The 72089-nt window shown below is 37.2% G+C and overlaps 3 protein-coding genes across 3 annotated transcripts; 1 reads left to right on the top strand and 2 right to left on the bottom strand.

Annotated features, from left to right (window-relative positions):
* The first annotated feature begins 20430 nt into the window (after positions 1–20430).
* On the top strand, positions 20431–23917 carry LOC113297605 (transmembrane 9 superfamily member 2-like). Its single transcript, XM_026546133.1, has 7 exons — positions 20431–20843; positions 21213–21253; positions 21347–21932; positions 22009–22146; positions 22313–22469; positions 22583–23067; positions 23443–23917. The coding sequence occupies exons 1-7, from the start codon at positions 20689–20691 to the stop codon at positions 23660–23662; spliced, it is 1782 nt and encodes a 593-aa protein (XP_026401918.1). The 5' UTR covers positions 20431–20688; the 3' UTR covers positions 23663–23917.
* Positions 23918–29582: 5665 nt separating this feature from the next.
* LOC113297606 (protein SMG9-like) lies at positions 29583–33347 on the bottom strand. The gene is made up of 8 exons (XM_026546134.1): positions 33001–33347; positions 32810–32918; positions 32449–32564; positions 31843–31962; positions 31602–31691; positions 31052–31203; positions 30243–30510; positions 29583–30086 (listed from the first exon to the last, which is right to left on the bottom strand). Exons 1-8 carry the CDS (start codon positions 33205–33207, stop codon positions 29934–29936), a joined length of 1215 nt encoding a protein of 404 aa, XP_026401919.1. The 5' UTR covers positions 33208–33347; the 3' UTR covers positions 29583–29933.
* Positions 33348–33716: 369 nt separating this feature from the next.
* LOC113297607 (CSC1-like protein At1g32090) lies at positions 33717–39642 on the bottom strand. Its single transcript, XM_026546135.1, has 11 exons — positions 39082–39642; positions 38252–38404; positions 37871–38006; positions 37585–37686; positions 37293–37415; positions 37073–37153; positions 36243–36583; positions 35914–36159; positions 35200–35524; positions 34550–34783; positions 33717–34183 (listed from the first exon to the last, which is right to left on the bottom strand). The coding sequence occupies exons 1-11, from the start codon at positions 39393–39395 to the stop codon at positions 33908–33910; spliced, it is 2331 nt and encodes a 776-aa protein (XP_026401920.1). The 5' UTR covers positions 39396–39642; the 3' UTR covers positions 33717–33907.
* Between the last annotated feature and the right edge of the window lie 32447 nt (positions 39643–72089).

Here is a 72089-nt window from a genome sequence, read left to right on the forward strand (position 1 = left end):
CTGTTTATAGATATAAAGACGTCTGGTGATAATCCATTGTTAACAGACTCCGTTCTGTGCGTGATTGATCACAAGAGATTCAAGTTGATTGTGTGCAGGTGTTTATTGAAGATTTAAGAAGATTTGAAGACAAAGAAGACTGTGAAGATTTCTGATCTGGGATTCATAATCTTTGGTGTGCACAATACTTGTTTTGGTAAAAGAGGATCCAACTATAATCGGTTTATCCTTGTGGTATATTATATTGATTAGTTATGTATATCTGCATCAATGCAATTCTTTGTGATTAAAAGTATTGATTGCAAAATCTTAATAATTACTTCGGTAGTTGATAATAAGATAGATCTAAGAATCCGACGAAGGAGTTTATTGAGATAAACAGAAGAGACTTTGTCGAACTCATATCACTTGGTTGAAAAGAGTTGATATGAAATAGATTTGTTGTTCCTTTACTGTTTGGAATACGAACTAAAGGTATTGTTCCAAGTACGTGACTTATTACAGGTCGGAGGTGTGGGAATACAGACGGAACTAGGTGAACTATAAGTTTAGTTGCTTGGTCTCAACTATGCGAAGTTGGTTTGATTTTGTATAGCGGCTTAATCCTGAGAGTATTCAATTCTGGACAAGGTCCCGGGGTTTTTCTGCATTTGCCGTTTCCTCGTTAACAAAATCTTGTTGTGTCATTTACTTTTATTTTCCGCAATTATAATTGTTGTTATTATAATTTAAAGTAAATTACACAAACGTTAATTCCTATTTACTTGATAAGCAATCCTATTGTGTTTGGTTAAGTCTGAACCTTTTATCAAGTAAACATACTTCGTTGTTGTATTGTCTCGATCTCGTATCCATAGACGATCACACGAAGTGTGAACCGATTTGTTGTATTGTATCGACTCGGTCCATAGACAATCACTTTCGGAGAAAGGACTTATAGGTGGAAATTTTTTAGATTGAGGTATATTTGGGTACCCTCGTCTTTTCAATTGGTATCAAATCAGGCAAACACGAAAATATCTAACAATCTGTGTTTGATGCGATCCAACCTATAAGACATGAGTCAAAGTAGAGTTAAGCGAGAGCGAAAACTATTAAAGAAAGACTCAGTTAACGTATCACAAGACATTGGAAGTTTTGATTTTAAGAAATGTTTAAAAGGGGATTCTTCATCAATTTCTACTTGCTCTTCTGAGAATAAGTCTGAAGGTTCTCTAGAGGAGATTAAATTAAGCCCTGTATTCGCAATCAATGATTCAGATTCTGAAAAAACTCTTTTTGATGACGAGAATTTTTTGAGTTCTATGCTTGAGATTTCTGATGAAAGATCAAGTGTAAAAACATCTGAACTAAAGGAATTGAGCAATCAATTTCTTACTTGTTCTAATGAACTTCTTTCTGTACTTGAAAGAGAACGAGATTTAACTTTAAAGTATGAAAATATCGATGAAGAGCATAACTTGCTGAAAGAAAAATTCTCACAACAAATACAGCACAAAGTATGTGCTAGTGTTTCTCAAGCTGAGAAATATCGTAATGCGGCTCTTGAAAAAGTACGATTGTTGGAAGAGAAACTTGTTGAATCTGATGCAAGGATTAACTCTCAACAAAAGAACTTTGAAGAGAAAGAAGGAGAATATCTCTCACGAGAAATACGTCTTGAGGCTGATAAAATCAAGACGTTAGAAGAAGGAAATTTGGACCTTAAAAAGTTCAATGTTAGCTCAAACAATTTAACCTCAATGTTAGAAGCAAGTAGAAATCATCGTGATACACGAGGATTGGGCTATAAGGGAATAGATGCTTCAAGTATTAGCAAAGAGGTAAAATTTGTTAAAGTTACAAATTCTTCTAAACCAGAGGCTTGCACTGAGGTAAAAGATGCTCGTAAAGATGTAAAACCAGTCAAGCCAAAGAATCATGTTCAATCATACTCTTCGAGAACGACAATCAAAGAGAGCACTTCTGCTAATGTCAAGAAAGCAACAAAGTTGAACAAAGATACGAAAAAGAAGATGAGGAAGAAAAATCATCGAGCTCCAATGAAAGAGGATCCACAAAAAGGTAACATTAAACCTCACACTTCGTATGTTACTGTTAAGTGCATATTTTACATATATTTAGTGTCGAATCCATGCTAGTAATTGCTTAGTTTCTTGCAAATTATTGTATATTAGGTTTGTTTTTATTTATTTATGTTTTGCTAGGTGAATCATCCAAAAGAAGCGAATTTGCACTTAATTGTGCAATAAAAGAAGTTAGCTAAAAGCGGAGAAAGACCAAAGACCAAGTGGAACTCGTTTGAACCTAGGAGTCCTTGATATCATCTCAAAGAGGACGAAAATACGAAGCCAACGGCGAAAGAATAGAGTCATTCCGACATCGTATGAGAAAGTTACAAGCATTTGAAGCAAGTTGAAGTTGCGAAAGGCATCGAAGCACAGAATTGATAAAGGCGCACAGATAAATTACTCAGGTCAGCCACTGGATATGAAAAGCTTGAACTGTCAAAGACACCTACGAAATCACGTGATGCTGCCACCATTTTCCCCATGCAACTCATGCGACCAGTTCAAGGGCAATGGAGCTTCGTGCAAGTGATGATAATCGGTATTGTTACTGTGATGATGGTGATCTATTCTTGAGCAGAGTAAGTGTTGAAGAGATCGAGCTACAAAGATCAGCTTGGCAGTTTGGTGATATCGGCAGAGAAGAAAAGGAATTGCTGCCATTATCGATGGCTGTGACTGGTGAACTGTTAACGGTTAAACATGGAGAATGAGGAGAGCTTCCAGCGACTGATGGATAGAGCTCGTGGTGATAATTCAGTGAACCGAGAAGTTCAGGGAATGTTCGTACTGTACGTATCCAATGATGGAAAGAATCTCAGCAGGGATGGAGAATAGTTCGAGAACAAAACATTAAAGGAGGCTGAGTTGCTGCGAAGGTCTTATGTACTGATCAAGGAGTCGAATATCAAGTTTGAAGCTGGCAGTGATGGTAACTGAAAGATGATGATGGCTGACTGATTGATTAGGGATTGTTGGTGACTGCCGAGATGTGACGATGCTGTACAGAAGAGTATGAATGACGAACAAGGTGTTGCTGCAGCTGACAATGGTTGTCTCTGATGGATGATTTGTGATGTTCTCGGCAATGAAATGAGACAATGAATATGAGGATGGTAATGAAGGTTTCTGCTATTGCTATGGTGTTCGAGCATGGCAGAGATGGTTTTGCTGCGATGGGAGATGTACCTGAGCTATGAATTAATGGAGATGGCATGAGGTTATCAGTGACGGAGGAGACTGAGTTGAGCTGTTGATCGATATTCATGATAGCAGTGAACGAAGTGATGTTACCATGGGAAGAATGGCAGAGATGGATAACTCGAGGTTGGCTTTGCTGCTCCTGCTAGGATTGATGGAAGTATGTTGCTGTCATGGCAGTTGATGGAGGTTTGAGCTTGATCGATTCTTGAACGAAATCAGAAGATTATAATTCTCACGGAGAGCCTGGTATACGTGGAAGGGCTGTGGCCGAAAACAAAATTCAGGGAGTTTAGAAACTCACGGTTACGAGACTTCCCCGTGAGATGAATGGCCGGTAAAGTAAAACTCAGGGACTTCTATTTTTCACGGAGTAAGAAGTGGTCGGGGGAGTTCACCGAGAAAATTAAAATTCCGTAACTTTATTTTTTCACGGTGACTTAAATGTCTGTGATTCTGACGGGAGTAAACAAAAATCCAGGGGAAAATATTTTTCACGGAAGCATGTATGTCCGTGGGTTTGGATTGGGGTATACTGTCAGTTCCATGGAACTGATAGTTGAAGCGAAAGTAATTGAGATGGACTTCACCAGTTTGTGCGCAAGCGCAACAGCTATTTGGGGATTTCGGCTCGACCAGACTTTGGCCGAGAGTTTTGTTTGGGAATTTGGCTAGTATTTGGCAACCGTTTTGCAAGGGATTCGACGCACGGGCACATCAATATTTGGGACACCTACATAAGAAATATTGCTATCATTAATCTTTTAATCTTTATCAAGCCATTGGAGAGGAGAACTCAAGAGAAGAAAAGCTAGGCTTTGGAGCTACTTCCATCACCGTAACTATTTCTTTACCATTTTATCATATGAAACTCATGTGTTTTGTTAGTACCATGAGTAGCTAAACTTCTTAGTGATTGAGGATGAATTCTAAGTTCTAGACATGATTTGAGTTATTATATAAATCTATTTTGAAGTTCTTCACATGATTATTGATTGTTTATACTAATTAGAATAATTACGATTGATTGATAGATTGTTTAGGTGGCCAACTGAATTAATTTGTTGATTCAATCAAATGCTAGTATTGAGTTAGGAGATAAGTAATAGTCGAACAATTCATACAAAAGTAGAGAACACAAGACCTTGCAGAGGGATTCTGTGTAGCGATTTTGTGTATAAACAACTTTAGAAATTGGACCTTGAGCTAAGAGTCTAACTACTAGGATCAATCTATAATTCACAAAAGATAAAGCATTCGGACAAATTACACCTTGAGTGAGATACTACTAGGTGGTTTCGAAGAATATAATCTGGTATTGGAGAGCTTCCGTATCCAGTGATATAAGGAATTTAGGGGATAGCACTGAGCTAGTTGTTATTCCACGATTGGTAATAATCTGTGATTAATTGTATTAATGGATGAATATAATAACTTGATGATGGTTTAGTAATGAATAAGGATTCCCTGATCATATTTCTCTCCATTGCTTGCAACTTAATTATTATTAATTGTTTTAATATTTACTTTGTTCTAAAAACAAAAAAAAACCATTTGTGACCTTTTAGACAACTAAACTCCCTGCTCTTCGTGGGAACGATCCTTGCTTCCATTATATTACCAGTTAATTGTGTGGAAACAAGTGATTTAATTTGATTGCACTCACGACACGCATCAAATTTTGGCGCCGCTGCCGGGGAGCAGTCGATAGCTTTAGTTGTTATTTCTTTTTATTTTATTTTTGTTTGTAGTCTTATTTTTAGTTTTTGATTTAGCTTTTGAAAATTTTGTTTCAGGTACTTAATCTCTCGCATCAAAGGATTGGAATTACCCGAGGTGTGGAATCCAAACTCGCAAGGGAACGGTACTACAAGCACGTCCAAAGTTTCAAGAAGAACCTTCTACATCAACAATGGTAGGCGCTACAAATAATACACCACCACCTCCACCTGCAGAGAGGAAGCTGCGAGAGTTGACATCTCCATGCTTAGATTCACAACCATTATATATTAAAATCACAAATCCAGTGGAGCTGAAGTTGAATCTACTTCATCATCTACCAAAGTTCAAGGGACTTCCAGGCGAGGATCCGAATCGTCATCTTCGACAATTTCAACAAAAGATGACAAGTGTTAAGCAAAGTACCGAAGACAGTGATACGACAATGCTGCAAGCCTTCCAATTCTCTTTAATAGATTCAACGGAAGAATGGTTATATTACCTTCCTCCGGGGAGTATTACAACATGGGCGGAGGTGAAAAAGCTATTTTTAGAGAAGTATTTTCCGGCTTCGAAGACAACATCCTTTCGTAAAGATATTAGTTGTATTCTTCAAACTACTGCTCTTTTTATGAATATTGGGATAGGTACAAAAATTTGGTGGCGAGTTGCCCTCACCACAATATATCTCCAACACTCAGCATTCAATATTTCTACGAAGTATTACTTCCAGAGCAACGGAATTTGATTGATGCAGCTGCTGATGGTTCACTTATTGAGAAAACAATCTCGCAGGCAACCAGTTTGATTGAGAGTATGGCTTCCAATGCTCAACAATTCTACACTAGAAATGACTCTAATATCAGAAGAGTTAGCGAGATGGGAGAGTTTGCACAGTCAGAGCAACGGATGGACAACATAAAGAAGGTAGTACAACGAATTGCAGCAGTGATTATTCCTACTTATGTGGAAGAGTCAGAATATGTGAATGTTGTATTTCCTAATAAGAGGCCAAGGTAGGATCCCTACTCTAATACTTATAATCCAGGTTGGAAGGATCACCCAAATTTCAGTTATGCAAATCAGCAAACTGCAGCTCCGAATCCTTATGGGCGACAAAGTGGTTTTCAACAACAATAATTCCAGCCGCAACCACAACCTAAACCTCAACAACATAACCAACTCTCAAATATGGAGGAGATGATGAAAATGATGATGCAAAAGCAAGATGCAAATGGTCAGCGTCAAGTTGCAATTATGCAAAAACAGGATATGGCTATAAAAGACTTGCAAAAACAGATGGGACAGTTGACTACAAATATGAATCAACTAAAAGCACAGACTTCGACAAAGTTGCCATCACAAAGTTTTGTGAATCCAATAGAGAATGTTAATGCAGTGCTTTTGAGGAGTGGTAAGCAAACAGAAGAGCCAAAGGAACAAGAAAAGGTTAGTCACGACTTGGAAAAGGAAATAGAGGTGGAAACCGTTCCAAAGGAAAAGCCAACCTCAACCGACCAACCTAAGGACACGATTCGTACTTTTAGCACACCTCCTTTTCCAAGTCATTTTGCGAAGTCTAAGAAGCAAGTTCAAGATGAGGAGATTCTAGATATTTTCTTCAAGCTACAAATCAATATCCCATTTATTGAAACCATCATATTGGTACCCAGGTATGCCAAGGTTTTGAGGGATTTGTGTACAAATAAGGAGAGGTTGATTCATAATGAAATCACTCAGGTGGGCGAAAGTGCTTCTGCTATGTTACTTAAGAAGATGCTTGCAAAGTGCAAGGATCTTGGGGGTTTCACCGTGCCAATTACTATTGGTACCAAGAGGTTTGAGCGTGCTTTACTTGATTTGGGAGCTTCCGTAAGCGTTATGTCAGCCGATGTTTATGATTCTTTGAACCTGGGGCATTTAAAAGAGTCAGGGATTATCATTCAACTAGCTAATAAGTCTAACATATATCCTAAGGGACTCGTGGAAGACGTTTTGGTGCAAGTGAATGAACTGATCTTTCCGGTTGATTTCTTTGTAGTGGATATTCATAATGAAGATAATTGTTCGTCTACTTCATTACTTCTTGGTAGACCATTTATGAAAACTGCAAAGACGAAAATTGATGTCGATGGTGGGACACTTACTACGGAGTTTGATAAAGAAATTATACGCTTTAATATTTTTGAAGCAATGCGGTATCCGAATGATGTCCACTCTGTCTTCTCTATTGATGTTGTTGATTCGTTAGATCATAAGGTGTTTGCTGATCGTGGGAGTAAGCTAGACTCCCATAATTTACCACTTTTGGACATGGACTTGGATGCTGGATTTGTGGAAAATTGTGGTGCTTTTGCGCCACAACAGAAAGTCCAATTGGATACTTCTACTGGTATGCCTTTGCCCATTATTGATTAAATTGCTTTATATTTTGTTGTGCAGGCACTCAAATTATAACCTAAGACTTCTTACCACTTTACGTATCCTTACTTGGGTGATGGGGAAAAGCACAAGGAATTATGGGAGGTTCAAAGCGATAAGGTGAATGTAGACTCCCTCGAGTTTCACGATTTGCTCCCTCTGGAGTAGTAGTAAGGAGAATGCCAAGTCGGGCTGACGACTTTAAACCAAGCGCTTAATGGGAGACAACCTATAGTACCTTAAACCCTTTTATTTTTTTTGTTTTTATTGTTTTCATATCATATTTGCATACCCATGGTTAATTTCATTGAGTCCAGAATCTATCTTAGAAGAAGATTATGACGGATACCTTTTCGTCAGAAAAATTCAGACTGCGCGTAGTTCGGTCCAGAGCCCATAACTGTCAGACCATTTATCGAAACACTGTGCCCATTTGAAACTCTGTAGAAAACACATAGATGAACAACTTTTGTGAAATGGAGTTTTTCCAAATTCCTTACTAATTTGCATAGTGTTTGCATTTCATCTGCTGTTACGTCAGAATTCAGAATTTTCGGTTTTACACATTGAGGACAATGTGAAGTTTAATGTGGGGGAGTATTTTGCATATAAATTTTTCATTTATTTTTTTTGCATAAAACCTTCAACTTGTAGAGATTTTAGAGTCACTAGCATACTTCTAGGTATGTTTACATAGAGATTCTGACCGACATAACTGAACTTAGAAGTGTTAGGGAACTACGTTGGATTTCTGGCTTGTTAGAATGTTAAATAATGGATTTAATCATGCCGGTGATGCAAATTAGGAGTAGGGAGAAATGCATTATTAGAGATGTTGATAAATCATTAGTGGAGACTACCTATTTTCATATCAACTGAGGCACCAGACCAGATTTCTTTGTATATGACTAAAGAGCTTTCTTTTGAATGTGTGTCACCGTACGTTAATTCTGGGTAGAATGGTGAGCTACCCAACCTCCCACCAATAGAAGCACTATTTTTGATCTCTTGAGTGTTAATTTTGTCAATCATGAGGGTGACGTCTATAGATGAAAACCACCTTCTTGTAGTTTGATTTGCAGTTAGCACCATTCTCTATCTCGCCAACAACATGTCCATAGAAACACATCATCATCAACAAGCGGAGCGACATCAAAATCTACAAGGAAAGTTGAAGACGTTTGAGGTTTACAAGCAACAATACAAGGAAGGGCGAAATTTCATATCCAAGTAAAGCAATATACAATGAGCAGATTTTTATATACATGTTGAAGACTTACATATAAGGAGCGTAATTTATATCCAAGTATGAAGACTTATCTACAAGAGCGAAGAAAATCAAAAGATGAAAGTTATTGAAGTTTATGATACGAAGACAATACAAGTTGTGAAGAACAAAGTGGTCAAGTACTTCTTTCATGGCCATGTTAATTTTAATTTCGTTATTATTTGCGTAGTTGCAATATTTTTATCAAAATGAAAAAAAAAATACAAAAAAAGAACAAAAATACAAAAAAAAAAAAGACAAAAATACAAAAAGAAAAAAAATACAAAAAAATTTGCATTAGGTTGTTATTTGTTCAATAAGGCCACGGGGAAGAAAAATTTATAAGGAAGTTTCAAGCAACAAGGAAATTGAGGAAACGAGTTACAAATTATCAAAGTTTTATGAAGTTCAAGAGTTTATCATCAACAGTTGAAGACCGGAGACGAAGACTAAGATGAAGAAAACGAGCTGAAGACTACGTTTCTATTGGATGCTATGAGAGTGGTGTTATCATCATTGCAATCAGATGTGAAGGTGGTAAGTACTCTCATTCTCTATTTTTAACAATAATGATTGATTTCCTTTCTTAGAGATCATCAAAAAAAGTCTTTTATTTCCCACGATCTTGTGGGGTCTCCAGAAATAATTCGGAAGGTTTCCTTCCCACCATTCAACGTGTGTAGGATTCTCTCTTCATTCCTACCTACACACATGTGAGACCCATAAAAAAGCCGTCTTATTGAGTGCAATTATCATAAAATCCTTTTAAGTGAGGCAGAAGTCGAGGCGGATTGCTTATTGATCGCTCTCAAACACGCGTTCTCTCATTATGGTGTGGTTATTTCTGACTCAAAATTTAAGAATGAGAATATTTTCTTTGGTATTTCTAACTTCTTATTACTAGCATGCAGAAACTCTATGTCCTCATAGCTCTTTGGATGCTTGGGAAGCTGGAACGCTTTGGAGTTGGAGTAGGTTTTGTGGGTATACCTCTCGTAAGCCCTCACGAGACTATAACTCGTCCACTAGGGACACATAGGGGTTTAAAGGCCTGTTGCACATGCTAAGTGCAACCGTTTCCTCAACGACATGGAGTTGTTGTATTTTAGTATAGATAGTTTGCTCGAGGACTAGCAAAAGCTAAGTGTGAGGGAATTTGTTAAGTGCATATTTTGCATATATTTAGTGTCAAATCCATGCTAGTAATTGCTTAGTTTCTTGCAAATTATTGTATATTAGGTTTGTTTTGTTTTATTTATGTTTTGCTAGGTGAACCATCCAAAAGAAGCGAATTTGCACTTAATTGTGCAATAAAAGAAGTTATCTAAAAGCGGAAAAAGGCCAAAGACCAAGTGGAACTCGTTTGAACCTAGGAGTCCTTGATATCATCTCGAAGAGGACGAAAAGACGAAGCCCACGGCGAAAGAATAGAGTCATTCCGACATCGTATGAGAAAGTTACAAGCATTTGAAGCAAGTTGAAGTTGCGAAAGGCGTCGAAGCACATAATTGATAAAGGCGCCCAGCTAAATTACTCAGGGCAGCCACTGGATATGAAAAGCGTGAATTGTCAAAGACACCTGCGAAATCACGTGATGCTGCCACCATTTTCCCCATGCAACTCATGCGACCAATTCAAGGGCAATGGAGCTTGGTGCAAGTGATGATAATCGGTATTGTTACTGTGATGATGGTGATCTATTCTTGAGCAGAGTAAGTGTTGAAGAGCTCGAGCTACAAAGATCAGCTTGGCAGTTTGGTGATTATCGGCAGAGAAGAAAAGGAATTGCTGCCATTATCGATGGCTGTGACTGGTGAACTGTTAACGGTTAAACAGGGAGAATGAGGAGAGCTTCCAGCGACTGATGGATAGAGCTCGTGGTGATAATTCAGTGAACCGAGAAGTTCAGGGAATGGTCGTACTGTACGTATCCAATGATGGCAAGGATCTCAGGGATGGAGAATAGTTCGAGAACAAAACATTAAAGGAGGCTGAGTTGCTGCGAATGTCTGATGAACTGATCAGGGAGTCGAATATCAAGTTTGAAGCTGGAAATGATGGTGACTGAAAGATGATGATGGCTGACTGATTGATTAGGGATTGCTGGTGACTGCCGAGATGTGACGATGCTGTACAGAAGAGTATGAATGACGAACAAGGTGTTGCTGCAGCTGACAATGGTTGTCTCTGCTGGATGATTTGTGATGTTCTCGGCAATGAAGTGAGACAATGAATATGAGGATGGTAATGAAGGTTTCTGCCATTGCTATGGTGTTCGAGCATGGCAGAGATGGTTTTGCTGCGATGGGAGATGTACCTGAGCTATGAATTAATGGAGATGGCAGGAGGTTATCAGTGACGGAGGAGACTGAGTTGAGCTGTTGATCGATATTCATGATAGCAGTGAAGGAAGTGATGTTACCATGGGAAGAATGGCAGAGATGGATTACTCGAGGTTGGCTTTGCTGCTGCTGTTAGGATTGATGGAAGTATGTTGCTGTCATGGCAGTTGATGGAGGTTTGAGCTTGATCGATTCTTGAACGAAATCAGAAGATTATAATTCTCACGGAGAGCCTGGTATACGTGGAAGAGCTGTGGTTGAAAACAAAATTCAGGGAGTTTAGAAACTCACGATTACGAGACTTCCCGTGAGATGAATGGCCGGCAAAGTAAAACTCAGGGACTTCTATTTTTCACGTAGCAAGAAGTGGTCGGGGGAGTTCACCGAGAAAATTAAAATTCTGTAACTTTATTTTTTTCACGGTGGCTTAAATGTACGTGATTCTGATGGGAGTAAACAAAAATCCAGGGGAAAATATTTTTCACGGAAGCATGTATGTCGGTGGGTTTGGATTGGGGTATACTGTCAGTTCCATGGAACTGACAGTTGAAGCGAAAGTAATTGAGCTGGACTTCACCAGTTTGTGCGCAAGCCCAACAACTATTTGGGGATTTCGGCTCGACCATACTTTGGCCGAGAGTTTTGTTTGGGAATTTGGCTAGTATTTGGCAACCGTTTTGCAAGGGATTCGACGCTCGGGCACATCAATATTTGGGACACCTACATAAGAGATATTGCTATCATTAATTTTTTAATCTTTATCAAGTCATTGGAGAGGAGAACTCAAGAGAAGAAAAGGTAGGGTTTGGAGCTACTTCCATCACCGTAACTATTTCTTTACCATTTTATCATATGAAATTCATGGGTTTTGTTAGTACCATGAGTAGCTAAACTTCTTAGTGATTGGGGATGAATTCTAAGTTCTAGACATGATTTGAGTTATTATATAAATCTATTTTGAAGTTCTTCACATGATTATTGATTGTTTATACTAATTAGAATAATTATGATTGATTGATAGATTGTTTAGGTGGCCAACTGAATTAATTTGTTGACTCAATCAAATGCTAGTATTGAGTTAGGAGATAAGTAATAGTCGAACAATTCATACAAAAGTAGAGAACACAAGACCTTGCAGAGGGATTCTGTGTAGCGATTGTGTGTATAAACAACATTAGAAAGTGGACCTTGAGCTAAGAGTCTAACTACTAGGATCAATCTATAATTCACAAAAGATAAAGCATTCGGACAAATTACACCTTGAGTGAGCTACTACTAGGTGGTTTCGAAGAATAGAATCTGGTATTGGGGAGCTTCCGTACCCAGTGATATAAGGAATTTAGGGGATAGCACTGAGCTAGCTGTTATTCCACGATTGGTAATAATCTGTGATTGATTGTATTAATGGATGAATATAATAACTTGATGACGGTTTAGTAACGAAGAAGGATTCCCTGATCATATTTCTCTTCATTGCTTGCAACTTAATTATTTTTAATTGTTTTGTTATTTATTTTGTTCTAAAAACAAAAAACTCCCATTTGTGACCTTTTAGACAACTGAACTCCCTGCTCTTCGTGGGAACGATCCTTGTTTCCATTGTATTACCAGTTAATTGTGTGGAAATAAGTGATTTAATTTGATTACACTCACGCCACACATCAATTACTAAGCATTGTAGTTATTGTGGTAATAAAGGGCATGTGGAATGGGGATGCAATATTCGTAAGTTAAAAGACACACTTTCTTTTGTATCAAACGAATTGGCTAAGATTGCTCCCCAAAGGAACTCAGATCGGTATTGTCCTAAGTTTAGAAAAAAGAATTATTATAATGATAGTTCGAATTTTGCATATCACTCGACAAGGTCGTTTCATAAAAGACCCAATTATAGAAAGAGAGATGACTGTTTAAATGCAAAAACAAGATCTAATGTTCCAAATTGGAGAAAGGGTGTTTCACAAAATATTCAAAAGGACAATGATCCTAATGGTATGAAGGAGAAAGCTGCTCCTGCGAAACCCAACTCTAAATGGGTCCCGAAATTCTTCATAGCCAAGAAGGGACCAAAAGTTAGTCACAAGAATGACTCTCAGCTGTTAATTGTTGGTGACAATAATTACAAGAGTATTCTTGAAAGACTAAAGAAAGACATCATGTCTGAAATCTCTTGTACTAGTGAACGTTGTGATAATGACACTCTTCATCATAAGTCAAAAAGGAAAAACAAGAGATGGAACAAGAGAAAACATACCAAGAAAGAGGTCAAGAATGATGAGTCTGTCTTAGTCACTTGTGACGAACAAGACAAGGCTCAACTTAACACAACCTAGTTGTGTTATAATGTGCGTGCTCACCTTAGCGCTCAATCTTTTTAAAGGTGAGGAAGCACATGAAAAACTGAGCACATGATCTCTCGATTATTTTATGACTAATTAACATCTTTAGGGAGATTTATTTTCTATACTCATACCTTCTCTATCTATTTTTGAGCTTTTTGATAGAAACGGTAATTTTGAGTTGATGATGTTGATATCTACTGATCATATATGTATAGCTCTTGCTTTTATGGTTATAACAAGCCAAAAATCACTGATTCGGACTTCTATGCAAAAGTTATGCCAAAAAAAGTTTAGTATTGTGATCCTTCACTGGCAACACAAGGGTACCGATCCTAGTGAGAGGTGCAACACATGGGTACCAATCCTAGTGAGAGGTGCAATACGAAGGAGTGTAAAACTGTTTTGCCTATAACTTCTTCGTCCGAATTCGGAATGGCCTCATTCTTTTTGCGTTGGTTTCACAATTCAATTCCCTACAAGATTTAGGATTAAGTTCTAGCCCATGTTGGTAGGCTTTATCAAAGTATCATGAGGGGTTCTGATAGAAACAATATGTGAAAAATTCACAATATGTTGAATCGTTTTTGGTTTAGCATAAAAGCATATGTGTTTCCGGGTTTTCAACTTTTGCTTGCAATAGTTAAAAATCAGTTTTCAACCTTTCTCTGGTAAATGTTGGTTATTGTTATTCTTTTGTTTTGCATAAGGATGACAATATAATGATATTTCGATATCAATTCTCCCCGGAAGAAGATGCAAACATATTGGAGAAGAGGATGCGAAATTTGAGGTAACAATATTGTTAGTTAATTGTTTTCATGTTTAAGAAAAGCCTGATTTTATTGCGTATATTTATTGCTTTTGCTTAACAAAATTTCGGTACAATTGATGTTTTATTCCATTATTTGTGTATGGATGTGTGTCTGATTCAATTGGTTCCGGTTAAGAAAAACTATTGTTATCTTGCTTTATTGTTTGGTATTAATCGTTTAGGCTTACAAAATTTGGGTGCAATTGCGGTGCTTTAATGTCTATGATGTTTCAATTGCTTCCGGTTGAGGTGAATAATTATGCAAGTTGATTTATTTGGTTTGTATGAATTGTTTATGGCTTAATGAAAGAAAAGGTTTACGGGATGAATTGTTTAGTCCAATTCGATTCTGGATAAGAGAAACTAACTTAATTCTGATCTTAATTAGAATTATCAAAGTGGAGGCTTCGGTTATTCAAGTCTAATCCAATGCTTATCAAGAAATGCTAGTTAACTAACCTAGTACTTGTTTTGTTTAAAAGTTAAAGGTCTAACTTATATGGATAATTAGAACCTGATGAGAAAAATAAAGTTATCTTTATTTTGGTCTTATCGAACAAGCGATTGTATTTGTACAATCGGTTTAGCAAAGGAACTAAGGTGCTTAGTTGATTTTTGGTTTGCTAAACTATTAGGTTAAATTGCTTCGGGAAATTGTTTCCTTGGTAACATATCAAAATAAAATTACTTTGTAGTTTCGGTTTTGATATTGGTTATTAAAAATGGTGTGTGGAACCCTCGTGCTTAACTCTATAGGTTGCAAGTCTATTAAAATTTGTAAGATCCTTTCGGTTTGTCCTTTATTTTTTCGTTTCTTTGTCATTTTGTGACAAAAGGGGGAGAAATATATGGAGTAAACAAGTGATACTGGTATTGATTTATATTGATTGGTATCACTAAGGGAAAGGACATTGGTGCTTAAACGTTTATCTAACGAAAGAGTGAAAGCATAGACTAAGGGGGAGTAACATATCATATAATTGTAGTTATATGGACTACAAAGGAAATAACAAAGACATACGGATTGATAAAATCTACCTATCTTACCTTTAGGGGGAGTATTAGCTTTGTTATTATAATGTCAACAACGACATTTAAGGATTGAATGTATACAGGTTATTGTGTTGTTGAATTCGGGAATCAAGCGTATGTGTAATGAATTATTGTAATTTGTTTATCCATATGATGTAAGACTTTTTGTCACTAAAATTGACAAAGGGGGAAATTGTTAGAGCATAGCTCGGTTGAACACACCAAGCGTTGGTATGTCAAGTTTGGTTGTCATATTTTAGTGAGCCAAAACTCATTTAAGAGTCGCTTGATTATGTACTAGAGTCAACTTCTTATAGGTTAGCTTGAAAGTATTAGGATATGAGACATTACAAGTATTGCGAAGACTTGAATAAGTGAAGAAGTAATGAGCTACAACGACAACATCATCCTTCCACTTGAGGTTAGTGATATTTGACTTGAACTGTTTCATTCCCTAGCGTATCTTTCAAGTCGTGCATATTGAAAACAAAACTGCGAAGCATGAATGATTATACTCTAGTTAGACATAGTATTAAGGAATACAATATGAGGTTTATTGCTTAAATAATAAACTTTGTAGATAAGACATCGACATAATCGTTTGAATGCTATTGTGATTATGTATGGGTATAAGGTGAAGATTTCATCCTAGGAAACAATGTTTTACATTTTTTTAAGGAAGTAAATTCATGAACTTGTTTTGTGAATCGAAAGAGAAATCGCCAGGCATTGTTATTCATTGCATATCTTTTCAACTACCAATATGTGTGATTAGTATAACCGCTCATAACTTGTTTATGTTCTTGGTAGAACTATTCACAAAGGCATGACTTTTGTATTGGTATGACTTTTATTAGTGAAACCGATCTTAAGTAATCACCTGAGATGGTATGATCGATTTTGTGTTATTGGTATGACCGACTCTGGGTAAAGGGGAACCGATCCTAGTAAGAGGTGCAACCTATCACAAAGGGAAATCGATCCTTGTATGAGATGCATCAAGTTTTTAGCAAAAAGGGGAACCGATCCTATGGACATGTGCAACACGTTTTTAGGCAAAGGGGAACCTATCCTATGGACGTGTGCAACAAGTACAAGTTAGATACCATATATATGTGGGGAACCGATCCTAATACCCAGTCAACCGAATTTTGGTTAGCTAGTGTGACTATGCACAGTACTCACATGGAGGTAGAACCGAAACTTGTTTTGGTAGAACCGTTAAACCCATGATTTGTGATTGAGTGTTCTTGATCAATCACATAGTTCTTGAAAGTCAGATGAACCAATTCTAAATTTGTTTGGAAGTGTGGCAAATCAGTTTCAAGATTGTAAGTATGAAAGAGGACTTACAAAGTATGGATGTCGACATACTTCGAACATGTGTAGTAACGCTTATCTTTAATTGTTCAAAGTTATTCCTTAACAGCTAAAGGAATAAAATCCCGGATCGAATAAAATAAATTGAGAATATTTTATTTAAGGTTTTTAATTGTATTTTAGGAAAATGAAAAATTAGTAATGCGCATTTACTAGTTGGAGATTTTCCAAGAGATTTTCGGTCATTATTTTGGACAAAGCATTTTCAGGAATTATGGAAATCGAATCTGGAATATATTGCATATCTTGAGAATATTTTCGGTTTTGGAAATTCCTTGGTGTCCAAACTTCCTTGGTCTATAAATATGAAAGTTTGCATTTCGAGCAAATTAATCCTCGTACAACAAGAACTATCTTAGTTGTGCTGCTACTGGTGAAGCCGCCTATTCGGAGAGGAGAGTAACCTAATTAGGCGAAATCTCTTACGACCGCTCAGTTTAAAGACTTCTTTGGGATTGAGAAGATCTATTAGTACCGTTGGTTGGGAAACTAGATAATTGCGGTTTATCTTTTGTTTTCGATTGATTTGATTGACTAACGGTGGTTGAACTTTGATTGCACCTAGTTTGTTTATGCTTGAGAATCTTCTCTTTTGATATAAGATTCACTCAAACTAGATCGAAGTTTCGACGGGGATCTTTAGACTGTTTGTAGATCTAAAAACGTCCTATGATAATCCATTGTTAACAGACTACGTTTTGTGCGTGATTGATCACAAGAGATTCAAGTTGATTGTGTGCAGGTGTTTATTGAAGATCTAAGAAGATTCGAAGATTTCTGATTTGGGATTCATAATCTTTGGTGTGCACAATACTTGTTTTGGTAAAATAGGATCCAACTATAATCGGTTTATCCTTGTGGTAGATTATATTGATTAGTTGTGTAGATCGGCATCAATTCAATTCTTTGTGATTAAAAGTATTGATTGCAAAATCTTAACAATTACTTCGGTAGTTGATAATAAGATAGATCTAAGAACCTGGAGTTTATTGAGATAAACAGAAGAGCCTTTGTCGAACACTTACACTTGGTTGAAAAGAGTTGATACCAAACAGATTTTTTGTTCCTTTACAGTTTGGAATACGAACTAAAGGAATTGTTCCAAGTACGTGACTTATTACAGGTCAGAGGCGTGGGAATACAGACGGAACTAGGTGAACTATAGGTTTAGTTGCTTGGTCTCAACTATACGAAGTTGGTTTGATTTTGTATAACAGCTTAATCATGAGAGTATTCAATTCTGGACAAGGTCCCGGGGTTTTTATGCATTTGCGGTTTCCTCGTTAACAAAATCTCGCTGTGTCATTTACTTTTATTTTCCGCAATTATAATTGTTGTTATTATGGTTTAAAGTAAATTACACAAATGTTAATTCCTATTTACTTGATAAGCAATCCTATTGTGTTTGGTTAAGTACAAACCTTTTATCAAGTAAACATACTTCGTTGTTGTATTGTCTCGATCTCGTATCCATAGACGATCATACTAAGTGTGAACTGATTTTTTGTATTGTCTCGACTCAGTCCATAGACAATCACTTTCGGAGAAAGAAAGGACTTATATTTGGACTTATAGGTGGAAAAGTTTTAGATTGAGGTATATTTGGGTCCCCTCGTCTTTTCAGATGAACTTGGTCGAAGCGAAAGCTTGGCAACACATATTTCGAGAAATATATAAGCGAGATATACTCAGCTCGAAATCTCAAATGTGTATAGAGAAAACTATATCGTAATACGACTTATGTCTCAATATATGAGATAGAGTAGAAATAGACTTTCCAAGTGATAGATGAGTTTAAGTCTCCACATACCTTTTGTCGATGAAGTTACACAAGCTCTCCTTAGTAGTTCTTCGTCTTCAAGTGATAAGCGCCGTGACGTCTAAGCTCAACTACACAAACTATGTCCTAGTCCGAGACATCTATAAATAGGCTAGAAATCAAGACTTATAGTTTTGATCACTAACATTGACAAACATGCTTGGGATAACGACGCATTCGAGTTCGACCGAGTAGTACTCTAACAATAATCATTTATTTGAATGTCTTAGAGGAGTTTATGAGAGTCATAGCAATGCTAAAGATATTTAAAAAATAAGTCTTTAAGCATCTGTTAAACTTTACTAGGACCGTCGGTGAAACGGTTCGCGAATCGTATAGGCATTTCACGAGTCAGGGTGCAACGGTTCGTGAACCGATTTCGCTAACCCTACTCGGCTCGTAAACTCAGATGGATACGGTTCGTGAACAGGGTTCGCTAACTGTTAGCCTTTTTCCACCAACATTAAAAATTCAGATCACCACGGTTCGTGAAAAGCCCCCTTATGAAATAAGGTTTGCGAACTGGTTCACCAACCTTCATGTATTCCAGAAACTCTAATATCCATGGTTTGCAAACTGGTTCGCCAACCTCCCCCGAGTCGAAATAACAGAAGCTCTGAATTTCTCTCTTTGAATTTTGAAACATTCCCAAATGATAGAATCATTGCTTGGGCTATTTCAAATGATCAGAAAATAAATTATTGAACAATAATTGTTTCGAACTAATATTGTTAAGGACCTTTGTACATCCAATGCTTGAATCATATTTCGAGATGTTTAACAAGACAAGCTTGACTCATAATTTCTTCTTTGTAATAAATCTACTAGAAGTCATACGACATAATCTCATAAGATAGAATGGTAAGATAGTGAGTAAAATAGAATGGTCCAGTCTTCACATACCTTGTTGACGAAGTTCTTCAAATGTCTTTGTTGATCTTCAGTCGTCGAGGATGGTGTCTGATACTCAACTACCAAACTCGAACCTAGTCCGAGACTTGACTTAATAGACTAAAAATCAAGATATACTTTTGTTCAACTAACATTGACAACAAGCTTGAGACAGCAAAACATGTGGGTTCAACCGAGCATTGCTCTAACAAAAGGCTAATGTCATAACATAACGCTCAACTTAATACAAAGTTATACGTTATATACTTTGTCTCCTGTTAATTGTTACTTGTTAGTTGATTTTGTGTCAGTCGAAAAACCTTAATCGACTTATAACTAAGTCTTGATTAAAAATGAATGATAGTTAGATTCGCAGTATAATCTAAAAAAATAGACCTAAAGAATCATCATATGAACTTATAAAGTTATGTAACTTGTCACCGCATCTACAATTAAGGATCCAAACCGTTGCATCGTTTTAAATCAGGGCGTTGCCCTTGACTCAGGTTGTCGGCCTATATTGCCTAACAAGGCGGAAGTTGTCTTTGACCAAGTCAATTGTCTTTTTCCATGACCAAGAACCAACCTGAATAAATTTCATTTTTTTTTTATTATTTTGTTTTCTAAACTATTTGAGAAGTAATATTTAGCTACTGCTATATAATTCCGCTCTGTCACCTTGACAATAGTTATCGACTACTTAACCATGTAGATGAATGACTGAAAGTTTGTGTCGGAAACCTCGTGGTTGGCATGTAAAACTACCGAAACTGATATACTCCAATCCACGGTATGTACCGCAAGAGAATGGGGTGGCCCCTGAATGATTTAGCAGGGTTGGGTTTAATGTACATTCCACCTCTTCTTTCTCGGTTGGGATTCCACCGGCGGGTAAATCATTTTCCTAAAACTACATCGTTTCAAGAATTGCGATGTTTTGTTGTCATCACGATGCGATGGCCCTCAGCGGTTGCTCTCTGCTGCAATGGTACAAAGCAAGACCCAAATACTTAATCGAAATTAAATTGGAAATACATTAGTGACGTGGATTCTGACCAAGTCGTTAACATGCAGTGAACAAATTCTGTTAGGTCATCCAGATATATTGAGATACGATTATACTTTGAGATCCAAAATTTGGCCAAGCAATTTATCCGTTTTCCAGTCAGCTCTCGTTCTTCTCTCTCTCCCCTGAAATAAACGAATTCCACACACGCACCATTCTCCAGACAAGCCCTCAACCTCATAGATCACAAATTTCTCTCAGATCTACTGTGCCTCTAAAAGATCTTCTCTTCCCAGATCTGCATTTTTTTTTTTAGTTTTTCAATTTATGATTTTGTCTTTGTTATGATCATTTGATAGAGAAGGTTGAAGCTCGAGAGCAGATTAATTATGAAAATGGCGGGGAGAGGTGTTTTGGTGGTGGTTGTTATGTTAGTAGTGATTTCTGGTTTTAGAGTAGAAGGAGATGGGGCATCTCATAAGTACAATGAAAGAGAACATGTTCCTCTTTATGCTAATAAAGTTGGTCCATTTCATAACCCTAGGTAACTCATCACAAGATCTAAACCTTTTACGCTATTTTTTTTCATTTAATTTAGACAAAACTGCTACATTTTAAGTTTCTGATCATATTTTTGGATCCCTGTATGTTTGTTTTGTTATATATACACGCACTAGAGAATCACATTTTGATTCTAAACATGTTTTTTTGGATAGAAATTGGATCTTCAGAATAGTTTTATCGATCCATTGATCAATTAGCATACCTGGCTGAGTAATTACTGATTCGTTTTCACTTTATAAGGGTTCAATGGTTTGATTGAACATCCAATTTCTACATATATTGGAATCGGCTGAGCACTTCTCTACATATATTTTGTACGGTTTGCTGATCATCTGTTATGCTTTTGCAGTGAAACATATCGGTACTATGATCTTCCATTTTGCGCCCCAGGTAAACCTTTTCTTTTTGATCTTTTAATTGATTGCAGGAATGTGTAAAGTTAGTTGTTTTACTAATCTGAATTTCTTTTTATTGTTGATCTAGAAAATGTCAAGGATAAAAGAGAAGATCTTGGAGAAGTACTGAATGGAGATCGCTTAGTTGACGCACCATATGCATTGAACTTTTGTGTGGACAAGCAGAGTGAAACCCTCTGTAGGAAGAAGTTAACCAAAGAGGAGGTTGCACAGCTCAGAACTGCAGTATTGAAGGATTATTACTTCCAGATGTATTATGATGACTTGCCATTCTGGGGGTTCCTTGGGAAGGTTGAAAGGGAAAACAAGATGGATCCAAGCGAGTACAAATACTTGCTGTTTAAGCACATCCATTTTGATGTCCTGTATAACAATGACCGTGTCATAGAAATTAATGTGCAGACTGATCCAAACCAATCTGTGGACATCACAGAGGATAGGGAAGTCGAGGCAGAGTTTTCTTATTCAGTCAAGTGGAAAGAAACTGATATTCCTTTTGAGAACAGGATGGAGAAGTATTCTAAATCCTCGTCCATGCCTCAACACTTGGAAATCCACTGGTTCTCTATAATAAACTCCTGTGTAACTGTTCTTCTTTTGACTGGATTTCTCGCTACAATCCTTATGAGAGTGCTCAAGAATGACTTCATTAAGTAAGTAGCGCTGAACTCGTACAGTCATCCAAAACCCAACTGTTGGTCATCTGACGATTTCGTTTGCCTGTTCTAGATATTCTCATGATGAAGAATCGGTAGATGACCAAGAAGAAACTGGATGGAAGTACATCCATGGAGATGTTTTTAGATATCCCAAGCACAAGTCTTTGTTCTCTGCAGTTCTTGGATCAGGAACTCAACTCCTTGCTTTGTAAGTGCTGTTCACCCATATGCTGACACGTTTTTCTAAGAAATTCTTGGTTAGGTGTAATACTTGGAAGTTGGAACACATTCAAGTGGCAGGGTTCTAAAGGAGAATCTGGGTACAAAGACATCATATTGTGATGTTTACAAATGCTTGTTTTCGTGTCATGCAGGGCAATGTTCATCTTCCTTCTAGCATTGGTTGGTGTTTTTTACCCATACAACAGGGGAGCTCTTTTTACTGCTTTGGTTGTCATATATGCACTTACTTCCGGCATTGCGGGTTACACTGCTACTTCCACCTATTTGCAGCTTGAAGGAACTAACTGGGTAACTGAAATTCCCTTCATATTGATTCTCTCCCTCTTACTTGTCACCCTTTAGGCAGAAACTTATATTTCTCATGGAACTTATCTCATTTGTTGGACCTTTTCTCTCTGCAGGTTAGAAATTTATTGCTAACAGGCTGTTTATTCTGTGGACCATTGTTCCTAACGTTCTGCTTCCTCAACACTGTTGCAATAGCCTACAGTGCTACAGCAGCATTACCTTTTGGCACTATATTGGTCATTGTTCTCATATGGACACTAGTAACTTCACCATTGCTAGTATTGGGTGGTATTGCGGGTAAGAACAGTAAGGCAGAGTTCCAAGCTCCATGCCGCACAACCAAGTATCCAAGAGAAATACCTCCCCTGCCATGGTACAGAGGAACTATTCCTCAGATGGCGATGGCTGGTTTTCTGCCTTTCAGTGCAATCTACATTGAACTTTATTACATCTTTGCCAGTGTCTGGGGCCACAAGATTTACACCATCTATAGCATTCTATTCATTGTGTTCATCATTCTCATCATTGTGACAGCATTCATCACTGTAGCATTGACATACTTTCAGCTCGCTGTTGAGGATCATGAATGGTGGTGGAGGTAAGTTGCTCCTAAAATCTTAGAAGTGCATCCTTATAGATACATCATACATATATATATATTTTAACTGGTCATGCTTGTATATATGAAAGCCATAATAATGATAGGTGATGTCAAGCTTGAATATAAACTGGGTGGAATTTGAATGGTGGGAGTGAGTGACATGATAAAAGAAAGAGGCTATGAGCGAAAATCGGTTTGAGCATTTGTCAGACTAATTAGACCTACATCAAAAGATTAGGTTCTCCAGTAGAAAGTTTCTGTTCTCCTTGAACACAATTCCAGCATTTAGGTTAGGATGTAAAAAAATCCAATCTGTTTCATCCCTTGTCGCACACATAGACTGACAGCGCACAACTTATCACATTTGTGCAGGTCTGTTCTTTGTGGAGGATCCACTGGTGTATTTATCCTGGGTTATTGTTTGTACTACTATTATGCAAGATCAGACATGTCAGGTTTCATGCAAACATCATTCTTCTTTGGTTACATGGCTTGTATCTGCTATGGTTTCTTTCTCATGCTCGGAACTGTTGGATTCCGTGCTTCGCTGTTGTTTGTTCGTCACATATACCGTTCAATCAAGTGTGAGTAAAAGGTTTACCCTTTCCCTCCAGCTGTAGCCAAGGCGTTTTAGCCGAAAAGTCAAAAAAGAAGAATTTGTAGTAGTTTAGTAGGAACCGTAGGATTAAACAAATGGTGATGATTGTATCATCGCTTTGCTGTTTTGAAATTTTCGCCTAATGTAAAAGGTCTACATTTGTTCTTCAAATCTTAATGTTGAAAGTAAATGTTAGGACTGCATATGTTCTACAAATCTTAATCTTAAAAGTATATTATTGTCAGTCTCCTTTTAATGTGTACTCTTCTGTCCGTTTGAAGTGGTCAGTGCTGTGGAAGACACCAGTAATCTATCGGGGGTTTCGGCAGGTGCCAACTGTTATTCCATGTAAAAGAATAGTTCTCTTTTGTTTTGACCTATGTTTTGAAAGAGGCACCGGGTGCGGCGTGCCTGCATTATTGTGGTTGTAGCAGTGAATTCAGTAGGGAGCAAACTTATCATGATTGTCGTTTCTGCTACTGTCTTGCAACCTTACAACGTCCTTAAAGGATGTGTTATGGTGGAATCCGAGCTATAAAAAATGGAGAAGCGTGGAAGATCAAGTCGGTGTTCTACTAAGGTTCTGCGGCAAATGGAACTTACAGCGTCAAGTCTCTTGAAGATCATTCTTATGGTTTTGGTGTGTTTAGTAATCCGGCTCCTTTTTAACCATTGATCTTGTGGTTTATGATAGAGCTTGGTGTGTGGGCTCCTTTTTTAACCGTCGATCTTGTGGTTTATGATAGAGCTTGGTCTTGGTGTGTTTTAGTTGACGCTTTGAAACCCTCCACCATCATGACTTGCTCTGTAAGACCTCTTACAGTACCCTCAATATGCTCCAACATTTATACTGCTCTTCTCCAGTGCAATGTTGTGTTCAGGTGTTACAGTGCTCAATCATATGGGTAACTTTAACAACTTCACCTTGCTATAGGGTACTTGCGGCAGTGGTACGTGGCATTCACAATTTAACAACTTCACCTTGCTATAGGGTACTTGCGGCAGTGGTACGTGGCATTCACAATTTAACCCTAAATTATTGGATGGTAGATATCGGATGACATTCTGGAAGAACCGCTGTATTGAACTCCTCAAAAACTGAATACACACATATTTAGGTGGGGCCCACCCCCATGGGAAAACAGGAGGTCCATTTTTGTGTGTTGGTGTAAGTGACGGTTTTTAAGGAAGAATTTTTCATATCGGATACCATGATGCAATGGTGAATACTGCAGTTTGTTAGCTGCTAGCTAGTTCATGACATTTTCCTATCTTAATTGCGTGCAATATGGGGGGTGCTGCGGCATCACCTGGCTGCAAGCTTTGTGCATCCTAGACGTGTTATGGGTTCTACTGCTGAATCACCCAGCTGAAGTGATCAAGACACAATTAAGGCTAGGCCATTAGTGGAAGGAGATGGTCCAGATGAGCGTGCAAGGATTGCAAGTTTGGACCTAAGAGCAAATCCAATGGGACTGACAAACAAACAGATCTGTCCATTTTACACCCACGGTGGGTCTGACAAACAAGCAAAATGAATACGAGGGTTTGTCCACTAGGTCTCAATTTGAGACGGTCGGCTCAAACTGAGCCGAGCACATCAAATTGGGACGACCGGGCTCATCTACGCCGAGGATCGGCTCATGTAGAGACGAGACTCATCTTACACTAAGACGACCGTCCTTGTTTGAGCCGCCAACGGCTCCTCTAATCTAACGGTTATAATTCCTCTCCTACAAATTTGACCGATTTCAACTCCAATCACACATCTTCCCCACAAATTACACCTTCTACACTCATAATTTTTTTGAGTAATGGCTCAACGTATATTAATCTCGTGGAGTTTACGATAGACGAAGATTTGTGGCTTTGTCGAAACTACGTAGCTTTTTATCCGGTTAAGGGTGCAGAACGACGTCAAAATGGATTAATGAGTATGAGTATCCATAGAATCTATGAAAACTTCTGCAATGAAACCGGTAACCCCAATAACCGCAATGTGGCTGGGCTGTTTTGTCGATTTTAGGATATAAAAAAAGAAGTTGGAGAATTTATCCTTTTGGTTTGGCTTGTTAATCGTTATCGACTAAGGGGTGAGACAAATGCTGACACTGTATTGGTAGCTCGAAAGGAATGGCGAAGATGGGAAAGAAGGATTTTTCCTTGTGAAGCTCATCGCGTAATCTTTAAGGATTTTTTGGTGACACGTATAGGGCTCCGAATCATCTGTACCCACAAAAAAATGTACCCTCTGTGCCCGTTAATTAAATTTTGACATCTGTCTTACCTAATTAAGATTTCTCAACTCCATGTATTTTTTTTTCGTATTTACCAACGTAAATAAGGATGGAGAATGAAAACCACTTAATTTACTGAACCAAGGTTTATCAAATATAATGATCAAAAGTTTTATTTGGAATAGAAGCAAGTTTGATCAAATATACGTGATAAACATGACAATCAAACGAAAATTAATTTAGATTTTTCTTTATTGATCGGAATTTGTTTTCACTATTTAACTGTGGTTTGTTTTAAGTTTACATATCAGAAAAATAATCATTGTCTAGATTTGTTCCTTAGGCTTGGAGAACTTCTTCTTGATTAATAAGGACCTTAGTAAGCACAATTGACAAGAGTGAGACTATTGGAGGCATACTCAATCTTTTGAAGGAGATTAGATTTTGATTTCGTTAGAATATCAGAGAAAGTCGATATACACATAGATGCAGTCTGGACTATTACAACTGTAAAAAAAAACATGGTTTGATACTGATTTCCTTCAGACAAAGGTGAATTTTTTTTTTAATCTCAATACAACTCATAAAGTTAAAGGATCAGTGATTGACCATGGTGCAGACCAAAAAGAACTTATAAATAGTCGTACCACTCTTGTTTTAAGATGGGAAATACAAAGTTCCATTCGATTTGAGGTTCGTGGTTTTTTGTAGCAGAGCGGAGAAAAGAAGATTGAAGGAGAATGAAATATTAGCGAAAGAAAAGTAAATAGAGTATAGTTTTTTTCTCCGACATAACAAAGAGAGTGGTTTTCATTCTCTATCCTTTTTTGATATGGGTGAAATATGGAAAGAATATATGCTAGTAGGAAATGTTAATAAGGTAAGACATATGTCAAATTTTAACTGGTGGACATAGAGGGTACACCAATTTTTGGGTACAAACGATCCGAGCCCCACGTATGAGATGTTAAAAGAGCAGACACAGACACAGACACGGTACTAGAGAAAGATGTTGTTATAAATTCTAATTGAATATGATTTGAAATTTAGTACTAGTTTTCTTTCCTTTCATTATAGTTGGTTTTAATTATATAAATAGTATTAATCTATGTTTCAGTTACAAATATTAGATAAAACATAATTATAACTACTCTGTCCCAGTCCACCTTCTGTCATAATTTTCCCCCGCATCAAAATCCCAAATATCCTTGATATGATCCTGCAGCTTAAGACCTTTCACCAGTAGGAGGTCCTCCACTTTGATTTCCAATCCATGGACATGTACCTTGTTGATGATTGGCCTGACGATATGGAGATTATTGTGTCTGTTGTTGCACTGGAACAACTCGACAATATAGAGATTGTGGCCTAACAGGTACTTGTGAGTTATACACTACTTCCTGGGAATGTGAAGTTTCTGAATGATGAGAAAAATATGGACTGAAGTTCATGGTCTCCCCCATTATGAGCATTTGTTGTACGTATATACGTCTAGTTTCAATATCTCTTAACTCCATTGGATTCAATTGTTCTTGACTTTCCGATGTGCCTGTATAAAAATTAGGACGGTTGATACCATGTGAGACAATAGGAACCGTCTGACGCTCTCTGACAAGATTATAAGTCCTCTAGCTCCCAACTCAAAACTGGTAAATCAGACCCAGTCAATAAAAAAGAAGATATAGTTCGTCGTCTTGAAGGGGTCGATGAAGAAGAAGCTCCTGCTAAAGGATAATTGGTCAAAGTTGGAATAATTGGTAGTGGCTATGTTGGAACCTCTAATCTGGGTAATGCTTTACCTAATGCGACAAATTATCGGTTTTGTAACATTCTTGTACCATTGGTCATATTGGTCTTCGTCACAAGGGGTGAATTCAATCTCATACCTTATCTCACATTTTCTCTTCATTGATGCGTACTTCGAGCCACACATGGTAGCTAAACATGGAGGGTTATGTGGCTCTCCAACTCGACCAACTAACTGTCTAACACGTCTCTCTCCCAAAAAATAAACACCGATATCACTAACAGGACTGTACAACACCATGTGCTGGAGTGAAATTCATTTATCCTTTGGGCTCTATCAGTGTTGAAGTCCTCAAAATCCACATACAACATCCAAATAACATAATGTTTGTTCCTAATCAAGCACTAGTATCTCTACAAATGAATGTTATCTCGCTCATTCTTGTTTTGTTTTGTTTTGTTTTGTTTTGGATACAAGTTATCTCCTTCGTACCTTATTACGATTGGAAAATATTTCTTCGTGTAGTCATAAAGTTTTGGTACACCAACATTGAAATTTGTATACCACCAAAGCCGAAGTAAAAAACATACAAAAGAAAGCAAACAATGTTTAGTCTAACTTGCTAGATATTTGTAAACTGATTTAAAGCCAAAGGAATGATACCTCAACGAGGCCCCATAGACCTTCGATGTTTGGCAAACCTATGCATGCGACATCAAGACAAATATACAGTTCGGCTATAGCGGACCCCCAATCATAATCAACAGCCTTCTCCATATCTTGCAACGCCTCTAGCCATCCCACTTGAGTACTTGCGCTTGAATTGGGAAAAAAAAACATGAACCAAGTATCCATAAAATATATACCTTAGCAATTTTTGTATCTTTAGTATGGTCATACGTTGCTGAATCAGGATCACCACCACCATGCAATTCTCTTGAATATAAATGTTTTTAAATCGGAATTAGCAATTCCACCGCTTCTTAAATTCATATGATTTTTACATGTTGTTACCCTAAAGTACAACGAAATTGCATCTTCATATCGATCTTCTGCCAACCAACTTTCTTGGTTAAATGGAACATCATCTCCCACACCAAAATGTATCCCAAGTAGGAAATACAAATTTGATGGTGTTATGCCTGTAAGAAATTATAATTGGTAATTTAATTTGTAAATACTCGTATTGATTGCGTAAAAAATGATAAATCAAAATATATGACATACCTATTTCGTCCAAAAAATAAAACGTGTGTGTAATATACCCACCAATTTGGGCGAATTTTTATGTGCTCGTATAGAGCACAAAGTAATTTAAGGAAATCGATCGACGATAGTTTTAGCACCGTGAGGAAGTTTTGCATAAACTTTGCTCACTTCGTACCAACCACCTCTTGGTTTTTGATGAGAACTATTCCGCTCTAATTCTCGACAGGAAAGTACAGTGGAATTGGTCTCTCCATCCGAATCTTCTTCTCCTCGATAGAGCTTGACTGTGTTGACTTCTAGGTGGTTTTCTATTTCTTTTTAACTAATATCTTGAGATTGAGACATTCTAGTTATACGAGTGTTGAATTGGGTTGAAGATATTTAGAGAAGATTGAATTTGTGTTGAAAATATATAGAGAAGAATGAAGCTGTTGTGAGTAGAGAAGATTGAATCAGTGTTGAATTTATAGGGAGGGAAAATATGACCGTAATTTGGCTGTTACACAATGACGTTGCCGCATCAGCGGCAACTTGGTATACTCGGCTCAATCTGGTACGACCGCACCAATACGCAACGGTCATATCTGTTTGTCTCGGTAACCAGTTTTCCCACTGCCCAAAAGTAAGTTTGTCCATCCACTTGGCATGGCAAACTATCAAATTAGGCTAATCCCATTGGAGTTGCTCTAAGAAGAAACTCTGTACTAATCCATTCTCACACTTGCTAACACCAACTTTTTTTTATTCATATTCATTTCAACCATGTGGCCAGCATACATAATTTACGATCATCTTTTTGAACTGATCAAAATCCTTGGATGGAATTTACAGTCAAAATAACAATATCCTATTTGAAGTGTTTAGCAGAGGAAATAAATGTGATACGGGAAAAGGAAGAGACTCAGTTACAGAATAAAAATTACTAATCTAACTTTCTTTGCATTCGCTGGACTTGCAAGTTACAAGGCTGTCAACAATCAAGCTAATTAAGTTTAGGATCGACTTCATTCTAACTTGACAAATCAAGTTGCGAGTTTTGCTTTCATGGGAAAGATGGGTACGAGAGTTGCTTTCACTTCCTAAACATACCTGAACCTTGAAGAGTCTTACAGTACTCTGCAATAATTGCAGAATTTTTTACCGTTTCCCATATTCGAGCAGAGTTCTTCAACCATTCACGTTCGGATACCGTCTTTGCAAAGGGTCGAGAGTTCATTGACAACACCTGCAGCAAGATAGTATTCCCTATGGTCAAAACTCCTATAAAGCTATGCCCTTCTTGTTTTACATGCAGCTATTGATATGTTCTTGTTTTTTCTATTAAAAAGTACTATGAAATTAAGCCAAAATAGTCGGAAGTCTTAAGGAGAGAGGGACGCACCTGATCTCGCAGCTTCTCTATTAAGGTTACGTAACTTTCATATTGAGCTGTTACGGAGTCATCTTGGTTTCTGTGTGGGAGTAAAACTAAATTCATCCCCATTGAACTTAAGTTATCAGTATTGATAACATGAGGTTCAACATAATCATTTTGCTCCTCAGCCGTGGTCTCAGATTTTGTGCCTTTGAAAGATGAAGAACTGAAATAGTGTGACAGTCTCTTCCTCATCCAAGTAGCTTTATCAGGAGATAGGTCTTCATCCCACAACCTAGAGACATGAAACATTATTAGCACCAATATTATATGGATCAGGTTTTCCTCCAATTTGACTCTTAAGGCCCGAAAAAAACATAGGCTATCATAGTTTTATCAGTTCAATATAATGTACAAGGCATGATGTGGAAGTAAATTTTCAATGCAATACAACGTACTTTTTTGCTTTGGATTTTGATACACAGTATAATATACTTGATCAGTTTGTTTATTCATTTCTATGTTAGTCACTCCATTTAACTGACAGTCCATCAACAAATTCGTTTCCAGGAAGGAACATGAGCTAAATTACATTGAAACCATGAAGAGTTACAAAAATCAAACAAATGAGATCCAGCAAAATGGCATTGCTCATATATCCCAGAGAGTGCTCAGTAGTTATTAATACTACTTCCATTTTTATTTAACAAAAGGCCAATCTAATTTGCCAAATCTTGTTATTGCCTTGCCTGAGGTATTCACATAAACAATATAAATTTCAAAATCAAGAAACACAATCTGTAGTTTCAATAATAAGGCGAAAGCACGATACCTACTTTGTATGAACAAAAACGGGAGCAGCCAAATACTCTATAACAGCTTCCTGCATGTTATCTTTGGGTTCCTTCTCGGATCCCATGTTGGGGGTTTGAGAATAAGAAGGCGTTAATGAAGAAGGATCCGGTATGCCATGCTTCAGCAGGTCAACCTGCATATGCGAAAAAGAAGAAGTTATTAGATGATTTTGACAGCATCAGTGCACCAACACACCTCAAATTTTAGTTTACCAAATCAAACGTACTATTTTCACTTTTATCCTATCAGTGAGAGTACATTCAAAACGAGTCAGCTTTTACGTTTAACAATGGGGTAACTGATCAAAAGTTATGAAAAAGGAACGACAAAGCTTTCTCATTAGAGCATTAGCATTTTCTGTCATCAGTTTGACCGTATCTGTTTGAGAACTTCATCTATAAGCTTCATTTAAGTTGCTGTAGTGAGAAACTGATATTTGCACTTTCCTTTTCTGAAACCTAAAGATAAGGAAAACATCTACTTTCTTCGTAGATAGTGTAGCATCCTAGTAGGTAAAGAAAGATGGCATACCGTCAGCATCAGATGCCACATGTTAATATCATGAGCTCCCTCAGACACAACTAGCAGCATATGACAAATGGATGCCAGAAAAACACCAAGCTAGAATGGTTCCTTGCAGCATCACAGAGAAACCATAACACCGTTAGATATGGTCACGTACTTACAGAATTATCCATGTACAGATATTGACATTTGTTCCTATTAACGAAACAAAACTAAGTAAAACAAATTTGTTTATATCAACAGCTACCTGAATACCCATCATCTCATGAGCTAGGTCAGCAGACAGAGTCTCTCCATTAGTTAAAGCAATTGTTGATGATCCATCAGGCCGCATTAGCTCAGCTAAAACAGAAGGACTGAATATAGGCTGCATAGGATAATATATTTATAAAGAAAACAAGCCCATGATAAAATAACATCTCTAATATCGGTTATACGTACAACACGAAAGATGACAAGATGAATACAAGATAAATAACATCAACTAATTTTTTCACAACATATTCATCTTTCATGCATCCCACTATCTTTTATTGTTCATAGTTAACCAAGTTGTACATAGCTGAAGATATTTGTTTGATTGAATATCCGAACATTCCTTTGCATATTATTTAATCATTTCAGTTACAAATATCCATTGGGAAAAACCTGCCAACTTTGAACTTTTAAGCATGTTCCCGAACTTAGGGAGGTAATACAGTGGACAGAGTTCAAGATAGAATATTGCTAACGAATAATTTCACTGGTATATACAGTATAGTATGTTCATAGTGGTTAGCATATTAATATTTTATGCCAAACAATATTAAAGACAGAGAATGTAATGAGCAGATGATGTTATGAAAAGGGTTACCTGGGTATCAAGAAGTATTAGCCTCTCAGAAGAAACCCTAAGTTCAATACCCACAGAACAATGCTTTGCCATAGCTCTAATCTCTTCCGATTGCGTCATGAAAGGTGGGAGCATTCCTGGAAATCAATGCAGCTCTAGTTACTACAATCTAGATTGAACTGCACTGCCTAAGTAAATCCATAAACCTAAATACCAGATTACAGGCAAACTAATACTAACCCAGACAAAATAAACTCGATTATTACTGATTCGACTCGTTTGGTTTCACACTTGTACACTAAAAATGCTTGCACTGGATTGTTAATGAATCACACGAGTACATCAAAAACGCTCTGTAAATATGAATTGAGATAAAACTTACCAGATGAACTCCCATCAGATCCATAGATTTCATTCAGAATCGTCGATTTTCCAACACCAGGAGGTCCAATTACACCAATTACAGTGAAATCAGTGTTTTCCGTCAGAAACTGCAGAAGAAGAATATTTTGTTTAAAAAGACTAAAAAAAAAAAGAAGATAAAATTTAAGGGTGAGTGAAGGGGGAAGTTACCGGAAGAACTCGATCAGCATGGAGATCCCAAGAATCAGAAAGAAGATTTAGGGATCCAGTAGAAGGTAAACGAGATCGAAGAGACGAAGATGATGAGGATGGGTCAGTTGAAGTAGTTAAATTAGGTTTAGCTAATAGGATTTTTGGAGCTAAAGACGAAGAAGAGGAAGAGTTGTTAACAGAAGAAGATGGCGGTGCACCAGCCATTGATACCACTAATGAGTTGTGATGGCTCGATTTCTAAACCCCGCCAAAACCCTCTTTCTACCAGAGCTGTAAATATAGAGGTGTTTGAAATTCGAGGAGGATGCCTGTATATACCTAGTTATCTGGACAACCAACTTGGAATAGGCTCAGTTGGCGCTTATGCAACATGACACTTCGAAATAGATTGGCACTATCCAGTTAGTTCTAATGGCATTAGACGAGAACTCCTTCGGGTCGAGGGATATATACTGCGGACTGCTGATTTGGAAGTTGCCAATTTTAAAAGAAAATTATAGAGGACTAGCCGTCTTTACTCTATCCAGCTGACACTAGAGTACGCAATTCTTTTACCAGTACTCCATTGCTCCAATCCCCATTGGCTCTTTTACTCCCTCTTTCTTCTTACATCTCTGAAATATTCTCTTGGGTGATCTCCGCCTGAGGCCACTATAGTTACCAGAAAAAACCACTCTACGGACTTGAATTTTATATCATTAGAAGACAAAGAATAGATTAGTAATGTTGTTTATTTATCACTAAAAGATGTTACAAGCAATGAATATTGTGTCCATATTTCAAGCATAATAAGTAACCCGTTGATATCATTTACATGAAAGAAGTTATGGGGGACTAACAAATACGAGGTTAAACCGAATCCCTATAAACCGTCTATAGCAACCATGGTAGTAACTTGTTTAGCTCACCAACCAGTCCTGATTCCAGGTTCAACATCATAGTGATAGACATATGGCGATGGCGGTGACTGTGGTGGTGAAGGAGAATTGACTTCATTCGTTGAGGTATGGTTCATGTAGTGAGATTGTCTCTTGTCGACTCTAACTTCCGTCATCTCTACCACCTCTTCTACCTCTTCAAATGACCTGAAAATTGGGTGCAAGTATGCATCAGCCAAGTAAGCTTTCAGGTTTAAGTTTGGCTCTGCAGTTCTCTCTATTCTATCTTTTTCCACGGCTTCCTGAAATATTTCAAAAACAACCAAGTAATTGTGAGTACTTCCAGCAAGACAGGTAAAAAAGAAAATTCAATTGCGAGGAACTGGAGTGAGGCTTTTGCTCACTAGGTATCTGCCATTTCCGTCAGGTCTGACTCGGTCGAGTCCAACATGAGACCAAATTTATTTCGAAAGGTCGCCTAATGGGACATAAACATCCATCCAACTCCAGACACATTACATAACAAATGAATCCTAATGCACATTTGATGCAAATGAGCCAGACTCAGTGGCATAAAAAAACAAACATCCCATGGATAGTGTATATACATATAACACATATGTCAAGTCAATGTCTTATATACCAATCTTATGGATCAAACAGTTTACCTCTAGTGGATACTTTCTGAATGCAGGTTCGAAGCGACTCTTGCAGTACTTCTGGAACCATATTGTTAAAATTGGTAATAAAATAAGAAACGGTGTAGAATGAGCAGCTTTCTTTGTGCTGAGCAGTCCGAACAAAAGAAGGTGAGATATCAACAAGCTTCCAATAATACGGCTATGAACATGTGGCCAAAATGCAGCAACACTCTCGTATTGTTGGTTGTAAACATTGATTATCTGCGAATGGCGATCATAAATAAATACAAGGGTCACGAATAGTTAATATTCCTTCTATTTTCTTGCCTAAATTCAGAATTGAAACGTGACAAGCTTCCTAGAAAGCAACGGGAATTTCTTAAAATGAGGAACCAAAAAAAAAACTTGGCCATTGCCAACTGGCTTGACCCTGCCTAAGTTTTCGGTCGCGCCATTAAGTCTCTTGGTGACCGACTGACCGTTTTTAAATCAAGAAGGGATATTATGCATGATTTGTTCAAAAGTAAAATTAGTATCAACTAGCTTGACCCTGCTAGTATGCGGTCAAAGGACTCGACTCGATTTACTTGTTGTCTCTCTCTTTGGGAAATTTGTTGAGTTGAAGAACACCATATGATATGACAGAAGGAATTATTTTGGAATCAGCAAGTACAAACCTGATGACGGTAAACGAGATATGCGAAGCCAAAGAAGACAAGAATGAAAGGAAGAAGGATTGGAGTGATCACGGCATACACAATCCCAAGAAGGAAGTAAAGCTGAAGTGACGGAAGAGTCTCTGCTAATTGAACGCTTCCAGGGTCCATTGCTTTCACTCGGTCTCTTTCTGTTTTCACTAAGAACACGTTTTTTAAGTGATATATCACCAAAGGCTTCAGCCGAAGAATCTCACTCGCAATGCCTGCCCACCCGTCGACCATGATATATGTGATAAAGAAAGTAGCCTTCATTGGTATTGAAACTCCAATGTTCCTAGGAATCCTGTAATTAAGAAAAATAAATTATTTGACTATTCCGGTAACATTATATTACTGACAGTTTATAAAGACATAAAGGATTGTACAGATGCGTCTCTAATAGGGTGGTATAGCAATAGGCTGTTGATAACCTCGACCTGAGTGATCGGACACTGTTTTGTTGAGATAGATATGTAGTATTTTTTTTTTAGCCGCAAGGATAAAATTCATTACTAACAAAGAGGCAGATGAGGCCCTCACCGTGAGTGGAAAGAATTTGGTACATGAAAATTTCCATGACAGTATAAAAGTATCATTTATGTCTTTATAAATGATAGCATGGCCTCAATATATTGGTAGAAAGTAGAAACAGAAAGCAGAAATATAGATTTACTAAAAGGGACAGATTATTACTGAGTAGGCGATTGATGAAGGAAAGCATCGAGTTGCTCAAAAGCTGTTCCAGTCACTATACTTCCCAAGAACACATTCACCAACATAAAATAGTAATATTTTGCTGCTGCTTTCCTTTCAAGTACGGATATTGCCAAATGGCCCTCAACCTTTGACATAATCATCAAAACCGTAGGAAGAATATACATGAATATTTTAAGTGCTAAACCTGGAAGGAAACCTTGAAGAAATGACTTAATCACTCCCCTGCACAATATTAGATGTGGATAAGTCAAAGTGACAACGACAAAATCCTCGAAAATAAAGTTTATGGACAAGAAAATACTTACAGTTCTATCACTGGCCTGAGGAAAGGTGCAACTTTTTCGAGACCCTCAAGATTCGCAAGTGATTGTACAAAAGCAATTGGTATCATGTAAAAGAACACCAAAGCAAATACTGTGATTGCTATTATGAGTTTTCGGATGCTTAGAGAAACAAATGGTATAGCTAGATTCCGCCAGTAAACATCACGTGGTTCAGGGGCCCAATAGGTTAACCACCATGTAGGATTCTTGCTCTGTTGTGTTTGCGCACATACAGCAGCAGCCCAACGAGAATCAAATGAAACAAAAGCTACTGGCATAATAGACTTTGGATCCTTAAGTATTCTTTGCCGCTCAGACGCCATCTGGACAAAATAAGAGCAGAACAGTATATTTTAACACCTCAAACTCTTAGAAAGAAGAGACATCTAAAGTGATCGTTTCAAGTCACTGATCAAGGTGTCTGAGAACATGGATAGGCCAACGAAATTATCAGAGCCGACTTTTCCTATAAAATTTCTAAAACTGTTTCCAGATTGCCACAGCAGATGACTCTATCCTTCTCTTCCTTTTGATTTTTAGATTTTTGGGATATTACCAGGATTACATCCATACTCATTCAGCAAACCAACATACCAGTATCTTTTAGATCCTTGTTTTAGAAAACAATGAATTATATCTTGATTTTTAGATTTTGGGGATGATGATCAATGACCGATGACCAAGGATCCCAAGCTTATGTAAATATTGAAGCGATGAAGCTATTTATTGTTTTTCTAATGAAAAACAATCTGAAAAAACAAATGAAAGGAACAGCTTGATGCTGGCAACCGACATTGATCAATAATACATACCATTTTCTCAAGCTCTTTCATCTGGTGTTGGTAGAACTCAATAGAATCTACTCTTTTTCCCCATAGCCCACAAAATCCACTCTGAAACATCAAGTAATTAACTTTCAAAATTGAAGTACAAAATACTCAGTGTATTGTCAAATTGACGTAAGGTTTGATTATGCCATCAAAGTACTTTGTGTTCGGTACCATCTTTAGGGAAATGTACAATGTGACTTACCTTTTTACTTGGCCTTTTCCGGGCTGGATGTCTTTCGAACTTCAGCTGGTTATAATCCAGCAACTGTTGGAGTCTGTCTCTTCGTCTTACAAGTTTAGCAAATTTGTTTGCATTGTAAACAGCCTGCAAGTCAAGGAAACAAGTGTAACAATTAATTCAAATAGCAGTAGCACTACAAACTACTAAATTTCCCACAAGACGTTATTATTAGGTTAAACATGATAATCATGGCAAGCAAATAACAACTGCTAGAAATCAGACGAACTATAAGTATCATGAATGGAAATATTACTTGATGACCGATATAGTGGTCCGAATGGTTATTCTGGAAAAAGTGATCCACGCTTTCTGATGTCGAGTGACCAGCGACATGTGGGATATTTCTAACCACTACCTGAAAACACACCACACTTCATAAGCTTCAATAATAAACATCAAACATTTAACATGACGTCATAATAAGTTCATCAGTAAACTCAGTGGATCATTCAGTAAGTCAAGAATCTATCAACATAAAAGAATCTAGGTAAACCTGTTCTAATCTCCGCACCAAATTTAGTAGGCCACTTAACACTCACCGTAAACTGATCTACACGTCGACTTTGTGATGCCAAAAAATGCAACCTCATGAATGCGACTCTATCATATTCCTTATATAGTATATAGCAGACCCAGAACGTGAATACATATGCCATTCCAATATGAGCCCAAAACCTGAAGTTGAACCAAAATTTTAGAGAAAAATATCAGCATAGGTCATTTTATAACAGTACGAAATTCCAAAACCAAAAGTGATATTAAACTGTGATAGATAAACCACATAATCCACAGTTAGAAGATCAAAAGTTTAACATTTCAATTTATTCAAATGTACGGGTATATCTGTATACTATTAGTTCCTACTTCCTAGGCCTACGGATTATACAGTGCGCAATATTGGAGAAAAAACAACAACTTACTTTTCGGATTTAGGACTAACATTTGATATTGACAGTTTATCAATGTCGCTGATGACCAATTCCTTCCTTAGAAAAAAAAGTGTTCCACCTGATACATTGATAGGTACAAGAACTACCAGTGCAAGTATGGTTATCGGTACGAAAATCTTCAACCTGTCAACGAAACCAGAAAGACAAAAACAAAAGGTCAGAGCCAGAACCAACATGTATGAACATGAACAGAAAGCGCTACTAGACAAATTGAGATTCATCAATGACTGCGTACATGAAGTTCATATACCAGCCAAACACATACCCATCTCTACTAAGTCTAAATACAAGACCAAATACCACCATTGGTTTTCATTTTCTCATGTTTCTTTGCATCGTTTTTGTTTGATACAGACTAAAACATTAATGACCCCGGAAAAAAGTTCGGGATACCTCTAGAAAAATTTAGCACAAAAACACACACACATAGACACACCTGAAAACCTAATTAGAACAAGAAAGTAGCATAATTGCAGAAGCTGTGTGCCCATTGAGATAGGGTTTTCCTATCAATCTAATTGTTACTACCCTCCTTCGAAATAAACTAAAATAAACAAACAGTTAAAACCCAATCGAAGGGGATTCCTTGATAAAACTAGAAAAGATTTAATCAATCACATTTGGAACCATCAAATGACAAAACGGCATCTTGAACTTTTAAAGGGCTACAACCACTGACCTTGAGTACTGAGAATACAGTACCCAAAGAGAATTCTTGCAAACATATAAAACACATATCTCAAAACCCAAAACTAGAAGACAAACAAAAAATTGTGAAAGAGAGTAATAAAGGAAATTACCCAAGTATATAAATCCTGAGAAAAACAGCAGAATCAAGTCCAGCATGGGTGATAATCTCATCTTCAGACATACGAAGTGCTTGAGGCATCCAATTGAGAAAAGTAAGATATGTTTTGAAATTGAGATTAACGAATTTACCCACAAAATTCCCACGGTTTCTAGGACTAGTTCTTCCTCCAGTAAGATACCATTTCGGGAAATAAACTCTGTCATTAATGGGCTGTAATCTCAGAAAAGCAAAACCAAGTAAGAACAAAAATGCAAACACAATGTTTATGAATGCTGATACTCCTATATCTGCAAGAGAGGCCATTACAGAGGAGAAGAAGAAAGAAACGGAGATAGAGTGTGAAAGAAGACAGAACAGATAATATGCAGTAGTATAATACTATATCAAAAGAGAAGAAGAGAAGAAAAGGGGGAGGAATAATTGTAGAAGAAGGGATAGAAAGAAAGGAAAAATATTAGTGAGGCACTGAGGTGTGAGATGGCTAGTGCCTCCTAGTAGCTTTTTGTCAACTCTCTCTCTGTGCTAATTCCATTTCTAACTAAAAACTAGAAGAAAGAGGGGAGGCGTTTTATATTAAACTACTCTTGAGTACTTTAAATGTTGGCAAGTGAAGGGTGGTGAGTTTGTGATGGTGTTTTAACTTTTTATGCGATGTTTGTTTGTGTCCTTTTGTGCTTCTATAAAGTTACTGTCAGTCTTTCCTTTAATTCTTTTTCTTTTCCTTTTTATTCCGTGTTTGAAGGTTAGGTGATTATGGTTATCGTCTTAAACCATTTACTTCCGGAATCTATGCGTAATTGCCGTTCCGGTATCCGATAGGTTATGCAGAATGATTTTCTTTTTCTATGTTGTTGAAATTCTTTTATTCGCAGATACAAAGTAGGGCTGAACATGGTGTCGGTTAACCGTTGGAAACCGACCGAACCAGACCAATAAGAAAGAAACCGAACCAAACCATTTAGATTTTGATTGGTTTGGTTAAAAAAGTTGGAAAACCGACATTATTGGTTTGGTTTTGGTTTGACCTGAAAACCGAACCAAAAACCATTGGGGAACCGATTAATTTTTAAACTTAGTTTCTACCGTCGATTTAAAAGTATTAGATTCTACCCATTGATTTAGAGGATAAATAGAAACCCTAAATCTAATATTTCATTATGATACTCTTCATCTTTCTCTTTCTCTCAGCCGCCTCCCTTCTCCACCCCCAACTACAGCTGCTTCTACTCGACTTTTTTCTTCCCGTCTTCCTTCTTTTTTATTTGTCAATAACTAAATTAAGATATATTATATATCTTCTTTTGATCTCTAGAATTAGAGTAAGCTTTAACTATTCTTGAATTTTCTTTTTTTGTCTGTATATTTGTGTAAACTAATACTATCGGCAACTACGATTTTTTTATCTGTAAATTTGTGTATTTTTTTTTTTGGTTTGACATAATTATTGGTTAACCAAAAACCACTGGGACAAACCGAAACCAACTGGAACCATTTGGAAACCGAACCAATGGTTAATGGGTTGGTTTGGTTTAGATTTTTAGAAACCAATAGTATTGGTTTCGGTTTTGGTTTGACTAGAAACCGAACCAAAACCGACCATGAACAGCCCTAATACAAAGTGTGTAGAATTTACTTACTACAGTAAATGAACTGGTAAATGAAATGAAAATATAAGAAAAAGCTACAAGGGGCAGGGCATGATGTCCAGACTTCAAATCCAGAGAGAATATGAAATCACGGGTATAAATTATCACATGTGAACATGACTGCGTGGGCTGGTCCAAGACAACGACTAGATTCAGTTAAGACAGTGTTACAGTATAGAAAACGACAAACGATCAGAATGATGAAACAGCCCATAGAATAAGGTTTTATCTTTTTGTGGCAGACAGACGTCAGATTTGCTTTTCCCATCAAAGATCACACGCTACCAACAAACTACGAGGCTGACTATCGGAGTTTACTATTTTCCCCGAGGGAAAATCGGGTTTACTCCGAATAAAAACAATTTGTTGAGCCAGCCCGATGGTCAAATAACATTTTGTACTATGGAAAAACAGTGGACGGGGCTATCAACCGCGCGGATGAAGCTAACCCACGGACGGGTGAGGAAGATCCACCGGCGGGCATGGGCAATCCACCGGCGGGTCTAATAAGATCTTGAACGACTACTTCTAAACGGTCACCTGAACGGTTAGTTTCTACCCCTACAAGTACTATTCGAGTTTGATCTCACAAATTAACAACAATCGTTCAATCGATCAACTATTTCATTATTTCAATCGCTTTCGATATTCAACCATGATTCATGATTTTGGTTATTCTGAGGAAGATATGAAAATTGATGAAACGTTATATGAAGAGGAGGAAGAAATGTATATAGATTTTTTGCGTCAAATGGATGAATATGCAATTCAAAATAGAAGGAGGCAAAATTTTATGTTGCAATTACAATCAGGGATGATACCAAAGTCTTTAGAGCCATATGAGGTTATGACCAGAAGATGGACGTGGCGAGATCGACATTTTTACCACGACAAGATGATGCATGATTATTTTAAACATGGATGTGTCTATTCCGATGAGGATTTGCAACGTCGATTCTGCATGGGCCGCAACTTGACGCAAAGGATTATTGCCGAGCTTTGTCAGGTACAACCTTTATTTAATTATCAGTATGATGCACGACACGTACGAGGATTTAGTCCTAAACAAAAGGTCACTGCCGCCCTTCGTACACTATGTTACGGTGTACCAGCGGTTTCCACAGATGACTACATCCGTATGGGCAAACCAACCGCTTTTAGGTATCTCAAAATGTTTTGCGAAACAATAGTCGAGCATTTTGGGCCCAACTTTTTTAAGGAAGCCTACTCGGGAAGATGTTCAAAGAATTACTGCCGAAAACACCGCGAGGGGATTTCCAAGAATGCTAGGTGGTCTTGACTGCATGCACTGGACGTGGCATGTATGTCTGATTGAATGGGCAGGTCAATATAAGGGTGATTATCCAAAACCAACTGTAATTTTGGAAACTTCGGCTACTTATGATTGTTGATTTTGACATGCTTTTTTTGAACTCCCCGGTTCAAATAACGATCTCAACGTTTTGTATAATTCACCATTGTTTGAAGATCTTAAGCATGGGATCGCGTTGCACTGTAATTTCACCATCAATGGTCATGACTACGCTCAGGAATCTATCTAGAATGGTAACTATGGTTCAAGCTTATAGTCAGACAAGTTTTGGACCAACGACTGCGAAGGATAAGAAGTACTTCAACACTCAACAAATGAAATGCAGAAATGATGTTGAACGCGCTTTTGGCATACTGAAAAGGAAGTTCGTCATCATAGCTAGGCTGACACGCTTTTTTGATCTTCAAGAAATGAACAAAATTATGTTCACTTGCATCATTCTGCATAACATGGTCATTGAGGAAACCAGACGTGACCAACCTGGACTAGTTTTCCAGATGAAGATTTGACGTTGTGGCTTGTGGTGCAACATGGTCATCCGACAAGAGAATATAGACTTGCTACTGACAAAATACAAAACCAGAGACTTTATGGACAGTTAAGAGAAGATCCAACTAAGCATCTTTGGGCATTAAAATAAGCAAGAGATGATGCGCAAGGGCGACGCCGAGGCCCAGACAGATAGATGTTGTTTTTCCATTGTATGCAATGTTGTTTAATTTAATATTGTTTGTGTTTCAATTTAATGTTTTTTATTTTGATGCAGTCAGAATAAACTTAAAATTAAAATTAAGGCAATTATATTAAAAGTAATTTTAACTAAACCATTACATTTAAATTAAACTTAACTACTACTAAACAAGAATTAAAATTAGTTACATCTGATCAAGACGATATTCATCTTCGTCTTCTTTTGAGGCATCATCGGCATCGGCTTCATCTTCGTCTTCCTCATTCTCAGGTTGTTCAGTGACTTATTGTTCCACCTTATCTGTTTCCCTAGTCCATACATCAAGTTGTCGTTCATTCATTGTTGAAGTGTTCAAGGAGAGTAGCTTGTTCATCTTAAAATCCTTGTAGTGTTGTTGTTGCGAAAGACGACTTTTTCGAAGTTGCCTTATCGCAATGTCACGGTCCCTGCTTCTATCTTGTTCAACCTTCTGCTCGAATTCCTTGTACTCAGAATAGTTGAACTCGATTGAACCCCCTTCTGCTGCTGCTCTTTGGGTTGCGTCTCTAGCTGATTTTCCAGCCTTCTGACCCCCTCCTCTTCTTGTCTTGACGTTGGTGTTATCGTCTAGATTGAAGTTGTGTTTTTCGTGACTACTTGGAGACCCAGCATATGGAGATTCATTTCCTTCAGGTGAGGAAGCATGCCCACCATTTATAAAATCATGCGAGATTGGACCATGTGGTGATCTTAAAGGCACTTGATTATCTTCCAACAAGTAGGGATTAAACCTGTTAAGCACCTTCAGAATGGTGAAACACGATTCATATTGAAAACCAGATTTGTGAGATCTTTGTCACTCTTCTCGACATCATCGTTCCACATTCGGTTCACCTTCACCACTTTTTTGTCGCGCCACATTTGCATGATCAAATATACATATTCACTGACGGATGCTGAAATTGCGTTAAAACGATGAGACAACACGTCGACATCACGATTATTGATGTTACCGGTTTCTCCATAAAAAATTTGTAAAAATATTTCATTAAAAGTATTATTTTCTTGGTAAGAGCCATTATTTGATCTAATGTAAATAATACATAATTCATACAAATTGATTCGTCTTCATCCATCGTATACTTGACACCACGAATTCAAACATTTCTTGGTTGTGATTGTTGCATTTGTTGTTGTGATTGTTACGTTTGTTGTTGTGATCATTGCGAGGGGAATGCCATATTTGTTAGAAATGGGATTTTTAGAGTTTTTTTCTGATAGATTGAGATGGTATGAGTAGTTGTGCTTGAAATGAAGGAAAAATGAGTATTAAGATGGTATAAAATTATGAAACTTTAAGGTAGAGATGTAGAAGGTGTGAGTTTTAAGTTTGAAATGACCTGAATTTATAGTGAAAAGAGTAAGAGTCGTTGGATGGAGAAATAGGGATGTAGCCATTAGCGGTTTTAGATTAAACGCTAGAGGTTTAAAATCACATGCTGGCGGTTTAGGATCACCCGCGGTTGTATTATATGAATCCGCGCGTTTTTGTTGAACCCATCAGCGGGTTTCCTCCGTCCGCTCCGCGCGTTTTTGTTGAAGCCGCCAACGGGTTTCCTCCATCCGGGGGGTTCTAGATTAAGCACGCGGTTAGTTATTGTGCTCACTCAACAAACCAACAGATTTGTTGGTTTCGCCATCAGTTTTCATGTTTGTTGAGTCCATAGTGGGAGCAAAATGAACAAATCCATGATTTGTTCATTCCAAAGGAAATGCTCTAATATGCCAGTTAATCTTAACCGATCAGGTTAAAAGGGTAAAGTATCACGATTGCTAATAGGGTGTATTAAATCTTCCCCTTTGAAGTAGTGTATGCAAAATGGTACCCTATTGACAACTATGAAAAATATAGAGTTATGCTTAGCGTACTTTAAAATAACACAAACTAAATTATAAATGTGGATCATTAGTTTTTAAAAACAAATAAAAACGGCTAAATCTCAAGTTTTTAATTCATTAATTTTGGAAATGTGGATTTAGAAATTATAATGGAATACATACCCATATAAAGTTATGATCAGATGATTCAATTGATTAGATCATCCCACTTGATTAATCTCTACGTCTTTCTCTGTTGATTACCTTGTTCTTGTTCAATTAGGGTTTACCGATGATCTTCCAAGTTGGTTCGATTAGGTTCAATGGAATTGAGGAGAGACAACACACACACACACACGCACACATATACGGGTGTGGATGTCATGATAAATTGTGTCTAATGAGGAAGCACTCGTATCTAAGTGGAAATGACGTCACGATGCAATTAGACTTTACTTTTCTGCCAAGTAACCTCCTCGACCTGAACTTGATTCTCTTTCTTAGTTCGAAGTCTCAATCTTCAGGTTCTTGTCTCCTGACAACTTCAAGTCTCGTCTCCGTTTCCTGCTCTAGAACTCAGGTCTCGCACGTGTCATGGTGTTAGTTTTCAGGTATCACACGTGATCATGTTGTAATCTTCAGGTCGCGCCCGTGCTAGAGATTCCTTCTCCCAGACTCGGCACGGGTTTTGTCTTAACACTTAGCTCTAGGATCTTACAACTGTCAGTTATTCAGTAGATGTTATATTTTGTCATATATACTAGGTATTAACTTGTGGTAATGGCACGACTATTTAAGTCCTTTTTGTAATTGATTTTGTGGATGAAATAGTCATGTTGTATTAATGCATTGTACTGTCAGTTACTATTCACAATATCATATGAATCAACATATAATTTGCAGATAGCATGGGTGATTCGGGTTAAACTGTCGATAAAAAATTAACATATAATTCCCAAACAACATGAGTGATGAAAGCAACATAATGATCCTTCGTAATCCATCTTTAATTGGTTTTTTACAAATTTGAAGCTATCATTTCATATTATATTTTTCATCTCTACTTAATACATTGCAATTATATGATTCCAAGTAACTTTATTCGTATCTTAAATGTAGTTCACTCACCAACATCAAATCTCGGCAACTAAATAAATTAAGCACGAGTGATGCAACGTGAAAACTTTCTGGAGGAAAATCCCTTTTGAAATGCTTGCATTGTTATCATAAACGTTCCAGAAATACCATACTTGAGAAGAACGATCTTCAAGAAATATGTATTACATAATCCTTTTTGTATGAGACAAAACATTCTTCATCTTTGAAATGACATACGCATCCCCAAGTAAAATGGTACCCCCTATTAAAAACCTTGGAAAGTATACGGCGATGCTTTGCGCACTTTAAAATAACACAAATCAAATTAATAAAACAAACATATTGCGACTGGTGTGATAACTGAAAATAAAAAGCACATAAAAACGACTAAATCCCAAGTTTTTCGTTCATTAGTCTTGAGTATGCGTGTTTCCGGATTTAGGAATTATAATAGAATATGTAACTACAAAAAATTATGATCAGATGATTCAATTGATTAGATTACATCACTTGATCAATCTCGACGTCTTTAATTTCTCCGTTGATTACCTTGTTCTTGTTCAATTAGGGTTTACCGATAATCTTCTAAGTCGGTTACAGGATTAGGTTCTTGGAATTGAGGAGAGACAACATAGAAAAATATAAACTCTTATTGATCAAGTTATATATATATTTTGGGGAGTGGATGTCACGCTAAATTGTGTCTAATGAGGGACCACTCATATCTATGTGGAAATAACGTCAAGATCCACTCAGACTTTACTTTTCCTCCAAGTAACCTCCTCGACCTGAACTTGATTCTATTTCTTAGTTCCAAATCTCGATCTCCAAGACTTGGCTCCTGACAACTACAGGTTTCGTCTTCATTTCCTGCTCTAGAACTCAGGTCTCGCGCGTGTCATGGTGTTAGTCTTCAGGTCTCACACGTGATCATGTTGTAATCTTCGAGTCGCGCTCGTGCTAGAAATTCGTTCTCACAGTCTTGACATGGGTTCCGTCTTAACACTCAGCTCTAGGATCTTACAACTGTCAGTTATGCGGTATATGCTATATTTTGTCATCTACACTAGGGCTCAACTCACGCTAATGGCGCGAGTATTAATATATCTGTTGAGTCATTTTATGTTATTATGGTATTTTATGTGTTTATAGGTGTTTTTTGGGAAATAAACTTTTATAGAAAAATTGGCTTGAAAAGTGGTACTTAAACCCCCCCCCCCCCACCCCCCCCAAGGAAAATTACTAAAGGCACCTAAGAAAAGTTATAAAGGCACCCAAAAAAATTGATAAAAGCCACTCCGGGAATTATTAGGGGTATCCTCTTCTTCTTTATTTTTGAAAGATGTTTTTTTGGTAGGAAATTGGTTTTTCATCTGCTGAAAGTTCTAGACACAATTTTGAAGATTTTTAGTCGGACTTCGTCGTAGCTTTGGATTGATATGGAGTTATTAATTAAAACAAGATTGGTAATCCCTTTATATTCGGAAAAAAAGAAGGGAATTTACGTGGATTTATATAAAACAGGGAGAGGAGTTATACACGGGAGTTTGGATGAATATTTGGCAGTTACGTGGAGTATTAAAGGAAGATAACTCTATCTAATATTCAGTTTATCTAGTTTGAAAAGATTTGAAAAACCAAATACACGTGAAAAGATTGAGATAAGAAGAAAAAAAAGTCCGAGGCTTTTTCTAAGAGAAAGGGGAGATATTTTTGGGATTTACTCGAGTTGTATAGGTGTTGTGCCATATAAAAGCAGTTGGGAGAAGTCATAGAAGGGACACCGAGTAATTGGGGTAATTGCAGAGTGAAAACAGATAAATTATAGTGAGATTCAAAACCAGTAGGGATAAGGAAGAAGAATAAGAAGAACTGACTACCCAAGTCAGTCGCAGAGGAACCATGGAGAAATCAACAGCAACAAAGAATCGTTGTTTTCTGCAATCTTATTTTCTCTGTAACAAATAATTTGCAATGCTTATTAACGTTGCAGTTTAGCTGTACTATTCTTTTTTTTGTTTCTTTTCTTCCTTTTCAACACTTTTGAGTTGTATTTATCTCTTGAAAGTGTTTTGAGCATGATGAGCTAAACTCCATCACTAGGACAATGGAGGAAGCCATATTTCATAATTGACTAGTAACTATATAATTATTATTTTTTTATGACTTTTTACACTTATTTTAATTGATTTATGATTTTGATTATTATTATCTGTGATTTTGTTTGATGATATATGCTTAGACGTAGAGCTTTTGATGGGCCATTCTTATAATTTACAATTAATATTTTAGAAATATACCTTTGGCAATAAAATAGAGTCCATAAAAGAGATAAGTTTTTTAAAGATCGATATATGCATCACTCGAATCTGATTACCAGTGGAATCCTGAGTTCCAGTTTCTCTTAATATTATTATAAACTCTTAAAGAGTATTATCATTTGGAACCCTAACAAGCTAAGCTCCAACATCGTATTACTAAATTAGTTGAATAGGTTGTCGTGCTAGCCTACCAGCGAGCCGCATGAGAAATCAGCCAAGGGAGACGAAGCCGATAGCGGGGATGATTATATCGTAAGGGAGGCAAGCTAACTCTACCTTCCATGTCAAATTCTGCAATATTGCGCCATCCGGGACTCGAACCTGGGACCTCCTAGAGCGCATGAAACCTTTGAGAAACGGGGATGGCCGAGCTAGGTACCCGTTTTTATGGTTTAAAATCTCTTAAATATTTTATAGTTTAAATCAAAATTAGGTTTAAAATCAAATCTTTGCAAGTCTGAGTAACGAATCTCTTTTTATCATTTTCTACAGCACAACATTGTATTAATGCATTGTATTGTCTGTGATTATTCATAATATCATAGGAATCAACATATAATTTACATATAACATGAGCGATCCGGGTTGAATTATTGGTAAAAATTAACATATAATTCCCAAATAGCATGAACGATGAATGAAATACAATGATCCTTCGTAATCTATCATTAATTTATTTTTTTACAAATTTGAAGCTACCATTTCATATTATACTTTTTATCTTTACTTAATACATGCCATTATATGATTCCCAGTAACTTTATTCGCATCTTAAATGTAGTTCACTAACTGTTGATGGTGGATTTTCGGCAAGGAATAAAATCGTAAAATCATGATACTGCATGTTTTTGACCCGGCTTCAGAAATGTATGTGACGATTCATATTTTATGATCCGTGAACCGTTTCACGATCTCTGACTGAGCGAACATTCCTCCTAGAGCTATGATGAATATGTTTCTCGAAAGGCCTCCCAGCTGAGTGTTCGATGCTTCACACATTTCATCATCACCTCTACATATAATCAAAATGATTGGGTGGTTTCCTAGACATAATGTGTGTTAGGGAGCTTAACGCCTTCAGGACGTCACGCTTCACGTTGTTCCCTGACTACGTAGAGAGACCGTGTATAGAATCTTGATGATTGGGCGGTTCCCTAGACATAATGTTTGTTAGAGAGCTTAATGCCTTCAAGACGTCACGCCGCTCGTTGTTCCCTGACTATACACCCCCTCAGAACGAGTATGATGCTTCAATTATCTCATATCTCGATTCTGCATATATATTAATTCTAGCGTGTCATTCATCAACTGAACTCCTAGAAAATAATCTATTATATCTCATTACTCCGTTCCATGGCTGATCCTCAGCTGGATTCCATGGATTAGTAATTGATAACCTTTTTATTTCATTACTCCGTTCCCTGAATCCCCAGCTGGATTCATGGATTAGTAATAGATACTCAACTCATTTTATGAATCATTCTCAGCCGAATTTCATGAATTAGTAATAAATATTCAACAATCGGGTGTCTGGGCAACCACCGAGTAAGTCCCGAGAAAATGGTGCAAATGTACTTGACAATAATGCACGAATGAGCACCCGAACGCATGAACGAGCATCCTAAAATATGGACGAACGAGGAACTTATGAAGGAAAATAATAAAATAAACAAGAGGCATGGGACCGGGCCCACCAGCCGGCCGGTCATGTCGTCGTGGCCGGTCCCCTCTTCCATTATTTATTTTAATTTGTTTCCCTCATCTCATGGAAACTCCTTCATTTTAGCAAACTCCCTCGTTTGAGCGAAACTCTTAGTTTCTACATACTTTCATCGAACAAAATAGGGAAAGCTGTCACGGGACCAGGACACCTAGCCGTCCGGCCATGCCCTAGCCGTGGCCGGTCCCATACCTCATAATACCTTATTTTTTCATATTATTATTTCCTTTATCTCATGGAACTCCATCGTTTGAGCTAAAACCCTAGTTTTTCAATATTTTCTCAAATATTGCTCAAACCACGAAAAAGCCAAAAAGTCAAACGGTCACATGACCGACTAGGCTACTCACGTCAAGTATTAAAATATTATTATTTTTAATATTTTCAAAAATATTGGTCGCACGAGCAAAGTTCTACTTGCTCATTCGAGCAAAATCGAGAGTTTCAGTCAAGATCAAACTCTTCTGAAAATCCAAAATATTTCTCAAACGCGCACTAGAAAAATAGCAAAACTCTCAGGACTGAGACACGGAAATTGTGGTGACACGGGCATGCTACCTTGACCGACCAATGCCAGCCCTAAGGCTTGCAATGAGCAGGTCCCACACGTCTTCATAATTTTGACCTAATTTGCTATCAATTGTTCGTATTGGGTTCAAACTCTTTCCAACCAACTTGGGATTTGCTCAATCGACCGTCAAGTCCAACGACCACTAAGGTCCGGTCCCATGATCCCTTGGTCGGTCCCTCATCTCTCCATAACTAGGTTTTATTACCTAACGCTCACACAAGCGTTATTTTAACAAATGATTAAACCATCATTTGATCATTCTTTTACCAACTGGTCAACAAAGGACTTTGGTGCATGCTCACTCGAGCACTTGGATGCTAAATGGTCGGCCATCATCCCATGTAGCTGGTCCCTCCTTCACTCAGTGAATTATTTTCAGTAAATCAACAATTGATCAGCAGTGGATCAAAATTAGGGTTTCGAACAAATGCTCTGCATATCATAATTTTAAGAAAATTCAAACACTAATAATTTTATGTTGATCCATCAATCAACATATGGATTAATTATACAATATTCGGTCCAGCTACCAATATTTTATTTGGTCACGCTACCAATACTTCACCGAATGAGCAATACTTTCTCAGATGCTCGAATATTGATTCAACTATCAATATTCAATAATTTATCGAATGAGCAATACTTGCTCAGATGCTCGAATATTGATTCAACTATCAATATTCAGTAATTTATCGAATGAGCAATACTTGCTCAGATGCTCGAATATTGATTCAACTATAAATATTCAATAATTCATTGAACGCGCAATACTTTCTCAAATGCTCGAATATTGATTCAACCATCAATATTCAATAATTCATCATACGAGCAATATTTGCTTAGACGAGAAATATTTGCTCATACTATCAATATTCATTATGTTGGTTCAACTATCAACATCATTCATTCGAGAACTATACGCCCCAGCAGACATGTTCAATTCATGAATCCTAGATCATTCAGCAATCATGCTCGAGTGAACAATACTTAAACCCATCGTCTAATCAAGTCAATGACTGACTAATCAAATACACGTCTGCTTTGCAGACTCCACGTTCGTGAAACATCGATCACGTCACATGGGGGATATTAATTAGGGTTTTGGTCTGGCGGCCTACAACACGTGTGTTCATCCACGATGAGAAATGTGAGTGAGTCGTGAAACCAGTTGAGAGAGTTAGCAAAGTAGTGGGTGGACAAACAACCAAGTCTCCACACGACCTGGAACTGGTGAAACCACGATTTCCCACTTTCCCACTATTTCACTCGAGCAACCGTCACACTTACTGGAGATCAATGTGTCTACCATTCTGGCAATATAAATAAGTCTCTGAATCCACGATTGAAGAAGAAGAATTCTGATCCAAGAAATCACTCTCAGGAATTCGATCAATCGACCAGAACTTACTTGAACTCAACATATCACAGAAAACTTGCAAAAACCTTAAACACATTCACAATCCTTGATCATCATTGATCTCCCACACTTCTCAGCTTCCCTCCTACAGATCAACCCTCTTCCCTCTTTGTGACTGAATTGACTCTGGAACAACCATTGTCTTGGTTTAGGCCGGAGTCCTACAGATTGATCTCTCTAACTCAAAGCACTCCCGTGCAGTGCATCTGTTTGAGGTTAGGCAGTTTGCTCGGTTGAGGAGCCTCCGTCCACACGGTCGTCCCTTCATTCCCTAAAAAACTAGCAAACCGTTTTTCCCCATCAACACTAACCAATATCAAATATTAGCACATAGATAAATTATCAAAGCACAAGTGATGAGACGTGTAAACTATTAGGCGGACAACCCCTTTTAAAATGCTTGCATTTTCAATATAAATGTTTCATCAACTTCAGACTCGGGAAAAACGATATGCCAGAAATAGGTACTATAGAATCTCTGTTATAACTGGAAATCATTAATCTCCACACTAACAAATGAATTATTCCAGGCATTTCCCATTCTTTGTCGTTGCATTTAAAATGACCTTCACATTTCCATGGTGGTAAACATCACCTCTTGATGATGATTCTCCGAGTAAGCCATCTTCACAGCTGCGCGAGTATTTTTTTTTTTTTATCTATCTATCTATCTATCTCATCTATGAAGATAACAAACTTCATTACAGTGAAACGATAAAAGAGATCGTTAAAATTTTAAATTAGTTAGCCCTGCAAAAAACGTAGTGGCTTTGGGCCGTGAATAAAATTGATCAATATCAAGTAGAATTGATATTAAATTGTTGTCTCTTTTCACTATCAATGGATTGCAATCAATGAGTATCTATAGGTAAATAAGAATAGTTGCATATCAAAATAAAACCATTAGTACATAACCAACGCTCCATAAAAATGACCCATGATTTATTTCTTTTTTTTTATTGGCGGCTCATGATATATTTTTGGTTCTTCTTAATGTAAATCTTGCATATAAATTTAACACTACCACCATTCGGATGATTTTTTTATTCTTTTTTTGCTAAGTGGTCTAATCACGGAAATAAAAATGCATTAAACAAAGAAGAAAGTTACAGTATGGTTGGATTTAAATTCATTACGTTAGGAATCTTAGGGTGAAGTTTAAGACAAATTCATGAAGGTTTTAGTTATGGTTGTAATAAAAAAGAAAACAGGTTCACTTATTATCATATAAAGGATAACCAACTATAATAGGTATGGTCAGTGAGCCGCAATGATGGCTCTACACTGCATAGCCGGCCTAGTCATTCAAGCGATATGATAACACTACACTGCATAGCCAGCCTAGTCAGTCAAGCGCTATGATAGTACTATACTGCATAGTCCATAAAGATCTAGGATAACACTAACTTGCAGGGCCACGAAAGCGCAATAATAGCGCTCCATTGTAAAGTCAGTGGCCAAGTAATGAAGCTTACTGTCTGACACAATGAAACTTCATTGAGGAATGCACTGCCAAATGACAAATGCAGCATGTGATGCTTGCATTGATGTGTACTGATGCGTTTTGCAAACTATACGCGGATCAAACTACGAACCCAATACGCGTACAATGTGAGCTTCCCGGATAATAGGCGAATTATTCGGATTCACGGATGATTCGTCTGACTTATTCTGTATGATTTGACTCCGTATGTGTTGACTCACCACGATTTGACCTAACCGAGTTAACACACGTTCATTACCATGCTTACAAATGTGAAGAAAAAATATTTCCTCAAGGGGGGATTCGAACTCGATGCATCTGGTTTCCTACAACAGCCACTAAATCATTGTTCTGATGGTCCGTTTTTGGTAAATACTAAACTTATTTTATAGATATTGTATTTACACCACTAAATTCTCATACCTTCGCACAACAAAATCACATTAAAGTGTTTTTTCCAACGTTACTCCCAAAGATATATGAAAATCAATCTTTTAAGGTGATAAATTCTTATCAATTTACTACGTATGTTAAGCCGAACTTTCCATTCCGAATTCATATCTCTAAAACGAATTATACACGTACGTATGTCGTTCCAAAGTACTGCCGAACTACGAACCGTTGACCGGATTCTTGATCGAATCCGATTTTTACAAATCCGAATAATACGCGTACGTTTGCCGTTTCGTACGTTTACCGTATCCCGAATTGCTAACTAGGTTGTGTACTAGTCCAAGGCTGGCCAAAGCTTGTACATCGGATTCAAACTAGTGGTGCAAGAGTGTGCATCACTAATAATTGGCTAAGTAAAAAAAATGACGTATATGAGCATATGATACATATTGCAGTATTGGCATAAGTTAGAAGTAATTTTGGAATGATTTTGGCTTCGCTTAAGCTTCCCATCAAGTTCATCTCAAGGCCATGTCATAGTGATGCGCAATGATAGCACGATATGGCTCAAGTGACGATTATAGTTGGTTATTGGCTTTACAAGCATGCCAAAGATGCAAGACAAGGGTGAAATGCTATAAAAGGAGTTTATAACCTAATGGGAGTGTCCGTAAATGTTGTGTAATAGGTGTCGAAGGCTGGCTTGAGTTAGGAAACAAACTGGCCAGTATGCACAATTATTGGCGGTTATGGAACTGCCATATTGGACAAATGGTTGTCAAATGCTTGTACAAGTGTTGTGCACGGTTTCGCCATTGTAACCGCTGTATAAATAATATAAAGGAATTAGAAAATCAGGAGGCTTGCAGATTTGATTTTGAAACTCAAATTGTGAGAGTTTTGGTGAGTTAAAGGCTTGATTCAAGAGGAACAAGTCTGTATAAATCCCTAAGTGGTCAAGTTTTGCTTATCTTCCCCTTTTATGCAATAAAATAGGTTAATTGTGTCATGTTTTACGTGTTCTTGGTTGGATGATTGTTGTTGATAATGTACGGAAATGTTTGAATGCTTTTATGATAAGCATATGAGAAGAAAAGAAAAAAGAAATAGGGGTTAGTAAAGACTACCATTGCAGAACAGTTGGGTTTTCACACTTGAATTGATAAGTTTGTGAGACTGAAGTATTGTTGGTGAAGATTGATTTATTGAAGCACGTTACTACCAGGTTACGCTCGTGTCCGAAATTTATAAGGTGCATCTGCGGGTGTGACACCAACCATAATAACACAAAACCAAGGATATCTACTGGTATCCCAACATTCGTTCTGATAGAGGCTATTGATATTGATAGTCTTCTAACCTTCATGCGAAGGTTTAACTTTCCCCAAAGACCAAAGACATTATCGTACCATTTTTATTAATTTTAATTTAATTTCAAAGATTTTAAATTTACAGCCTCAATCTTGGTGGGTTCGACCAAGCAGTGCTCTAACAGGCATAATTCTACTTTGTCTTCTAGTTGCAGAAATTTTACCTAAACCCAAAATATCCAATTATCAAGCAATAAAATCACAAATTTAATAAAATCCTCCAGTTCTTCAATTTTATATCAATTCATGCACCAACTTTACTTATTAGAAAAATAAGTTGAATGAGCTTAATAAAGAAGTTATATTTAACAACAAGGAACAAAAGTAAGATGAACAATGGGAATTTACTTGTGTTTTCAAGTAAAACAATAAATTTCTTCAATACTTGCAAATTTTTACCGTTAAGTGAGAAAAACGAAAATTATAGTGACTTCCAATCTTTCTTGGAAAATCTGCGAATGAAATTTCAACAAAAAGAATCAAATTGAATTATATTGGTTAGGTTTGTATACATATAGTATTTTGGCCAAGAAAGAAACGAAAGAGAACGAAGAAGATGAAGAATTATATAGGACAAATTACAAATTTATTTAATTTGGCTTAAAAAAAGATATCTTCACTGAATATTAACAAAAAAGATTGAATTTGAGTAGAAAAAACTCTAAATATAAACAACAAACTTGATTTTCAAGAACCAGGTTAGATATATTAAGAGTGGTCAGCTTAGCAATAACTTTGAATCTAAACCGCCTGATTTTCAAGAGTTAGGGTTAGCTACAATCGTACTTTTAGCCTGGTAATCTGGAAATATGGTTAAGAGTAGAGTCAGTGTTACGCACCAAAACATTGAGAGCTCTATCTCAGTCCTTGATGAAGGGCCTTTTGTATCTTCATATCAAACTAGTATACGAAATGTTGAGGTACCAAGGCATGTAAGTCATATATGCCTCATCATCCGTCTTCAGATAGATGCTCACTATATTAATGTTGTACCTCATATCATCTCAACCCACAGATGATGGTAAAGGTTTGTGAACAACATCAATATCGTTATCAAAAAACTTACATTTGGTTTTATCCAATACAAACTTGGAGGCGTTAGATATTGGGATACCTTGTACACCACTATATTGTCTCCTTACTCTCGTTGGGTTGTATATTACATACCCTTTGGGGTGGAAAAGAGGTCCAAAATAACATTATTCCTCGCACCCCAACCATCCGTCTTTCAAATGATGTTACCTTGTAAGGGCGAGTTGTCTAACTGGTGTCTCAAATCCAAAGTTTCTTATCTTGACTCTTCATATTACCACTGAAGGAGTATCGGTCTCCATAACAAGTACCGTCACACCTATTGTTCCCGTGGGGCCTTTTAGCAAGCTCTGAGAAATGTAAGTATATCCCTACATGTATCAACACAGGATTATAAGTGAGAAAATCAAAGAGTAACATAAACATAATATAATAAATTCAATGCTTGGAGTACCTATAGAAGAGTTATATTCCCTCCGATTTGGTTCCTGTCAACATTAGAACACTTTCTCAGCTTGTTCAACAAGTGTGAAAGGCACCCATAGTCCCAAGAGTTGTCTCAGACCATGTATAGTATTTCCAATAGCTGTATATAGTTGGTGTTCACACAGGAATCAGAAACGTCAGGGAAGATAACAACTCCCAAGATGTAGAGGACATATGGATGGGTGGTAGCATTGACACGCTCCGGAGTCAACTCTCCTCTTTTATGAATCTCATATGTTCTCGAGAATTATCCCCTCACGCTCGCGAGATGGAAGATTCCCTGCTTCGCTGAACCTACTAGCATCTCCGCCTTAGTCTTCTCCTCATCCCAACCGAACACCCTCTTAGTGAAATCGTAAATCTTTGTCCATTTAGTCTCATTCACGTAATCAACTGCACATCATTTGGAATTATTGTTATTTCTCCGGCCGGAAGATGGAAGTATTCGTTTTTTCCATAATATTTCCCGACGAACGCAGAAACAAGAGGTTTGTCATACCTAAATTTTGGACCACAACCAACAACCCTGTAGCATCTATTAGATTTGAAGATTTCGGGTGTTTCTTCTTCACTGGCCATAAGTTCATTTTACTAGTGACGTTCTTAGCTTAAGGAGACACACAACATTGGTGTGATCCTAAAAAACATATCGGCAATAACCAAAACACCAAAAGGATTATAGATGATAACTTAAATAAAAGCTCGAGACATAGCACCAAGTAGCATTACCATCTTTCTGTCGAGATCCTTCCTCCGTCGTAATGGCAACAACCATCAACTTGAGTCTCCAACTGATTTCTGAACTAACCCACAACCACAATACACGTCCTTACCATGTTCACATCTCGACTCCATTAATATTCTTCACTGCCCTAAATGGCTATTAACTCTGTCCAACTAGAGCTCAACTTTCCTTTTAAATTATCATCACGAGCTCCCATCGATCACCAATAACCACCACAATTTCAAACCATCAGACACATCCATGAGTCTCAGTTCAACATCACCATCGTCAACTACAAACACCGGCAAGACTCCATCGGTTCCATGGAATCAACTCCCATCACCATCGATTAGCGTTAGCAGCTCCGTTAGTAGCAACAAACTTTGAGCTCTACCTTCATATCCATCAATACCCGAAATCATCAATCAATAGCAAACCACAACTCGAGCTACTTCCTTCTCATTAATGGAAGGAAAGAACACTCTCTGGAAGCAACGTGCACCATGTCGACTCCACCATTTATCAACCACCACAGACTCGAGCTCCATGGAAACCAATCACGTTGATCATTATTATCAATCAATGGTAGCCTAAGAAATTATTCACTTCCATCTCTGTCTTCATACATCTCATAACTCAAAATAGTTCTCAATCTATTGTTTTCGATCCCTGAACCCCACGAGTTCCATTGCTACCGGCGTCACACAATATAACCAAATTGGTCGTCTACCGCATAATAGTAGATAGCTCGATCTAGTTTTGCTGTTGGAAATAAATAAGAAAAAGGTGGCTCTGAGAAGAAAACCAAGTGCCTTTAGCACTTTTCAAATATATATAGCAGGCCCGAGCAGAAACGTGGGTACCTTTATAAGTTTTGAGATTCTCATAACTTTCTCACACCACGTAGGAATGACCTCGTTTTTTTTTGCCGTTGGCTTTGTCTTTTAGTCCACTTCAAGATAATTAGAAGAATCATGAATTTGAACAAATTCTACCTGATTTATGGCCCTTTTCCATTTGCAGACTTCAATTTGGTACTTATTTCTATTTCTTTTCCGATGATATACCTAATATAAGACATAAAATAGAAAATAATCGCAATACAAAGTAATATGCAAAAAATATAATTAAAATCAGTATGAAATTGACACTCATAACATGTAAATTAAGCACATATCACTAACCCGACCAACCAACCCAAATCTCACCCCTAAAGTAAACTTCACAAAGCGGTGAAGCTACCAGAAATGATAACGTTGACTGGCATGTTCATGGCACATCCATTTATCTGTGGTGAGATTGAATCTGAAACTGGCCCGTGTATTTTACATTGAGAGTGTGGATCAGGAAACATTTTTTAACTATATCAGAGATGTGATTAACTGTCAAAGTATTATGATTCACAAAAAAATATCAAAGTATTGTCAATTAATAAGATTTCGCATTAGGATTTTAGATTGAAGTCCTGGTAATAGGAGTGAAATAATGGATTACAAGCAGAGAGTTAAAATGTTAGGAGAAGGGTTGACTTATCTTTGAACTTGAAATCTAAAATTCACCATAAAATCTCGAAGATGTTCTTTCTCCAATAATACAAAGGCGGGTGTTAATGCTATAACAATCAACTATTTGAAACTTACCTAATCAGAGTACCCACATCACCGTATTATCGTGAAAAGCCATTTAATTTTAATTTGAAATTCATTGAATCTTTATATTTAACTTACACATTAAAAAATCATGTAACTGCTTATGTTATCCTCTCCGTTAACCAAAATTAGTTTATTTGATATAGATGAACATTTAATCATTGATAATCAACAAAATGCTAACTTTTTTTTTTTTGACTCATATGTTATACGAAATCAGTTTTGGGGTACGGTTGGTAAATGGGTTTAGGGTTGCGGTTGGTATTTCAGAGATAATTTCTTCATATCATTTCATTTTATCATGATCCGATATTGACTAGGATTTAGTTAATTTTTTTTCTTCCTCAAATCCATTCATTCTCTTCAACTAACATGACTCGTGTTTTCTATGAGAATTTGCTTATGTACGTGAATTTTGATCGCCTTGACTCTTGATTGTTTTTTTTTAGAAATGATTGTTATATTAAAAAGAAAAGAAAATACAAGCCTAGAGAAGCCCTCCACACATAATTATATATGAAGAACAGTTTCCCAATTAAAGAGTACTTAATTTACAGTAATCCCTCTTAATATATATTTCTCAAGAAATCAGAGAATAAGAGTTTGTTTGATGACCAAACATAGCTCCACAGTATCCATAGATCTTCCACCAAAGGCTCTTGAACACCTTTCTTTCCAAATATGCCACAATACAACATAAATCGGTGAGTTCCAAATATCATTTTCCCTCCCATTCATCACCTCATCAAACCAAGAATTTAAGTTAGTGAGCTCATTGTTAGAAACACTCCATTTCGTATGGAAATAATACAGGAAATACCCCCACACCTTATGAGCATACTCACAGTGAAACAAAACATGATCAACAGTCGCATCCTCCTTCTTGCAGATGCTACACAAATTACTCTGCACATTAATACCTGTATGACTCAACATGCTGAGAGTTGGCAGTGAGTTGTGATAGTTGGCCCAAAGTATAAAACTCATTTTAAGTGTGATCTCCTTTCTCTAGATGTACTTCTCAAAAAGGCAATCCTTTTGCTGGGCATTTTGAATTTCATAACAATTCTGAACAAAGAATGGTTCCAGCATTATAAAATAATCATCTTCATTCACCAAATCTGGAACTGGACCAAGCTCATTATAAAGTAAATTTCATTCTAACTGTTCAACTGCTGAAAAATTTCTTCTTGATTTGAGTCAAAGTTTACCACCTTCATTCATATCTTAAATACTAGTTGTTTTCTGACAATAAGCTCTATAAATAGAAGGATATTTGACTCTAAAAGGACCATTTGTTGTCCACTTATCAATCCAAAACCTTATACCTTTTCCATTCTTTAACTGAAACACAAAATGCTCATGAAGAAAATGAGTAGATTTTAAAACTGTTTTCCACAAACTCCTTCCATGTGGCTTAACATCATCACCTGGAATTAGAGCAGCTTCAGAATTTTGAGATTTTTGCTGCACCAGCTTTCTCCATAAATCTTGCTTCTCCCTTGAATATCTCCAAAGCCATTTTGATTTTAAAGCTTTATGAAAAGACGAGGGTACCCAAATACACCACAATCTTTTAATTATCCACCTATAAGTCCTCTTACCGAAAGTGATTGTCTATGGACAAAGTCGAGACAATACTACAAATCGGTATTCACACTTTGTGTGATTCTCTATGGATACGAGATCGAGACAATATGACTACCAAAGTGTGATTATTTGATAATAGGTTCGGACTTAACCAAACTCTATATGATCACTATCAAGTAAAGGGGAGTAAACGTTTGTTTATGTTACTTCTAATTATAACAAAAAATTATAATTACAGAAATAGAAAAGTAAAAGATACAACAAGATTTTGTTAACGAGAAAACCGCAAATGCAGAAAAACCTAGGGACCTAGTCCAGAATTGAATACTCTCAGAATTAAACCGCTATACAAAATTAAACCAAATTCGTAGTTGAGATCTGAAAAAGCGGGGGTCTAACAACCTCACCCAATATTTCGATTAGCAATCTGTATCGACTAACTCCAATATACTTTCTAGAGAATCAACTAGACAGTCAGACTCAATCTAGATAAAAGTATATCAAAGAGTTAATATCTCAATCTCTCGATTTGATCTATACTCAAGCAAATGAAAATCTGCGAGTCTTTATCAAATACTAGAGAGATAAACTTGGATGGTACCAAAGACCAATATCCAAGTGTCAATAAATTTAAATCAACAACCAAAGGTTGGATATTCTAATTGATTGATCTTAACGCACAACCTGTGATATTTCAATTATATAACAAAATATAATGCGGAATAGAAATAACACACACACACCAGAAATTTTGTTAACGAGGAAACTGCAAATGCAGAAAAACCCCGGGACCTAGTCCAGAATGAACACCACACTGTATTAAGCCGCTACAGACACTAGCCTACTACAAACTAACTTCGGTATGGACTGTAGTTGAACCCTAATCAATATCACACTGATTCAAGGTACAGTTGCGCTCCTTACGTCTCTGATCCCAGCAGGATACTACACACTTGATTCCCTTAGCTGATCTCACCCACAACCAAGATTTGCTACGACTCAAAGTCGAAGACTTTAATAAAAAAAATCTGTATCACACAGAAAAGTCTACGATGATAGATAAATTTGTCTCCCATAGATAAACCTAAGAGTTTTGTTCCGTCTTTTGATAAAATCAAGGTGAACAGAAACCAATTGATAACCCTGACTTATATTCCCGAAGAACAGCCTACAATTATCAATTAACTCACAATAGTCTAAATTAACTCACAATAATCTAAACCAATTAACTCACAATAATCTAAATTGTATGGTAGCGAAACTAAATATTGCGGAATCACAAACGATGAGACGAAGATATTTGTGATTTCTTTTTATCTTGCCCTATCAGAGATATAATCTCAAGTCAATTATTCAATTGAACTCGTACGATAGAAAATGGCAAGATCAGATCTCTCAACTACAAGAGAAGTATCTTCACACTCCCAATGAAGTCTTTCAGTCGTTAACCTACAGGGTCTCGAGAAGAAACCTAAGGTTAAAGGAGAATCATGTAATGTGCTAGTACGATTGATTAATTGAGTGATGAATTGAATCGGAAAAAACAGAACAAGAATTGGTAAAATTTGCCGAAGCAGCCTCAGGTTTTCTTCATTAACTTCTTAGTTGACAAATCCTGTGTTTCTTATATTATTAAAGAAGGTAAGGAAAGAGATAACCCTGATCGGGTTTGGCTAATCCTAGCGTGACACATGTCGCTTAACTGACTGATCCTGGACTGACACAAGTCACTAAGCTGTTAGCCACTAATAATACTAACTACACCCACTTAGTTAATCAGGGCATCCCATAGCTCATGGTTGGTCATATGCAGGTATATGACAAATACCTCCCCCATTACCAAATCCTTGACCTCAAGGATTAAACTTTGGAAAGTGGTGTCGAATGTGAGCAGTATCCTCCCATTTTGCATCTAATGGGTTGGTATTGGTCCAATGAATAAGCAGTTGTGGCACAGTGACTCCATTGCGAATAACTGATCTGGAAGCAAGTGCAGCTGCAGGAATGACCAATACTTGACCCTTACTGTTGATGATAGGAAGTCTAGGTGTAGGGGTATGCTTGGCGCCAATCTGCTTCTTAAGATGAGATACATGGAACACAAGGTGGATTCTAGCTTCTGCAGACAACTACAATCTATAAGCTACACTGTCAATTCTTTGTAAGACAGGAAATGGTCCATACTATTTAGCTGCCAATTTCAAGTTTCTCCTCAGGTCTACAGAGGCCTGCCTGTAAGGCTGTAGCTTAAGGTATACCATATCACCCACTAAGAAACTTCTCTGTACTCTGTGTTTGTCAACATAAAACCTCATTCTCTCCTGAGACTTATGGAGAGAGTCTTTCAGGAGCTCCAGAATAGTATCTCTTTGTTTCAAGTATTCCTCAAAAGCAGTAACAGAGGTCGTAGTGGTGAAGGGAAAAGCCAAGTGGGGAGGGTTATAACCATAAAGAGCAGTGAAGGGACTTACTTTCAAGCTGGAGTGATAGTTGGTGTTATACCACCATTCAGCCAGAGGAAACCATTGATGCCACTTCTTTGGTTGATGACCACACATGCATCTGAGGTAGATCTCCAGGCAAGAATTGACACTTTCAGTTTGGTCATCAGTCTGTGGGTGGTAGGCTGTGTATTGAGTTGTGTTCCCATTGCCTTGAATAAGTCTTGCCAAAAGCGGCTAGTAAACACCTTGTCTCTGTCAGACACAATTGAAGTAGGGAGACCATGGAGCTTGAAAACATGAGAAATAAATTCTCTAGATACATAAGAAGTTGTAAATGGATGATGTAAACCAATTAAGTGTGCATACTTAGTCAACTTGTCTACCACCACCAAAATGACAGATTTACCTTCACTCATAGGGAGGCCCTCTATAAAGTCCATATAGATGTGCTTCCATGCATGATCAGGGATGGGTAAGAGTTGTAATAAGCCAGATGGAAAGGTGTGTTCATGCTTATTCCTTTGACAAGTGTCACAAGTAGAGACAAGCATCAGTACATCTTTCTTCATTGCAGGCCAGAAGAAGGTGGCTTTGGCTCTCATATATGTGGCTTGGATACCAGAATGGCCACCAACAGCAGATGAATGTATTGAAGCCAAAATTTTGTCTTTAACACCAGCTTGGGAGCCAATGTAAAGTCTTGACTTATACCTAAGAATCCCCTCAATGTAAGAGTAATGAGGAAGTGTCAATGATACCAGCAGGTGAGAGGGCTAGTTGTGCAATGATGGTTTGCACCTTTTGATCACCAGCATAACTGTCAATGATATCTTGGGCCCAAGCTGGCTGAGAAGCAGATATTGTGTGATAAATAGCATCAGCATGAGATCTTCTATAGAGAGCATCATCAACCTTGTTATCAGTGCCTTTGGTGTTTCTAATTTCATAATCAAAACCCATAAGCTTCATTAACCATTTCTGCTGTAAGGTAGTGTTGATTTTTTGCTCAAGAAAATACTTTATACTTTGGTGGCCAGTTTGAATAATGAAATGAGTCCTTTGTAAATAATGTCTCCACTTTGTTAAAGCTTGAACAATAGAGAGGAGCTCCTTCTCATAAGTAGATAAGGCATCTGCTCTTGGCCCAGTGGTTTGTTGTAGAAGGCCAATGGTTTGCCTTCCTGCATCAGAACATCTCCTAGACCAGCATCACAAGCATCAGTTTGCAGCACAAATTATTTGTTGAAGTTAGGCAGAGCTAAGACTGGAGTTGTAGACATTGCAACCTTGAGTTGATTAAATGCTGCAGTAGCTAAAGGAGACCACAAGAAGGCATTCTTCTTTAGGAGATTTGTCAGAGGACTGCTGATCAAGCCATAATCCCTCACAAATTTTCTGTAGTATCCTGTGAGGCCTAAAAATCCTCTAAGTTCCTTGAGTTTTGTAGTAAGTGGCCAATTGACCATGGCAGAGATTTTCTTAGGGTCAACTTTAACTCCCTCGGCAGTAATTATGTGGCCCAAATGTTCTAGCGCACTTTGGCCAAAGCAACACTTAGAGAAATTTGCAAAAAGCTTGTGTTGCCTCAATATCTCCAATGTAGTTTGTAAGTGAGAGATGTGCTCCTCCAAGGTGGAGTTGTAAATGAGAATATCATCAAAAAATACCAAGATAAACTTCCTTAAATGTTCTTGAAATACCTCATTCATGAGGGTCTGGAAGGTAGCAGGGCATTGGTGAGTCCAAAGGGAATCAATTTAAACTCAAAGTGACCATGGTGAGTTCTGAAAGTTGTCTTGTAAATGTCAGCAAAGGTGACTCTAATCTGATGATACCCAGCTTTGAGATCAATCTTAGAGAAGAACTTATTACCATGCAGCTCATCAAGTAGCTCCTCTATGATTAGAATGGGAAACTTATCTTTAATTGTGATGCTATTAAGCCTTCTATAATCAACACAGAACCTCCATGTGTTGTCTTTCTTCTTCACCAGAAGGATAGGAGCTGCAAAAGGACTATGGTTGGCTTGTATAATGCCAGATTGAAGCATTTCCTGAACCAGTTGTTCCACCACAGACTTTTGAATATAGGGGGATTTATAGGGCCTCAAGTTTACTGGCTCTGAGTTGGGTTTGATGGGAATGGAATGGTCCAAACTCCTTTGAGGGGGAAGAGTCTTAGGTTCAAAGAAAACATCTGAACAATGTGTAAGTAGCTCTGAAATTTGAGGGGGGGGGGGGTGGGAATGTGTGGAGGGGTGGATGAGTAGATGGTGAAAAGTTGGCCTAAAATGCCATGAGTGTGTTTTTTAAAGAATCTCTTAACTGCAGGGCCACTCATCATGCTTAATGAGGCCTTGTTGTGAGACCCAGTTAAAGTAATCTTCTTACCATTATGTTTAAAGGAAATGCTGAGCTTGGAGAAGTTGAAAACCACATCACCCAATTGTCTGAGCCAGTCAGCCCCCAAAACTAAATAACATCCACCCAATGGTAATAACCTCAAACTGCCAGAGAATTTATGAGCATCTATTGTCCAAGAGAGATTAGAGCAGATCCCATTACTTATGGTTCTGTCACCATTTTCCACAGTGACTAACATGCTAGCCGTATGTTCAATGGGACAATTGAGAGACTTAGCCACTTCAGTATCAATGAACTATGAGTGCTACCAGTATCTATGAGGACTGAGATGGCTTTTTTCTTAATGAACTCAACAATTCTAATAGTTTCACCAGAATTATTACCTGTTAAAGCATTGAGTGAAATTTCCATATCACTTTCTAGAGGTGAGTCCTTCTCAGTACCATGAATATCTTCTTCTGAATCCACTGAGAGTTCCTCAGTCTCAGTTCCCACTATTAAACAAAGGTGTCTCTTCTTACAGACATGGCCCCTCTTGTAAACTTCATCACAGTTGTAGCATAACCCTTGTGCCTTCCTAGCTTGGACTTGCTCAGGTGTTAGCCTTTTAATGGGAAGTAATGGGGTTGATTTAGGTAGTAAGGAAGGATTAGAAGTTGTGGGTTTTGAAGGAGTAAGTGGTGAGGTGGTAGATTGATAAGAGAACTGTTTACCAGTGTAGAAGGAAGGGGTAAATGGTTTGGGTGTGGGCTTGGCTGATTTGTGTTGGAGAGAAAGTGTTTTTTCTTGCATTCTGGCTAAGGAAAAGGCATGTAATAGATTCTTGGGACCAAACATAAGCACAGATTCTCTCAATTCTTCCTTTAAACCCCCTATAAAACTCTGAATGAAGTAATCCTCAGGAAAATTTGGGTGTTTACTTAATAATAAGGCTTTTAAGTATTCAAATTCCTCAAAATACTCATCCACAGTTGTGATATGAGATAACTTATTAAACAACCTAACTATATTTTCATGTGCATGGTTTTCAAAACGCAGACAAACATTCTCAGCTAGTTCAGGCCAAGATATGTGATGCTTATTTAAACGGAAATTCTCAAACCATTTACCTGCTTTGCCATCTAAATAGATGGCTGCCATACCAGCTTTGTTGAACTCTAGTACATCTTGCATCTGGAAGTAATATTCACATTCATGGATCCAGCTCTTTGGGTTTTCACCATCAAAATGTGGAAAATCCATTCGTGGTGGACGGTGGTGAAAATCACGGCCACCTGAGTAAGATTGGAAACGATGTCCATCAACATTATTAGCAAAACCCATTTGATGACTAGTAGCTCCACTATTGTCACCTTGTTCAAAATTGTTGGTTGAACGAAGATTTCCTATCTCAGAATGAATTGTCTTTGTTAAAATTGACATATGAGCTTCAAAATTAGTTGTCATCCTGCTTTCGAACTCTTCTATAGTAAGCATCGAATCAAGTTGAAGTTGAATCTTGTCGATCTGAGCCTGGTGTCGATTAGATGCATCAATAAGCTCCTTACAAGTTTGAGCGACCATGGTGAAGAAAAAAAATTTGTAGGAAGGAACGGATCTGAATACCAATTATACTGTGCTAGTACGATTGATTAATTGAGTGATGAATTGAATCGGAAAAAACAGAACAAGAATTGGTAAAATCTGCCGAAGCGGCCTCAGGTTTTCTTCATTAACTTCTTAGTTGACAAATCCTATGTTTCTTACATTATTAAAGAAGGTAAGGAAAGAGATAACCCTGATCGGGTTTGGCTAATCCTAGCGCGACACATGTCGCTTAACTGACTAATCCTGGAGTGACACAAGTCACTAAGATGTTAGCCACTAATAATACTAACTACACCCACTTAGTTAATCAGGGCAGCCCATAGCTCATGGTTGGTCATATGCAGGTATATGACAAATCGGTTCTAGCAAAACCAACTAGTATCACACAGGAGGTGTGGGGATTAGTTTTTCCAGTTGCTAGATGTCTCCTTTATATAGTTTTCAAATCAGGGTTTGCAATCCAAGTTACCTTGGTAACAAAGCATTCAATATTCACCGTTAGATCGAAACTTAGCTTGTCACACACAAATGAAATGTATTTCATTTAGGTTTGAGTAACCGTACCTAAACGTGTACACTTAGTTGGTTCACAAATAGTTAACCAATGGTTAGCCATATGAGCACTTCCATATTAACCGTATTTATCTTCTTCACATAACTAGTTCAAATGACTCATAAGAACTAGTTGAAGAGTTGTTCAATTGCTTAGGTCTTTACGAATAAACACAATTGAAACAAAATCGGTTTGATTCACTTGAATCAATTCATGAACAATATAGCCACGGTTTGCAAAGATTGCATTCCTTATTGATTTATTGTTTAAGTTCATGAACTTCCGATTTGAGAAATATTACCAGCTTGGGTACATGTACGGGTACGTGTACCATAGCTACCGGATTTGAGTTTAGAAACTCAGCAGAAATTTTCGGTCGAAAAATTCCGTGGGTACGCGAACCTAAGGTGACTGGTTTAATAGTTTGCAAACTTACAAACTCAGCAGAAAGTTTCGATTCAAAAACTTCCGCTGGTACGCGTACGGGTACGTGTACCCAACCTGTCTCCTTCACAAATACCGTATGCACACATATGCACACATTTGGTTTCCGGCACATGGATTTATACACTAATGTGCGAACAAACTATATATGCTTATATCAATAGTTGGTTACGTAATCTCAACTCTACATTTCAATCATTGAAACATTCTTCTATAATGTTATAACAATTGTTATTCACAACTATCGTCATCAAATCTATTTTCAAGATTGAAACTTCATCATGACTTCCGTCACGGGTTAAGATGAAAAGTGGTGATAGGCGAGTAAACTCGGCTCGAAATAGCAAATGTGTATGTATGAAAACTATCATACTTATACGACTTTGTCTCAAGAGGAGGAGATAGAGTAAATAGACTTTTGAGGGATAGATAAGTTAAGTCTCCACATACCTTTTGGTCGGATGAAGTTCCACTGGTTCCTTGAGTAGTTCTTCGTCTTCGTAAGATGATCGCCATGGAGTCTGGAGATCAACTACACTAAACTATCCAAAACCGAGACTTAGCTATAAGTAGTCTAGAAATCAAGACATATAGTTTTGACAACTAAACTTGAAAAACATGCTTGAGATAGCAACGCATGCGAGTTCCACCGAGCAATGCTCTAACAATCTCCCCCTTTGTCAATTTTAGTGGCAATACTATCAATATATATGGATTACAAAATAAATAAAACTTTGTAGCTTCTCGTCCACATTCTTGATCTCCTTGGTGCTTCAACGTTAGTCGAAAACTTCGTCTTTTCCAAGTACTCCCATGATTCCATAAATGTTCAATTCAGCATCATAGTTGTTGAAGATCCGTAGCCATAACAATGAGAAAACAAAAGCTCTCAATCATTGTTATACAGTGTCATAATATTATTACACAGTATCAAAGTTTTTATATCACAACTTCGACAACAATACTATGGTGATATTGTATCACTCCCCCTTAGTCAATACTTTCATCTCAACATGAAAACCACTCCCCCTTACATAATGATCTGTAAAACACGTAAACCATATGTATTTGTAGTGTAAACTACATATTAATTCTCCTCCTTTTTGTCAATAAAATTGGCAAAGGTACGAAAACGGGATCCTAATGAAATTTCCACAGAGATGCTTCAAGACCAAAGAAAAGTACATATCAACTTGTTTAGATGCAATCATAAAGCCGAAGCTAAATGCATTCATCAAGGAGTTTATAAAGATACAAGATAACCCCTAAAATATTCCACGGCCGGACCGCAAGTTCAAAAGAACTCTCCCCCATTTGATGTCATTCCCGAAAGAGCAACAAGAGCGACCTTACTTTTACAAGAAAAGAAGGATTTTTTTGGACACCAAAAACCATAAGGAAATGATTTTGTATCCAAAAATTCTCAATCAAACTAATCACAAGAGAACTCATGATTAATTCAATCGGAATACACAACCAAACTAATCACAAACGAATCTATGATTTGTTTAGTTGGAAATTCTCACATAAGGAAACTTATGGAGCCGCAAAGTATATACATAAAATATGGATCAGGGAAGATCGATACTGCGGAATATACAAAGATTCATTCTATCTTCATCACTATTTGCACAATGACATACAATAGACATAATCTTTGTAAAGAAAAGATTTTAACCTATCTTCCATCAAAGAATTGACATAATAGGATTAACTTTTGTTTGTCAAAAGTTCATCGATCTTGTATCAATACATGCATATCGATATATGAAAGAGATAACTTTTGACATCGTATGGGACAATAATAGTTCACGGACGCAAACACACATATCCCATAACATATTGCAATATATAAAATCATAAAGATTAATACTGCAAACATCATCTTCCAAATCACTTTAGAATTTAAATAAATAAATCTAAAAACATCGCAAGATGAAAACATTGGACATAGCTATGTGTACTCACAATAATGGCTATTCCAAACCCTAGTTATCCTTCTTAAACAAAAACAAGAATAAAAATTCTCTTAAGAAGTTTTATTAGACATTAAGATCTTTGAAAAATTCCTTATCGTCCCCGAACTCCTTGTCGTCAACAACCATTGGTACGTATGGTTCATGGAGGAAGGAGTCAGTACCAATAAACCGTCTTGGCTGATGATGTCGAACCAGGGCCTTCTGAATTTCTAACGATCTTAAAACACAAGTCTTTATTTGTTGAATCTCTTTTCTTGCCACCTTCAACTCTTCAAGAACATCAGAAAACTTTTGAGAATTAGAAGGAACTGCTCTTGGCTTCCTCACATTCCTTCCTTTTGTTTTCAAAGTTGGAGACAAAGGAGATTTATCTTTTTCCTTGGTGATTGATGGCTTAACAATCATATTGATATCTTTTTCATCAGAAGACATGATGCTTGGAGTACCCTTATGCAACCGGTTTTTTGTGAGAGGAATTCACAATCTCAACAAGCAGTCTTAAGATATAAAGAGTATCAGAGAAGGAAAAAGGAATGTAGGGTTTCGAAACCTTTAAACAGGTTCGTACACGTCCAACTCACAACCCTATAAAGGGTAGAATTGTCGATAATAACCCTCTTCTTTTGGAAAAACAGTCCTTTCCAATATCAACAGTGATATGGAGGAATTCCAAAAACCAAACAACCCAAAGCTAAAAACAAAATTTTTTAAAGCATGTGGTGTGCAAGATCTTGTCTCTTTTGAACAGGCACATGAGACAAGATGCACAAGACAACACAATCAAGTTGTGCTATGGTGAACAACAATTTGTCCACCATGACCCTTTTGGTTGGAATTCATGGAACCCTGCCTTTCCTTATGTTTAGACCATGTTTTCTTCTCTAGTGGTCTAAATCTGTCTTTGGAAACTAATTTCTTCGATGAAGATAAGATCTTACATACCTCAGCTGTTTTCTCCGCTAATTTAAGCTTGGTAGCTAGATGATCTGCTCTTCGTTGAAGCTTGTTGACATATCTCATCTTGTGTTTGTACTTGAAACACTTTGAAAGTTCATGACCCTTGAGAGAACAATAGGAGCATGTCAACGCATAAGATAATTCAGGCGCCTGTGAAGTGCAAGCTGCTAGGCACAAAGTAGATCCTGAAACATTAAACATAGAGTTTCCAAAAGAAGGGTCAATTGATTTTTCCATCTTGATTGGGTTCTCTTCTAAAAGATTATCAAGATGGATGTATGTATTTCTACAATTATCAAAATCAATATTTTCACATAGAAGAGCAACACTTGATTTTTTGTCTTCATCAAAATCATAATTGTCAGACATCTCATCAAGTGTTGCAGCAAGAACTTTGTTCCCAGTGTATTTTCTACGATTTGTGCATTCGTTTGCAAAATGACCAAAACCCTTACACTTAAAGCACTGAGGCATATCCTCGTCATCAGTTTCATCAGTGTCCCTGTTTTTAGGAGGAATACGATTATGAGGTTTGACTGATGCCTTTGGTTATCTCTGGAGAACCGTTTACTTCTCTTCAACAGAAGATCCCTAAACTGTCTTGTGATCATCGAGACCGATTTGTCAAGATCTTCATCTGATGAATCCGTCTCAGAGTGATCATCTTCAGAGATATACACATTTTTACTTTTATCAAGTAATTTGTGTCTTTTAGTGCTTTGAACGCCACATCCTTGGATTTGGACGAGTGTTCATGATCAAAGATCTTTATATTCCCAACCAAGGTATTTCTGGAGAGGGTATCAAGGTTATTTCCATCAACGATGGCATGCTTCTTAGAATCGTATCTAGATGGCAGCGATCTCAGAATTTTCATCACAATGTCCTTTTCAGGAATAGTCTTACCCAATGCAAAAGATGCATTAACAATTTCAGACACTTTGTGATTAAACTCATCAAATGAATCTTCATCTGCCATACGATGGTTTTCCCAATGGGAATTTAGGTTTTGAAGCCTGGCTTCCTTTTCACTGGTATTTCCTTCGAATACGGTTTCTAAGATATCCCACGCATCTTTAGACCTAGTGCAATTTGACACATGGTGCTGAAGATTTGGGGTAATGGCATGTATGATGGCATTCAAACCGTGGTAATTTTTCTTTGCAACACGTATCTCAGCGGCACCGCATTCGCCAATATTCTTTGGAACAGTAGTGTTACCTATTGCCACAACGGTAGCATCATAGCCATTAACTACTTATACCCATGATTGAAAATCACGTGCTTGA

Source organism: Papaver somniferum, chromosome 7 (genome assembly GCF_003573695.1).
Source record: "Papaver somniferum cultivar HN1 chromosome 7, ASM357369v1, whole genome shotgun sequence".
NCBI classification, from domain to species: domain Eukaryota; kingdom Viridiplantae; phylum Streptophyta; class Magnoliopsida; order Ranunculales; family Papaveraceae; genus Papaver; species Papaver somniferum.

Excerpts from the sequence above, each read along its gene's own strand:
- LOC113297607 (XM_026546135.1), bottom strand. The coding sequence starts at position 39,395 with ATGGCCTCTCTTGCAGATATAGGAGTATCAGCATTCATAAACATTGTG. Across the intron at positions 38,007-38,251 it reads GTTAGTCCTAAATCCGAAAA|GTTTTGGGCTCATATTGGAA; the intron begins GTAAGTTGTTGT and ends GTTCAACTTCAG. Across the intron at positions 37,154-37,292 it reads GGAAAAGGCCAAGTAAAAAG|AGTGGATTTTGTGGGCTATG; the intron begins GTAAGTCACATT and ends TTGATGTTTCAG.
- LOC113297606 (XM_026546134.1), bottom strand. The coding sequence starts at position 33,207 with ATGGCTGGTGCACCGCCATCTTCTTCTGTTAACAACTCTTCCTCTTCT. Across the intron at positions 32,919-33,000 it reads ATGCTGATCGAGTTCTTCCG|TTTCTGACGGAAAACACTGA; the intron begins GTAACTTCCCCC and ends CTTCTTCTGCAG. Across the intron at positions 31,963-32,448 it reads TAATACTTCTTGATACCCAG|CCTATATTCAGTCCTTCTGT; the intron begins GTAACCCTTTTC and ends TATCCTATGCAG.
- LOC113297605 (XM_026546133.1), top strand. The coding sequence starts at position 20,689 with ATGAAAATGGCGGGGAGAGGTGTTTTGGTGGTGGTTGTTATGTTAGTA. Across the intron at positions 20,844-21,212 it reads GGTCCATTTCATAACCCTAG|TGAAACATATCGGTACTATG; the intron begins GTAACTCATCAC and ends ATGCTTTTGCAG. Across the intron at positions 21,254-21,346 it reads TCTTCCATTTTGCGCCCCAG|AAAATGTCAAGGATAAAAGA; the intron begins GTAAACCTTTTC and ends TTGTTGATCTAG.